The following is a 72,089-nucleotide window of genomic DNA, read 5'->3' as shown; positions in this document are numbered from 1 at the left end:
GAAGATCAGCCAGGGGGTTCCAATGACGCAGAGCTTGCCAAAAAATGCAACAATTGTTTTTCCTCCTGTAACAAAATGTTCACTTAATTCCTCTGTAATTAACCGCTGGGAAATTATGGCTCTCCACTTGTGTTATGCACTTCAAAAGCTATTTATCTGTGGCCTGCTCTTTTTATGTGTCAACATGAGCTGATGGACACATGGAAACATAAACCTTCATTGTAACTCAGAGAATATTCACCTTTAATTATTTCAGTGCTGTATATGATGGATGGTTTACCAGCTTAGATGTTTACTGTTGGTTGTTGAATGAGAGCAATTATTGTAAATAGGATAATTTATTTATTCTCTAACTTATTCTGGGATATATTTATATTTGTATGAATAATGCACTGACAAAATAAAATGCAAAAAAAAACAATCTTTTTCAGAACTGTGTTTTCATTATTTGAGTCACTGGATGTTCGGTTGCAAAGTTTCATGTCCCTCCAAATGCCTTTTGATGTACAGTGCTCATTATTATTTAAACTTGACAGCCTGCACCAACATAGAAAACAAAAAAATGATGACAAGGTTCCTGAAGGGCTCACTGTTTGATCACTTTTCTTTTGAAGAACTCTTTGCGGAAGAAATTCTGTAATTCTTGAAGAGTCTCAGATTGACGGCATCTAGCAACACATACTGCCACACATCTAAAATAAGTGTAGGACTATTAAAAAATGTATACCTGACAGAATTAAACAAAGGAATATGTTGAGTTGTTAAGTTTTCGGGTATAAAACCGCCCTCCTTAGATTTGGATAAAATATAGTTAAGGAAGTGCACAATGGGACAGGAAACAGGTTTGACTTTTAAGAAGTGGTTTATATCATCATATCCTGCAGCAGAGGTATAACAGTGACTGAGTGATAGTCAAGTTTCACTGTAATCTAGCAATTCAAAATTGAGAGTGCAGAAAATTAGATTTTCAAACATTCCATTGGACACCTACATATTGGTCTTTCAAAAGATATTCCCTCATTTGGTGTTTTGATAATGGTGGCAGAGCGCGATGTCTAAAGCTGGTTTTATACCTGCTGCAAGGGGTTAATGGAGTCCAAGCGTAGGCACCACTGAAACAGGAATAAAGAGGTGTATTGTACCTGATCAGGCCGTATCATGGTTTAATTTTATTCACCACCATAACATTGTTCACATTGTTTCAGTCACTTTGTGGCATGTGTGACGTGGGAAGGTTTGCCTGGTTTCATAACTGAATAGAAGATTATTCAGGGCAATGTCTTTGAACAATCTCTACTGAAAGTTGTAAAAGAAAACACAAGCAGCCCAAGCTAACCAGTTCTTGACGTTCCTTTGTAGTATCCTCATAGCTACCGTAGACACAATGACAACTAGTTGGGTCAGAAGTATAAATCCAGCTCCAAAATCTCTAATGGGTGTTAAAATGGGATGAGATCTGATGAATGTGAAGGCCATAGCATATAGCTCACATCATTTTCATACTGAACAGACCATTCAGTGAGCCTTTGGTATAGAAGCCTTTTCATGTCTCATCACTCATTAATTCTTTTCCCCCTTTCATTTATCTGTATTGACTCCACCAATCACTTCCAAAAGCGAAAACCAAGATTACTTTAATGTGGTTGTTTGAACATTTATCAGCTGTATTCAACAGATATATCAGCATGATCAGGTCTGATGTTCCATGAAGCGTTCTTTAATCACAAGCTATTTTTCTAGTGTTAATTTTTAAATAAGTTCAGACTTGGAACTTAAATTTTACCAATGTGCTAAATAAACACTTTAGTAGGGTTAGGGTTACCAGGTATTTTAGGCACATACAATACTTTTCACTTCAAAAGCTAATCATGAAAATCTATTCAAAGCGTTGATACAGTGTAGGTGTGTGTTGGGAGTTGCGATAGATTTTGATGATTTTTCATGTCTTGATGTACTTATGCTTTGCTAGCAGCTTGGCTCTAGGGATGGCAATGTTGGTCTTTTGGTCAGTCAGTTCACCACTTTGGTACAGAGTGAAATATGTCAGTAACCACTGAGTGAATTACCATACAGTGCAATTTCGCAGACATTCGTGGTCATCATAGGATGAATCCTTTGGTGAACTTTGGTGAACCCCTGGCTTTTCTTATAACACCAACAACAACTTGACATTATTGTCTTTTATTGAAATTTCTGATAACTATTGGATAGTTTGCCATGACATTTGTTTCATATTTCCCATAGGATGAACTGTGATAACTTTGGTGATCCTTTCATTTTCATCTAGGGTGAAATTTTCCAGTTCCCAGATTGTCCAATACTTCGGCTAGTAACTGAATAAAAAATACCTGCAAAACTAACTAAACTTCAACTAGTGTGTATTTCGTGCTTATTAACAAATGTTAGCATACTAACACACTTAACTGAGATGGTGAGCAAGCCAAACGCTACAACTGCTTAGCATATGTATGTTAGCGTAGTCATTGTGAGCACGTTAGCATGCCGAGATTAGCATTCAGTCATAACCACTGCTGTGCTTGAATACAGCCAACAGAGCTGATGGTGTGGCTGTCGACTCCTCTTTAATTATTTATGTTGACATTATTTGTACCAACCAAAGTACTACAGTATGTCATGGGGGAATGGTGTTGCTGTTTGTTTCCAAATCAATATTAGGGTTGAAATTAAATATTAATACAGCTGTGGAGGGTCTTGCAATTTTAGAAACCTACAATATATAGTCCCCTCCACATCCCAGTAATTTGTGCACATTCCCTAAATAAATATACTTGCTAAATACACGATTTCAATCAATCAATTAAATTTTATTGTGTTTATTCAAAGTGCTTTACAGATGACTGACAAGCTGATAATGAGAGAACAAATGTAAACAGCATCAATACCCTGACTATATGTTTGCAAAAACAACAGGCAGGAGAACTAGCCGACTTACACAAACACTTATAATCACACAATCATGATTTACCATCATTCATCATTCATCAGTATGTTGAGGAGACAAAAGAACGGGGGGCAACAACATCGTATAAGGACTAAAACAAAGCAAAACAATGCAGCCAGTGTTATGACAACGGCGTGATTAAGGTTACAATCTGCAGGCCAGTATCAGTTCCCTGTGCAAACAGCAGACATGCTCCTGTTTTTCCTTTGTTTCTTTTCCTCTCCCGGTTTTCTCCTGTGCTAAAGGAATTCAGAAGGAATGCAGAAAAAGCATCCTGTTTTCATTCTGCACTCTTAGTCAGCTATTCACACTTTGTAGTGCACGCTGGGGGTTCTGCGAGTTCTTACTGACGTCAGGGGTAAATAAGTAGGAAGCCACTACGTGAACTAGTGGACACACAGGTGCATTATAGTACATTCCTTTTTGTTTAATGAATCATATCTTACACACACCAGGAAAACAACAAGTACCTTTAATTGACTTCAAACGATGCTAATGCCCCACTTATTATAATCTGTCATTCCTTAAACATTTGAACCATAACCTAGGATGTCCTGTAGATACTTTAAAGCCAAAAGTCGCAAACATCCTCTTTAATAAACACTTTCAGAGCTCACGTCCCTCCTGCAGAACAGCCTATCTAAAGTAAACATCGGCTTATGGAGCGAAAGGGGACAGACTCCCCACCGCGAAGAGATAACCGCTGCACGTTACACTGCAGACAAAGAAATCCTATGTGTAATAACCACATACTTCTTTTTATTTTGTTCTCTCTGCACCTCGGAGGGTTCGCCGTGTGCCTGTTGGGTTAAATGTTAAGCACGGCTTCAAAGCAGACACGCCTGCTAATGTTGCCGGTGTTTCTTTTCTGTCAGTCAACTCCACATATTTCTTTTTTTTTTTTTTTCACAAATTCCTCTTTGAATCCTTGTGAATGTGTTGCATGATCCCCATATGTAAAGCAAACATTTAAAAAAAAAATGCTGAACAAATTATATTTAAAAAGACACTTTTAACTTTTTGATGCAGAAGAAAATGTGGGATAAAACAGATTTTGAGAGATACTATTTAGTGTGATGGGAAAATAAACCTGTGAAACTGTGACAAGATAGCCATTGATGGTAAAACACACCTTTATGACTCATTGTGCATTGTGCTTGAACCATAATTTGCAACTATTTGTTCCCTTTTTTTTGTTAATCCCAAAAAATATCTGCTGGAAATATAAATTTAGGGTGTTAAAAAACAAGAAAATACCCCTCTCTGCTGACCTGTCCCTCCTGATATTTTCCATACAGTTGCTTAGTGCAGTATAACATGTTAAAAAGGTATCAAGGGAATATGCAACTCTTAAGAGAAAATGATGACATTTTCTGTACACTATGAAACTTTGTGCCACATCAACTGTTTTTGTGTTTTTTCGCTTCGCTTTTGTACTGTTCCAGTCCAAGTCTGCTGCGATTACAGTAAAAGTCGGTGTCGGTACATTCCTTCTCTTCCTGGTTTTGTTTGCTGGGACTGGAGTGGCTCGGGGACAGACTGGGGACAGACTGGCCTATCAGCAACGCCGGTCCAAACATGCCCGCTGATACCAAAACATAAAGTCTAGCCATAGCCAAACAGCCAAGGAACCAGCAGGAAGGAAACAGGCTGCCCCCCCCCCCCCCTCCTCCCACCTCAACCCCCCTCACATACATGAATAATGCTTGCGGTCGTTTGACAGCCAGTGTTCTCTGAAGTCATGACACTTCATTCGGTCACACGTCGGTGAATAAACAGTTACATAGCTGCTTTGAATAGCAGGCATTCCTGGACGCTTCCTCAGCGAGTTCAAAGGTGAGCGTCATTAAGCAAAGGCGGTGTAATCATTCAAAGACAAATGTGTTTAACAATATACAGCGTGTATATTTAACAGTGTCTTCTTTCCATTTGTAAATGACCCAGACTAATTCATTTTCCAGTAATGATCCCAGACCGCCCCGCATTCCTTCTCCTGCTACAAACAGACATCTTTTTTTCTTAATAGGGCCTTACTGGCATGCCTGTACTGGATGGCATACTTCACATTATAGTCTACTGTAGATTATTATCGTTGCCTCCTCCTCCTGTGTCAGGGCACACGTACGCCAGATGCAGCGATAGTCACTCACAGTACATTTAAGACACACATTACAAGTGTAAACAATCTGTGGAAACTCTGTAAACAGCCACTGTCCTCTGTGCAACATCGCTGATTCAAATCTTAATTCGCCATTCAGACACCTGATGATGTCCATCTGCTATCTCAGCGGGGGAATACATACTGTAGCAAGTGAATACGTGAGGAGCCGTGGCAGATCAGTGTCACAGAGTGCAAAGGGACAGTGTTCATATGCACGTCTCCTAGGACCAGGTGGACATACTGCAATGTGCAGATGTGGAGATGATGGCTCCCATGAAGTTATCATGATTGCAGCATGTTGCAAATGTTATCTGCAGTCGTGTGTTAAAGGCACGGTGTGTACATTTTTGTGCTGCGGAGTTCCCTGTTTTGTTTGTATGTGACACTCAACAAGCACGTGAGGAGACCTGTACCAGCAATGTAATGAAAACGTGTAGTGTAATTAAGCTGTAAAACACAAAAATGGACAGAAAATTATAGACAAGCAACCTTTTTTGTTATGTTGTTTATTTCAAAGCTGGGTTTTTTATAAAGAAAACATGTCATGTACAAAGAAACCCCCAAAATAATACAAGATACAGTGCTGATAGCAGATTCAACATTATAGTTAAAAGTATTATTAATTAAAAAGGAAAGACAATTAGTTAAAAGCCAACAAACCTTTTCCAAAGCAATTCATTTCTTCTCAAGGGTTTCTTCAAATATATTTGCATAACTTTTAAAGAACCAATTATTATTGTTTTGTTGTTGCGGAGGAAGGTCAGGAATCACACACTTTCCAATTGTGAATTCAGAATTAAAAACCATTTACCATTTTTAAACCATTTTATTTTAACTGAAAACATCATCAGTTTAGACCTTTGCCTGCTTATCAAATTGTCAGTGAAACTGCTATTTCAGAGAATTGGCCGTATTAACATAAAAAAGGGGAATATGTGAAATCTGTCAGTTTCAATATTAAATGAGTCACATTGTTCCAGGGAAAGTTAGGCTGATAGCTGGCAAACCGGGTCGGAAACAATGGAGGTGCCAAAATATTGTGCTTGGGTGAGCAAACCCTTTTTGTGCTATTAGGTCAAACTATTCTAAAAATGGCCTTTTTGCTGTTATGAGGAAAGTAATGCATTTAAGATACCTGTTAAGCAACAACGATACACACATTGATAGAAGGACACCCACTGAATTGACAACACACTGTCAGATGCACGCACATCTGCAAACCAATCAAAGTCAACAATAGGGAGATACAGTTGCAGGTGATGATGACAGGCCGTAGGTATGCCATGGAAAGTTACTTCACTTGTATAACTGTAATGTGAAATTGAAACTAATCGGATCAAATGTATAAAACCACGAACCTTGGTTTGGATTTTCGGGTCTGAAAAGAACCAGACAACAAAGGGGTCCACGATGGGAGGTGCTACAGGGATGTGACAGTCACAGAGAAAACATCATAGTCTACAGTTGGTGATGTTATTGTCAGGCACAACAGTAGATGATACTGGACAGAGACCTCCAGGATCACCCTGAGAAGAGAAGATCAAGGAGTAGAAGAAGTTTATTATCAAGTACTGAAATCTAGACATTACTGTGCCAAAATATACCAATAAAAATCATGAAATCTAAAAAGCCTCACACAAAAACTACCTAAAAACCCTAAATCCGAACCCTATCCCTAACCCTAACCCCTAAGCATACGAAAGGTCTGGACCACTCGTAAATTACTTGTTTTATCTCTTAATAATAAATCTCTTTGTAGAAAATGGTTCTAGCATAAGGCCCAATGTGATACAGGATACTCGTGGTGGTGGCATGTGGTGTTGATGGACATTGTCGTCTCACATTGCTGCGCACAATAGAAGTATAGTCATGGCATAGTCACAGTTGGATAAAGTTTTGAAACACTGGGCTACTTTTAATTTTACAGTTGACAGCAGAAGGTGACAGACAACTTGGAAAGAGGGGATGACATTTAAAGGTTTTACAGCTGAATTTAAACCAAGGATGTCACAGTTTCTCTGCATACATCCTAGACTCCTTGTCACTGTTTAAATCCAACTTATTCGAATGTGAAGGTTAATAATTTATAATTTTTCGATTCCAGGTATAATAACTTAAGAGCACACTAACAGCACAGACTGAGGGTTATGATTACATAATGAGACCCAGCCGAGTTCATGCATGACTGGATGAACGTACGTTTAGGAAAGTTGTGACAGTTTTTATTGATTTGCTTCTCCAGCCTTTATCGGTGAGGGAAAAGCTATGAATATGCAATCGCTTTCTTTGGAGAACAATGAAATTCGTCCCAAGGGAAGGCAAGGCCACAAGTTTGTTTTACACACTGTTCGATAGACCAAAGGTGAGTTGACAATTGAGACTGTCTTCCTGTTTTAATAGAGTCCAAACTCCTCTCTGAATGCACAACAGGAACTATAGGGGTTGCAAGCCTCCTCAATGAACAATGTGCAAGGGTGGATTAATGTTTAATACACACAAGTGGCATCAGTCATCAATGATCAGCATTCAAACACAACTGAGCGATTCATGATTCATGTCTTGTTAATGAGTACACTGACAATCTCCAAAAAAGGATATGAGTGTCGTGCATTTCCACCTGCGCATGCAAACAAACACACGGGATGCGTAATGCGGTATGAATTTCTCAGTTGTGTATTAAGTGCTTCCTCACTTATTCCACTCACTTATGTGGGTCATAAATCTTTTGTGCACTCCCACCACCTCAAGCCACAGAGAATGAGTTAGCAGTGGATCAATGTAACGCAGAGTATCTGTCCATTAATCATACTGAAACAGGCAACGGGCATGCAATGATTGTTTGATTTTCTGTGGAAGCTCACACTCCTGCACCTAAAAAAACAGCCACAGATCTCACCCAACATTTCATCTAACAAAGCTGCAATTGTTTGCCCAGTGGAAGAGATTAACCTTTAATTTTTTGTTTTTTTTTCACCATTCCCCAGAAGATCTTTGTTATCTGATATTGAGCATATAACGTCACATGAGAAGGTCAAATACAAGTGACGGTCAAAATAGAAGTGAATGTTACGGATCGTTTGACAGGAATTCCTTATTTGCTTCAGATAAATGGTTTTGCATAGTCATACCATCCTGGCTGTCAGTGGAGATGTAATCATGTTAGAATGGGGTTTTCCGTGTTTGTCATACTTGATTTTCATTCAGGTGTAAAAAGTAAGAACCATTATCTGTGCAGAGGTTTAAAGGTGATGAATCTTGGTGTCATTCCTGACAAATCAAACAAAGTGGTTACTCTTAAAGAGATACACCTTTAAAAATAGCACACAAATATACAGTTTAGTTTTTCTTAAAATGGTTCTATAATTTTCCAAAACAGTTCTTAGCAAATGTTACTCAAACAAGAGTAAATTGGGCATCTCTGTGTGTTCATAATAAAGGAATATGTCACCCGACACAACAGTGTAGCTCATTGATGTGTTTTTGGACAACAATGGAGCTCTACAGTACAGTGAAATAAGATATGTCAGGCTTTGGATACACCCAATACTTGTTAGTATATCAATTCATTGTTGGTTTTATTCTTTTTGTGGAATTTACTGATGATAAAAATGATAAGAAAATCACCAGATGTGTCATTTGGACTGAAAAGAGTTGAATGGCAAGTCACTGACTACTTCATTAGGTACACCTGTGCAATCTAATTCAATCTATAGCTTTGCTATAAATTCTACATTCATGAAGCTTATTCACTTTCATAATTCTGCTTTATGGTTATTAATGAGGTCATAGTGGGTGATGGTGGTGTATTAGGGTGCATTATATTGAATGATGTTCCTAATGTTTTGTCGACTCCATTAACATACATGAAGGGGACAAAATATTAGGAACACCATTCGATATTATTCACCCCAGTACGCCACCACCACTTATATGACCTCAATATTAAACATAAACAGAAGTATAATTATCGCCTCTGTAAACAAAAAATTAAAATGTATAAACGTGAAAAAGTAGCTGTAGTGATTGAATAAGATTGCACAGGTGTACCTAATGAAGTGGCCGGTGACTGTATAATGAATAGGTTATTTAAATGTGTGCATTTCCATGAATTATAATTATGACCACAATGATTATTATACATGTATATATTACAGTTAATGTCATAGTGGTAAAAGCACATGTGCCTGTTAGCCATAAAGGTTGGCCATATAGCAGTTCCCTGGAACTGACTCACCTGAATGGAATGCAGCAATCATTCATGTTTTTAGTATCACCTGTGTCTTTCCTGCCTTTTTGCAATTTGTGAATCGATGCAGAATCGCCTACGTCCGTATCGTGATGATCAACCAATACTAAAATTGCACTTATAGGTTAATGCATTAGCCTGAAGGGTACCAAAATATATAGTGGACAAATGGGTAGGGAGGTGAAGGAGCAACCCTTAAGTACTACCAGGACATGGTTAGCTTAGCTTGCTAGACTGCAAACAAACAATAGCCTGGCTCCTTTGTTTATTGGTTGTTCACAAATGTAGGTATTTGAAAAATTAAAGGGAGTTACTGCGTGTCTTCAAGCTATCTACTGTTACCTGAATATTTCTGTTTGTGTAAAGGTTAAACAAAACAGATAGTGCATGTTCATTAGTGAGCTAGGCTAACCATGTCCTAACAACTCTATAGTTAAACAACAAAGACACTAGATTGACCCTTTGCTCTTGGAAAGAGAGCAAACGATGTAGTGTGTTCACAAAAATAACTATTTATTTAATCCATTAAGCTGATAGTTGTACTGCATTAAATAGAAGCAGGTTTGAAGTGTTTATTTTCGTAGATGAATTTAGGTAAAAAAAAAACCCTTATCAAACCTTTCACCTAGAACAGATGACAGGGGAGCCACACCTATGTTTTTTTGTTAACACAAGACACCCTGACCCACGTCTCAACTCATCTAACTGAAACTATTGCCTCAGCTCTAGGCCTTCTGCTTGTCTTAAACTAAGTATGCTACGGCCCATTGAGGATCAGAGGATCGGTGCCATTTGCATGGCAATGACACCCTTCATTTGTGCCACCTCCTCAAACCGCAGTAAACACAGTTAAGCAACTCATCTTCAAACATTAACAGTGCCTTCAGGTAGCATTTGAATACGATACTCAGCATGGGCTCAGCTAATGGCTCACACTTTACTATCTAATCTTGTTTTATTGTAATTAGTATTCCACCTTTTTTTCTCAGCTTCTCTTCTGGTTGGAATTTTCCAGTTTTAACATGTGGTCGATCCAAAAAATGTGGGAGGTAAAACAATGACAATGACCTTGTTCAAAAAGGAATGTACTTTGAATTCCAATGGGTAAATTCAATCTTAGTTCTAGACACTAACATGTCATCGTTGCACATGTGGGGGAAAACTGATCCAGTGCCCTGCTGAGGATGTTTATTCTCTTCTAAACATTACAGACATTGGCCCAAACCGCAATCTTATCAATCTATGCTCTCAAGAAATTCCATAACTTTGTTTTATTTTCTAAATATATCTGACACTCAGCAGATCATGGGCTGACTAATTATAGTCTTAGGAATCTCCCCTCAAAACAAAGACGCCTGCCTTGAACAACCTTTTTATCAAGTTTCCGTGACGATCCAGCTCTTCTCGACATGCCCCCATCACCGGCTTTATCGAGAGGGGCTGCCCAGCTTGATGGCCTTTATTCATGATGGCAGGAGGATGGGTGGTTCCAACTATGCTAGACAATCACTGTGCCATACAATAGGGGACAATGACTGATACTCTGTGGCGTCCAGAAGCTTTTCCAATGCAATCACATCCAACTGAGGTAGTCTTAAAAGCTTCACTATCACAAATGAGGTAATCTGTCTTGATTTGTAAGGGTTGTTGGCAAAAGGAAGCCATTGTATTAAAGAGGATGGTGTCGCCTGCAGATTCAACAATGTCCAGGGTAATATGACCTGTGCAGCTCATGACAAAATAATATTGTTCTTGGACTTGTCGATCTGTCAGCCTAGAGCACACTCTAAGCTACCTATAGTAGGCCATGCACATGTACAGAACCAATAAGAGCAAGAAATTGCGCAATGTCACTTTACATTTTTTTGTTTTGTTTTTACCATCTTTATGGGGTCAGCTCTATGTTCCCACAGCCCTATGTTCCCACATTACATAGACTTTCACTTTGTTTTCAAAATTAGGACCTATGTTCCCACAGCTCTATGTTCCCACATTTCTAACTTTCTTTTCAAAATTAGGCCCTATGTTCCCACAGGGTTAGGGTTATATTTTACAACTGCATCCATAACATTCACCCTCCAAAATTTCCCCCACACTCGTCCGGGTCTATGGCACGTGAATCTTTATGGCCCAAGCGGGAAACTAACCCCAGTCTCCAGCATGATAGTCGGGCATCAGCAGATTGGATAGAACTTCAACATTTAAATGTTTAAAATTTGTGAAATTTTAAAATTCGGCTCCATAAGTCCCTGGCTCAAAGCCCGTGCGCCGTGCCATATCAGATGGATTGGTCAACCCAATGAGGAGAAAAGCTTGGTCTACCTGATCTTGCGAGCGCAACAAGAGGGCCCAATCAGGACAGCGTGGTGCCCACCCCAGTGCTTAATTTGTAAATTATTGCTCATGAGGGACTTTCACTCGTAGCCTTACAGAGGTACCAGGACACCCCACATGTCTGTGGCTGTGGGAAAATAGGGTCTAATTTTTAATAATCTCTTAGAAATGTGGGAACATAGGGCCTAAATTTAAATAATTTCTTAGAATCGTGGGAACATAAGTGCTGTGGGAACATAGGACTGTGGGAACATAGGACTGTGGGAACATAGACACACTCCACATGTTTATTCACTCTCTTTCTGAGTTACATGAGAAGGTTGATGCCACTCATGTCTGCATGTTTGGTAAAGCCGGGAGGTGATTAGCTTAGCATGAAGACTGCAAGCAGGGAAAATCAGCTAGCTTGGTGCTCTCCAAATTTCAAAACTACCACTACCAGCACCTTGTATTTTTGTTTGTTTAATCCATACACAAACACAAATATAGAAGGAGGACTCATTCATCCAGCTGTATACAGCAGGATCAATGAATCCGACCCTCTTAAGGTAGGGTCATTCATTGACGTATGAGGAGCCACCACAGTCCACAAGCACTAACACACATTAAGAAGCGCACAGGTTGTGGTCTTCTGACACCTTTTAGTGTGCACAAAGACAGATGTCTCTCCGTAGCCTTCATGGTAGGATGAAATGGCAGGAGCATGTTTTAACCACATATATAGCCTCACTTCTAACAGCTGAAGGAAAATAATGAAAGTGTAGGAGAACATCACAGGGAGTACACCTCTGCTTGTGACTTACTTGCAGATGAAAGCTTTTCGCAGGATTTTGAAGTAATGCGTTAATTCAGAAAATTTTTTGTCGGAAAAACAGAAAACGAAAAAAAATTACTCCGAAAAACTGAAAAAGAAAATATATTACTCAGAAAGCCAGAAAAAGGAAACATATTACTCCGAAAAACAGTAAAAGGAAAAAAAAAAAGTCAGAAAAACAGACCTTTTTTTTTTTTTTTTTAAGTGAATGCAATACGCTTCCGTAGTTAACATCAAGTACAATGAAAAACAAAGAAACCCAAACTGCTGAATAGTTGGTGAAACCCATGGACTAGACCAGCACTTCAGAGAACGGCACAAAACCAATTTAAACTTCTTAATTGTTTAGTGTCATTTTTCTTGGGTGGACAGACTCCCCTGAAGGCCTGTGATATGAAAGTTGCCTTGATTACTGAGATCTCCCTGAATGAATGATTGTCTACATCGTGGAAGTGTGGATGCCCTGAGATGAAAAAAGTAGTGTGGAAAGTAAACAATCTTATCTCAGGCACTTTTTTTATAGTGATATAAATCTTTTTGACTCTTGTAGTATTCATAGTGATTTGTGGTCAGGTCTGTGCTGAATTGGAAACATGTCCATGGAGTCGCCTCTCTAATAAACCTAGACAAGGACAAGGAGAGGAAAGGAAATCAATCAATGAAACAATAAACACTTTGGTCAGTTATACCAAACTACTGTAAGTTATGTGTAGAGGGTACAAAGCAGAAATGGAGGTTTTTCCAACATTGATTTTCTTTTTGCCTAAATGGTCACTAGCTAAGGGTTAAAATTCGTCAAAACACACACACACACACACACACACAGATCATAGTCTATTGCTTTGTATCATATGAAAGGTCATTGGTCCTCTATATTAGCCAATAAAGATGTGAACTTTTCCACAACTAAGCAAATACTACGAGATACTGCTAGACTAGACACTGTACTGCTACTGTGATGTTCCTATTGCTGTAACATGTCGAATCGTCTGGTCACCTGTCTAGCTTTCATAAAACCATGTTTGTTCTGCACAGTCACATTGTCTGTAAGTCCATGAACAGACAATGTGTCATCACCGACAGACAGACTGGAAGAAATCTTTGTGTCTCTATGAGCTATAACCTTTCTGCCAAATGTGTTCAGAAAGGCGTTTGTACTTTTCCTAAACCCTTTTACAAGTCATGGAAATGTTTCTAAAAGGTACTTTTCACTTTGTAACTTTCCTTACTACTGTTTGAGCTGCCAGCTCATAAAAAGCCTGAAGTTTTATGATTGCTGTAATGTGACAGATTCGAACAAAAGTGGTGCATTTTCAACTGATTGCAACTGATTCTTCCAAACTTCTGATGTCGACGCTCTGCCTTCCTATCTGAACGCTCCATCAGACATGGCTTTTGTTTCCAAACGATTCTGTCAGTCATCGCTATCAGCTGCTGTAAAACAACAGTAAAACCCATCTATGCCTTACTGCGAACAGCAAAAATGAAGACAATAGATACAACTGATGAGAGAACTACATAAGAAGTCCCGGTTTGGGTGAGATCTCATCATGTTTGATTTGTATCCTTCCTTTGATGCCCGTAAAACTGTAACGCCAGCCTTCAAGCTCATGCACTATCAGACTATTTCAATCTTCCCATCATGTCATACTTCACTTTCTCCTATCTTATCCACATCTTAACTGAGCTTGTTTAACTCAATACTGTCAGATGAGCACAAAATACCCAGTAAAGGGTCTAGTACCTTTTTATTTTTGGATGGTTAGATAAGAATGCAAAGAGAGCGTGGAGGACTGATTGTAATGAGTGATGCTAAGAGAAATACAACTGGCTTCGTCCCCTATCTGACCTCACCACAACAGCACTCGCATGATCTGCAGAGGGGATGACGGAATGTTTTTTCCCTCCAGACACCAGGTGCCCAAAGTCAGACGCCACACCTTTACATTCATACTGTGATAAAGTCAAATTAATTTGCTTATTCTACCAACAGGGGAACATGAGCGGGAGTTTCAGATGACGTATTGAAACCAGACATAATACCCTGTTTATGTTCTGTCTATCAAGTTTTTTGCTGACCGGACGCTGACGCTAAAGAGATTAGACATCGCATTTATATTTTTACTAAGCGCGATCCGTTTGTTTTCACATCACAAATATCTGCCGCCATTTCATTTTTATTTACTCTTTAGTACTCTTTTTAAACTTGACTTATTTAGTTGACTCCCACCGCTCTCATCGGCGTCATTTCCAAAAGAAGCAAGAAGCTGTTTTCAATGACAAAGCTCTGATAACCGGGCTGTGCGTGACTTGGTCGGTAAGAACGAGATTGAGAACATAGAAGAAAAAAGAAACATGACTCATAATGCATGCTAATGATGCTCTGTATCTGCTAGATGTGTAAATAGCCATGTTTGTCATAGCTATATATTAATAACTGTAATAAGTGATAATATGACAATGACAGATATGACAGATAATATGACAGTGTTGTTTGTACTGCTAGATTTCTGTTGCCCCAAGTAGTCAAGAAATGGTTTAATTAAAAGTTTTAAGTTACTTGGGTCGAACGCTTTATAAAAATCCATCTTATTTTATAAGTTCATCCTATATTGTGTTTGTAAAATCTTAATTTGTGAAGTAACTTGTAGAAATGGAGTCAAATATACAATATTTCTTAAGCACAGCTTTGAGTAAATGCACTTATATTATATGTACCATACTTAAAGTTATATTTCACCACTACATTCTGTTTGCTTTATTGCTACTCCTGCCATTATGCTGTAGAAACAATGAAAGCTTTTTCTAATCTAATTAGTTTCCTGTTCACCTCTCACAACACTTGCTGATGTTACAGTATGGCTTTATAGGTATTTGACCTATATCCTATTCAGGCGATAACATCAGGAGTATATTGTGGTTTAATTTGCTGCTAAATAATCAGCAGATTTTGTAATTTGCTGTATTGGATTATAACATACAGTTCATTTAGTCCGACTTGTAATGAACCTTTCTGTTGTTTTAATAGGGAAATGGTGTTCAATGTCATTCTAAGCTATCAAAGCTTCATGCTGTTGTGCAGGTTTCTAAAGGTCACTAATGAGGGTCATTATCATGATTCACCCATAGTCTGTTTTTCAGGATCGCTTATCTGCTGTTTGAGTGAAACCATGATACGGCAGCGTCTAATCAGCCTCTGTGTCCACAGTGATGAGCTTATTGTTTTCCTCTCTGCTTCCTGCAATGGGACACACGGAAAGAGTAGGTGGCCCTGTTATCAGGACTGTGGTTTCACCCTTGCTACTAAATATAACCCACATTTACACTTTTGCTCCCTCACTTTTCCACTTTAATTTAAGGGGCATGGTTAGCTAGTTTTCATCACATCGAACAGTTATATTATTCATTGTTCTGCAATGCCCCAGTGAATGCTGTATTTAAGCAATTACTTGATTTAACATGTGAGAGTAGATACAGTGCTACTATACAATAAAAATGTCATAGCAAATTATGAAAACACTCTACAGATGAGCATCACTCAGTAACTTACAAGATAATTACAACCAGAGTAACATATTAACATCAAACCTGTGGTCCCGCATTGGGCATAGGCTGCCAACAAAGGTTCATCAATCAGGCAATCCTGGTCCTGGGCCAATTTCTCCAGCTGTCAGTTCTCTTCATGTCAGCCTCCAGATCATGGCGCCAGGTGTTTCTTAGTCTCTACCATTTTCCTTGCGGATTCCAAAAGAGGGTGTATCTTGTGGCGCTGGATGCCGGCAGGTCTCGCAAAGATGTTAATCCATCCATCTCGAACATCTTCAGAGGATATTTTCCTCCGCAGGCGTTCGCCGCCACAGTTCCTGGTGGCTGATAAAGTCTGGATTCTCTTCGTGGCGGTGAAAGTTGTTCTCCAGGTGTCTGCTTCATACAACAAAACAGGTCTTCACAGTGGTAATGAAGATCCTGATCTTTACTGTTGGTGGTCATATCCTAAGACATCTTTTATCTGATAGAGAGCTAGCCTTGCCTTACCAATCCGGGCTCTTTCGTCAGAGTACCTATACAAGTACATTTACTCGAATAAGTACAGTTTCAAGGCATTTTTTACTTGATAAGTTAAGTAGTTATTTTATACTTCTACTGTGCAACATCTTGGAAATATTATACTTTTTGATTCATGACATTTTTACTTATATTTCAGTTACAAGATGTGTTGCAGACCAAGATTTTACATCACAAATTCATTGTCAATTTATCATTGTATCTTCATTGGTGTCAGTGTTTATTTTGCTATATTTGACTCATGACTTTAAATAGAGCACAGCATGAAACTCTAATGAGGCATCTATTAATCTGCAATGTTCTGAATTTTGGAAGGTGAGCGAGTTGGTGGGTTGAATGGATACGTTTCAACACCATTTCCCTTTTATTCATCCATACGATTTATGGTCAGCTTTTTCTAAATTTGTAACAGGAAATGAACGTCTGACAAGAGACATGACAAAAGCTGTAAAAGAATCCTGCTGACTAATTATAGATTTTGAAGACATGGGTGTAACTAATCAAACAGTGCCTGTATTGTGTGGATTCTATTCACCATGAAAGGGGTTGAACCATCATATTTATAGTTAGCCTTTTCAGGGTTCAGTGAAGCAGGTTTCCTCTGTTTGTTCACTGTTTCTAAGTTTAATATGAGACTGTTCCGAGCAAGATCGCAATGATGATTGGCAAATGGTTCTTTTAACGGGAAAAGTAGGATGGACATTATATATGACGAAATGGAAAACTAGTAGAGAGAGGAAATGTACAATCTGTTCAAGAACAACGTGTGTGTTCTAGCATTTATGTCTAAAACCTGTCATTATTCCTGATTAAGATGATATAATTGTTACACCAGACCTCTCACCTTCTTCTGCATATTTTATAGGTTCTCTCAAAGGTCAAAGAGTTGGTTCAACTGTCATCACATGACCTAAATACAGTCCTGACAGTAGGTAAGGTATCTGTTCAGTGACACATGTGTTGTTCCTCAGGCTATGTGCTTCAGCAGATTTAACATGAAATAAACAATGGATACTAAAACCCTCTCTGCTTTAATTGGAGTAATACATCAATATTGAAATAGCTGTATGTAAGATGTAATACAGAAAGAAAGAAAGAAAGAAAGAAAGAAAGAAAGAAAGAAAGAAAGAGAATCTAGAACAAAATATGTGTAACTGTCTAAATACTGGCCTGAACTGGACTGTACATAGCTTAATTCAGTGGATAACAACAGGTGGTTTTATATAAAGGAAGAACATGAAATAAATGGTTAAAGCTCCTTGACAATCCTAATAAGTGGACCTCTAATTAAGTTTAAAGTTTATTTCATTTATATAGCTGTCATGATTGTGCATTGGAGTTCTCTTCCAGAGGCTGGGCGGGCCTATCCTAACTGAGTGGAGCTGCTCACTATTACACACCTCTCTTCCATCTACCTCATCAGCCACAGTATAAGAACACTCGTCTTCTCAAGATTCATCACCTGATTATTTCCACTGCTTCTTGTGATAACTGTTGGCTCAAACCTCTAGTGAAACTTCTAGAAATACTTCTAGTGACTCATTACTCCAGTGTGTTGTTTTTGTTGCATTATTTGCTTACCAGTGCCTTTCCTTTGTTTTTTCCAAGTCTGCTGCCGTTGCCGCTCCGCCGCTCAGCCTCTCCACCTCAGTCTCAAACTACTTCCTCAGCCAGCCTTCATCCATCAGACTGAACCTTTTTGTAATAAATCCTTTCCCCCCACCGCTCCACTGTATCTTCATCTTAAAAGAAGCAATATTAAAATAGAAAAAAATGTACACACAAATATAAAACCCAAAGAAATCAGATAACAAATAAAATAGATTAAACACAGTTACAGGCCAGAGAATAAAAGTCAGTTTTTAGATGCATCTCAAAAGTATAAACAGATTCAGCCTGTCTAATGGCCTCTAACAGGCTGTTACACAGCCGAGGAGCCGCTACAGAAATAATCATTACTTCTGATTATTTTGTCAAACAGCTGTTCCTAAGGTCAAGAATGGACTCTCATGCCCAAATTCCAAACATACTAAAAAGAAAGACAAAATAAAAACACCCCAAAGCGGCAAAACATAGATAAAGTAAAAGTAGTAAAAGGATTAGAAAGTGTACTTGAGTACAGAATCTTGGCCTTCCTGTAAAAGAAAAGACTTATCTAACAGTCTAAAGTTGGACACTTGCATACAAAGCATAAAGTTCAGAAATGTAAATTAGAGCCAGACCTTTGAGCACTTTGTAGGTCATGGAACAGAATCTTCAGAAAAATGATGAATTTTCTCAGAAGCCAGTGCAAAGGGTATAAAATACAAGTTGTGTGATATTTGATGCAAAGGTCATTTTGCTCAGAATGTGTATGCTGTTACAAGTTGTACACAATCTACTCTTTATGTTTCTGTCTCTTTGTGTCTGCTTGCTGAGCTGCAACCTATAGGGATGGTAAACAAGAGGGAATTTCTACTAAAACATACTCTAACTTTGAATGATACAGTATGTGCATTTGAATTTTATATTAAGACATGCTTGAAATAATCCAAGCACTCTCAAAGTCCTAAACCCCCTGCAGACCTTAAGCAGTGACCCAGCACTTTGGGATCAAACCATGAAAGCTTACTATAATTAAATACAGTAAGAGGGTGGAAACCCCTGTCTGGGCCAGTAAGACTAGACTGGGTCCACTTAAAGGTCACTGCAGGGCTTGCTTTTGTCTGACTTCTCTAGAAGTTCCTCTCATGGAGCGCTGTTCTCTCAGCAGAAAAAACAACTTCATACTGGGAATGGCTGTGGCTTCTATTCTCACAGCAGGCAGCGCTGTATGGTGTGTTGACTTCCTAATACCAGGCAAACAAAGGACACATAAATTTTATCAGTGTTATACATGAATTGAACTGCCGCACTATCAGCTCTGGCATCAATGTCTAGCTCTTGGATTGCTGCAAACATTAGGAAAATGTTTAGGGGGAAAAAACTAAATGCAAAACACATGCAAAACTTTTGGAAGTCAAGGCCTGACCAGCCCAGCAGATGGCAGAACAATCTGTGCCTAAACCAGACAGTGTACAGTCTATAAAAACATGTACTACACTCAGTCCATGTAGTTCAGCAAATGACCAGAAGAGTTCACAGTATGCAAACTTTTGATTGCTTTACCTTCTGCAGAAATAAACGATGGATCACTTGCTCATGCAAAGAGAACAGAGTTAATTTTGATAATTTTCTATTAAATATAACTTTAAAAGTACATAGCAGTGCATTTGAAAACACCATAAATTAATCCATTTCCATTTTTTTTAATGTAGAATTTTCCCATTACACTTGTAGACATTTTTCATCCATTAATAACATAGAACACACAACATGAATAAAATAAAAAAAGACAAAATAATAACAATAATTTGTCCTGACTAAAGTGTTTTAATTTCCTAATCTTAACAATACCTGAGTAACCATATTTTATTGGCCATGACCACACTCTTTACCTTACTTTTACTCATTACATTATTACTCTTTCTATTTTTTTCATATATCTGAATGTGTGTGTTAGAGCCTGATAACGAAATCAGGGAGTAAAAAAAAAAATCTGATATCGATATATTGGTCAATAATATCATATGTACAGAATATGTAGATAAATACACATTGTAATGCTCCCTCAAATGTAATGAAGGTATGATATTTTACAGTTTAACAATAAACGTTATTGTATAAAATGACATCAGTGCACTAAAACAGTAAACTTTTCTGGGAATTTAATAATAAGAATTAGCTATGAATAAAAAAAAACCGTGGGACAAAAAAACATATGCATATATTAAACTTGAATTAAGAAAAAGGTCAAATATACAAATACATAAAATGCTGTCTAGATAACAATATCAGTCAGGATCTAGTGTGTATGTATATAGAAACATATATTTTGTGTGTGTGTATTGTGTGGATTGTTGTATCATCTTTTTTATGTTTTGTCTTGCCTATGTAAAGCACTTTATGACTCATGTGTATGTAAAGCGTTATATAAATACATCTTTATGTTTTTTTCATTCAGATCCTTGATGTGGTCACGTGGGTCTCTGAGGTTTGCCCCTCAACCGAAGAGCCTGTAAACAAACCACGCATGCGCAACTGCACTTTAATCTTCACACCGAGTTAACTTGCTCCACCTTTTGACAGCAAAGTATTAACAAAGAAGTTTTAAAACACAACATTTAACCTCTCTCTTGGCGTTTTGGTGGTTAAAAAATATCAGGCGATGTTTCTTTACACGAGTGTTTCCACCCGCTTCCAGAAAGTGAATATTGTGACTTTATTTGGGACAAAAGCTGCTTGGTGAAGCTAGTTCCGCCTTGCTTTTGTCCCTTGTGATGAACCGCAGCAACAAGTGTCAAAAGTAATCAGAGCTCAACGAGAAACAAGGGGGGAAAAAACACGTCTCCTGTCACTTTTGGATATATTTCCACACTAACCAAGCTCTTCGTAGAAACGGTGAGTATCGTCAGTATTCGTTATATCTCGTCACTCGCGTCTTTCTCAGCTAATTTACACGAGCTAACGAAGCTAAAGCGACAGTAGCCACCTGTTGCTGGCAGCCGAGGATTAACTTGTTAGCGTTATGTCAGTGCTGCTCCTATCTTTGGCTCTTAGGTGGAGGTGTTAAACAGTAAAGGATACATGCACACACAAAAAACGTTGGAAAAACAGTAGAAGTGTCAGTATTCAGACTGTGTTACATTTTCTGAGTTAACTATATCCCGGTGTAGCTATCGTTAACTGCTAACTTACCTCCACCTGTATGATAATAGCTAACATTAGCTGGATTTGAATGACTGAGAACACCTTTGCTATGTGTCTGTTTTTCTCAGTACATTTGCATGAATGTTAAATTAGTTCACTCCTAATGTATTCACAACTCTTGTATAGCATTTGCGTACAGTGTTTTGTTTGTCACTTGTTTGTCCACATTTCTCCTATAGCCGCTGTAGCATTAAGTTACATTATAATGGCTAAAGGAGGCTTCAGGTGTCAGTCATTGAAGTAGCAGAGCAGCACTCTGCATTCCTTTCAAAGGCCCGTCTGTACTTGTTCCAACAAGTGCTTTTTTTGTGAGTGCCGTAATACGCCCTGTAAGCAACACACACACACACACACACACACACACACACACACACACACACACACACACACACACACACACACACACACACAGACACACACACACACACACACACACACACACACACACACACACACACACACTTTTCAGAGGACGAAGACAAAAGGAGCTACAGCTTATTGTGTATTTTTTGCTGTTCTAGATAGACAGCATTGGAATCAGGTCAGTCATGTTTATTGTGCTTTTGTGCTACAGATACAAGCGGATTGTCGCATCTCGCAGGGGCAGCGAACGCATCACATACTGAGCAGGAGAGGTTTAGGTGGATATAATCTTAATACACAGAGGTGGGTAGCTTTTTATTGAAAGAGTGTGTAATCTTGTTTATAATAACATAGATTTTCACTGGAATTTGTCTGATAAGTAGGAGCATGTCAAACACTTCATTTGGTTGGAAGTTGCGGCAATTAAAGTTAGTTTTTTGGTCCATATCCAGGGGTTGTTTATTAACCCTACCATGGGAATCTTTCAGCAAGTGTGCAATTTTGTTTTGCACCATTGCACACGATGAAAAAGTATCTGTGCAAATGTTTCCCATCATTTAAAGCAAGTATGTGTGCAAATGTTTCCCATCATTTAAAGCAAGTAACCGCAGCTACATTTTGGAGAAATAAACAGAGATGTGTTCAGATGAGGTTGTTTAGCATTTGAATGTGTGAGTGTGTGTGTTATTGTGTGTTTAGCTGTTGACAGTGGCTCATTGAGAACCGAGCTGTTTGCGCCTCGAAACAAACTCCCAGCTTGGCTCGTCTTGGTTCATTTTACTGAGCTTGCAGATTGAAACTTGGCACAATGGCTGATTGTCTCCCTCGCTGCCGTGCATGGAGCTCTGTCCCTTTTTATCCCGTGAACTGGGGAGTTCTTAATGAGATAATTTGGAGCTGGCACTGAACACAAAAACGATTGCGTAAAAGCTGATGAACTACCGGCACAGTGCAAAGAGAGTACAGCTCATTTTAAACACTGTCTTTTTTACTACTGCAATATCAGTATGTCAGTTCATCTGTGCTATTTCACTTTAAAATCTGTCCAGTTGTTCTTATTGCTTGTGTACTGTCTATTTTTGCTGCTGTAAAACTGTAAATTTCCCCTTCATGGGACTAATGAAGTATTATTTTATCTTAGAGAATGTCAGCTTAATATGAAAAGCTTCTGACATTTGCAACATTCATAATGCAGCAAATTCAGTGGAGTTACTATTACCTAAGGAAAGTAATAATTAGAACCTGGCCGATATATTGGTCAACTGATATTATTGGCTGATATCAGCCTATCACAGATATATTGGTATCAGTGTTTATGCTGTCTGATATGTGCCAATATTTTTTTTAAAGATAAATATAGGCCACATTTTATGTATATTTCCAAATTCAGGTTTAATATATACATATAAAATTCCCAGTCAAGTTTACTGTTTCAGTGCACTGATGTCATTTTATAAAAATTAGGTTTATACTTAAACTGTAAAATATCACAGCCTCCATTCCATATCTTTGTCTCAAGTGTTTGTTAAACACATTTTGAAAAAAAGTGTGTTTGTGTAAATATTCTGTATATATAAGATTATAAGATGATATATAGATATCGTAATTCTTTTCCCCGTAGTATTGTTATCGGCCCTTAAAATCCAGTATTGGTCAGGCCCTAGTAATAATGGCAATAAAAGGAAACGTAATATTTAGTTTATTTTATTTTGGTCATGAAACTCAAATACACGTATAAATAAAGTAAATAATCAGATGTCCTTGTTCCTTGTCCTTCATAATAATAAAAGTAAAACTAATGTAGGCCGAAGCATTTGCTTATAACACCGACTCTTTTTACATTAGTCATTCAATAGAAGCCAATCTATATAACAAACACAACATACTAATAACTGGCTTTATATAATGCACATATAATAATACAGTGAAAATATACACTGTGCATGGTTATATCCCCAAAAGCACCAAGGCTTTTGTACATAAAGTAATTTACATTTTTCATTACAGAGTTCATATATACCATAATATTTATGCCTTATTTATATTTGTCTTATTTTGAAATATTTTTTGAATCTATGTAATGTGTTACACATTTTCAATTCATTTTTCAAGTATATTCCACAATCTGTTACCATTTAAACAGCACGTCCATTAAAACTTAGTACTAATGTCCATTAACAGGATTTAATGATCCAGTTTAGAGAGGCAGTGTTACAAAGGGACTGTCCTTAGTTGTGTGTATTCATCTGAATCATCACTATGAGTCCTGTGTGAACTCTGAGGCTTTCCTGACGCATTTTTTTCCCTCCGTGTGTTTTCACCCTGATCAAAAGCAGCAAAGCCGAGCAGTAAGCTGATATAATTAGCGCGATAGCAGCGGTTTGCAAAGCTCCCAGTCTGTGGCTTGCCAGAAAGCGCTCTGGTTTATGGAGGTGAATTACACCCCTGGATAGTAATGTTTTGATTTTTTTTTTTTTTTAAAGGCGTGCTTTGACGTAACATACTCTCTCATTTTTGAGTGGTTAGATTGAAAAAGAACCCAACAAAAAAACAGCAGATTGTTGTTTAATTCAAGATGAGGCATGCTTGTAGAGAGTAAATAACACATCATGTGCTCTCCTACACTCCTGAATGTGTGCACTGATAGAAAACAGTGACTCACTCTTTTAGAATTGATTCATTTACAACCTGTTTAAGAGGAAGACTAATAGTGTGGAATGTGTAAAGGCTCACCTCCATGTAAATAAGCGTAAAAAAAAAAACTTGCACTCATGTGAAATGACAGAAATACCGCTGTCGTATCCTGTTACCAAACCTGAAAATCTGGCTGCCATTTTGCCCACTGTGCTTTTTTTATGTTGTACTCTCTCAACACTGAAAAAAAAAAAACGTCATGTAAGAGATGATCTCAAAGCACACATAAAACCAACATACCCGAGACCTTTGGATGCTCTGTGAAATAATGGGCGTGACCCTGTGTGTGTGTGTGTGTGTGTGTGTGTGTTTGCACATGTGTTCACGTGGTGTCCTGAAGGGCCTTCAAGCATTATTACCGAGTCCACCGGCTCACGCTGCACATTAACTCATCTGTGTTTGCTTTTTTCGTCGTCGCCCCCCCCCCCCTTCAGAGCCAGAGCTGGATGTGAGGACCGAAGCTAAGGGAGGATATTTGAGAGCTGAATCGTTCTAGTGAATTATTAGTGAGTTCAAGTGCGGATCAGCTTCTCTCTCTGTTCATAGGCAGCTTGGAAATAATGAATAATACATAGCCTTTTTTAAATGGTAAGAAAATCAGCTAAATCATGTAGTTATGAAATGAGCAGTTATTGTGTTTCTAAATGCAGCAGCTGTTGTGTGTAGCTGGGTGTTCCTCCAGTGTGACACTACAGTGGTGGACATAAGTCTTTTTTAAAGGGATCTGCACTGTTCAGACACGTTGTCCCTGCCTGCAGCTGTTGAGCATTTGCTGTGTGTGTGTGTGTGTGTACGTGTGTACGTGTGTACATTACAGCGCAAGACACGTCAAACCAGTCGGACTGAACCAAAGCTGACCAGGCAGAGGGTTGCACGGCGTTTTTAGAAAGCTAAAGCTGATTTAAAAAGCTCAAAGTAAAGTGGGTTCTTTTAGTTTAGCATGCAAATTAAGGGTCTAACTCGAGGTGTCTCACTGGGCGGTGTTGTTGTCAACGGCGATGCACGGATAAAAGGATCTGTGTTAGAAGTCTTAGGAAGTGGCACCAACTTAACCTCCTTATCTAATAAACTGAGTTTACTCAGCATGTTCTTTCTTTTTCACAAGGCCCAGCAAGAAGAAAGAAGTAGACTGTCTGTCCTCTTGCCTTTATATAAATATATATGTGTGTGTGTATCTTTTTAGAGGAGTGCTGTGATCACTGCGCTGCTGCAAGAAGAAAGCAAAGAAGAAATCAGAGCCAGACTACGAGTATTTTGGAGGATTTTATCGCAGATCAATGATCTTCACCAGAAGTAAGTTGGTGTTATTAGACAGTATGTAGTAAAGTAAAGTGTTGGCTTACTTTCCTGTGCTTTTCTTCCATCATGACTACATTTAAAGGCTGGCTTCACAGGGATACTTTAACAACTCGGCCCAGTGTGCCTGATAAGAAGGTCAAATACCTGCCTGTCAGGCTCTACACTCTCCCTTTTATTCTCCTGTTGAGTCACACACACAGGGTTTTACCAGTTTGTTGTCTAAGGACTTTTGACATTTCAAAGTGCAGCTTGATACTGTCTGTCAGACCCTCCCATGTTATAGCGTCACCGTGTAGCCGCACCTGCCGGTATCAGCCAATAAGAAGCAGGGGCATCTTTTTGAATAGTTACAGAAGGGTTTATGGTTTCATTGTCAGCTGTGAGCCTGATCTGGATACAATGATTAGCCACGTACCTCCAACCCAGCTGCAACTTAAAGCGATAGGACTTCACAATTGTGACCGTTAATAATTAGTGTTGATCTCAGCGTCATCACTTCCTAGAAAGTGACTCAGACAATTCACTTCAGGCTGTTTATTATATTTACTCCTGTTTCCTGTTATTCCTGTCACCTCAAATAAGAGTTTTGATGTGTTATTGACACGTCAACAATCAGCTGATCATTGTAAGTACTATTAGAAATCTACATAATACATGCAGGAGATTGACATTAGGAAACGAGAACAATAACTAATGAAAGAGGAATGTGCCAATTAAACTCATAATCTGGGGAAATGAATTCCACGGATTAAATCTGAGGTCATAAATCTCGTGTTGCTAAAGTGTGTTATCTTAGAATCAAGTTTCAGGTCTCACATTAACAAGGTGATGAAACCTAGACACATAGCTTACTGTTCATAAATGAAAGAGAGAGAGAGAGAGAGAGAGGCCTTTATCTCAAGCAGTCCAGATTGACTCACTTCTTAACTATTTGACCTCAAAAGCACTGCAATCATCTGCTGCTGGTTTATTGGAGGTTCACAGCAATATCTGACAGAAAATCAGGGTGCAGCCTTTTGCACCCTATGTAGTTTGTTCCATAGCCTTTGTCAATTACACCCCAAAGCTATGGAACAAACTACCCTTTTAGATATGAGGAAAGCAGCTCACTAAATATTTTTTAAAAAGAAAGCTAAAAACGTACCTCTTCATTTTAGACTTTAACTAACCCTGACAGTCATCACACTGACGCACTACTGAACTTATTTTAAAATGTTGTATTTTACTTGATTTTATATATTCTATTTTAGCTACTTTTACTATCTACTATTTTTTACTATTTTAGAATTATTACTTATTATTTTTATTTTACATCTTTGTTTGATGCTCCTTTTAGGCCCTTTTAATGTGAAGCACTAGGTGTATGTCATTTCTTTGGTTGTAAAGCACTTCTTGTATTAAAGGTGCTATACCAATAAAAAACATAATAATAATAAGATAATAGTAAGGGCTTGTCAGGTGGCACTCTTATAAAACGTAAGTGTAAAGAGAGAAATACATGCAAATGCCAAACAAAACTGAGGTGTTGCAAGTGTAAGAAAAAAGGTAACAATTTACAGATGCATCAATATGATGGAACCTAACCCTAACCCTAACCCTAACCCTAACCCAACAGAGACGAGCTCGGAATCTATTTGTAAAATGAGTTAAAAGTAGTCCAGAAGAAGGCGTGGGTGGAGATGATTCACTGAGCTTTTGTTGTTAATTATATATTTGGAAGTTGAAGTGAAATAAATAACAGAAGTCTAGATGGATTATTCATTTAAAAAAAAAAAAAGCAGTTAAATATACATTTAGCATGCATTTGAGCCAGGACTGGGCTTGGTGCATTAGATTGAGTGCATGTTGTATCTCCAATGGTTGATAGTTGTCTACCTGTTGATAAACAGGCATTTTGCTGTATTTTGCTCATACAATCACCATAGTAACAGTCCACAGACAGAAGATGGACAGTGCTGTGTGTACGACTGATTTAATGACACACAAATAAGACTAAAGCTATAATAAACAGGATGTTTTTCTGACCTTGGGTATCAGTTGAAATCCGACCGGGAATTCGGAAATTCCGACTTCCGAGTAAAAACGCACCATAAAGCTTCTCTATGAAGCCAAATGTTAAGTCTGGTTTACTGAAGTGAGCCAGGCTGATGTTAGCTGTCTATATGAACTATTGTTAACTAAACATATGCACTGTAATAACTGTAGCTTTGTGCAGAGGGTAATGTTAAACAGCTACACACACACACACACACACACACACACACACACACACACACACACACACACACACACACACAGACACACACAGACACAGAGTATAATACTCGGCTTGTTTTGGTATTGATTGGATGTTTGTATTGAATGGATTTGGTAGCAGTAAAGTACAGCTGGTGTCATTCCTCAGTGTCCTGCACTGAAGGTGAAGGCTGCTGCTGCTGCTGCTGCTGCTGCTTCACTTACTGTTGAAACAATTGAACAGTTGAAATTGATTTTAATTCTTCCCAACTTTGGTGTATTTTAGCAGTTATCTTGCAAAATACGATCACACATTTAGCCACATATGAAGACGTGATAGCCGTGCTGCTGCTGGGGATGTTCAGGATGATCGTGTGTAAATCTGCAGGACTTCTACTCCCCAGAGTGCTGCTACATCAGTTTAACATTCACAGTCTCCAATGAGGTCTGAGGTTAGCTGCTGAAAGATTCAAAGGTTTTAAAATGTAAACTGTTAACACTGAGGACTTTATACTCACATGTTGACTGCTGTATAAGTCTGTTGGTGCTGAGGAACAAACAGCTTTTAATGGTCAGATGTGGGTATTTTGATTATTGGAGTTCTATGTGTTTTAAAGGAGTAAGTATGTCTTAAAACAGCAGTCAGGTGTTCATATGAACATTGAGAGAGGCTTCCCTGGCTGTAATCATTCCTCCTGTTCATACTGACTATTGAAAGATCTCCTTTAAATGTACTTTCAATGGAAGTGATGGAGGCAAAATGCACAAGCCTCTTCCTGTGCAAGAATGCATCTACAAGTTTAAGCTTGAGGTTTCAGCAGCATGGCAGTATCTACCATACGGGCAATCTGGGCAAGTACCCAGGGGCCTCAATTTTTTTTTGTCTGGGGCTCTACAGAAATACAACACAAGGCTTGACCTATTTTTCTTGATGTCAGAAACCTAGTATGTCCAAAACAGAAAATATGAGTTACAAGGTTTCCACCCCGACAGCAGCATTACCCATCCAGAATAAAATAAAAGTTATTTTGGGGGGACATTTACAGTCTTCTTGGCATCAAATTCCCTCTGTGTTTCCCTGTTGAGCTGTGGTGGAAGTATAGTAACAAAAAAGGGACTTTGGCACTAAAAACACTGTAAAGTTGAAACATAGAAGACTTGGTGTGACTCATTTGGCTTATTCAGCTTCATATTAGCTTCAGATCAACTTTTTAATACATTTTTACACAGGAGGACTATAGATTACATTGTAAGTGCATTATGAAGGGATCTTCTAATGATCAGTATGACCAGGAGGAATGATTACAGCAAGAAAAACAGGATGCAAGGTTAATTTAGGCACCTGACTGTTGTTTTAAGACAGAATTGAAAAATAGTGAACTTAAATCATATACAACACATATAATAAAAAACACACACAAAACATCATTTAAATGTCCTGAAGCAAGCACAGAGTCATTTAAAGTGGTAGAATGTCTGTTTTTTTTAGCTTTTGAAACAACACTTAATGTGAGATGATTAAAGAACACACTACACGGTATCTAGTGTCTCACTGGTAATACAGAAGAAACATAGAAATATATTGCCCCATGTGTTTGCATTGTGTGTGTGTGTGTGTGTGTTTCATTCCTAACTGCTGTGTGAAAGATTGTTTTCCCCCATTCTCCCCAGTGTAGCCTCACACTGTGACTCATACTAATAGGATGTGTATTTTTAAATGCGATTGCGTAATTGGCTGATCCTTCCTTAATCGTGACAGTTGTTTTCATGTGATGTAGAGAAAAGAATTCTCAACTAAACAAGTTAATTTGTGAGGCCTGGAATGGATTTTCAGTCAGTTTGTTGTTCAGTAAAAGAAAACGGTGCTTAATTAGCCAACCCGCCTTTTGTTCAGCTTCAGTGTGGCCCCACATTAGCTGCAGGGGAGGTCCAATCTAGGAGGTATTCATTGATTTACTGAGTACTAATGGAAAATAGAGTCTTTAATGAAGGGAATAACTTTTCTAAGTTCCTGTGTTTTTATTGGCTGTAAAAGTTTAACTTCAGTATCAGCTGCTCTGGGATTCCACAGCTTGATTAATTAGCTTCTTTTGGAAACTGTTTAAGTTTTTAAGCATTGTCTCTTCTGGGGAATTCTACTTTAACATTTTAAATGACAGCTTTTTGTTCATTTGTTTCAGGAGCTGTTGACTGCTGAGTTTTGGACACTGTGATGGAAAATCCTGGTAAGAAGAAAACCTTTTTTATTGTTTACCAAATGTATTAATTAGACTGTAATTTGGTATTTGTAAAATATTTAAAGGGTTTTTTTAAATTTACTGTGATTTAATTTGAAATATGTCAGCCAATTTAAAAATAAAAGCATATAAACACCTCCTCAAAACTGAAACTATGACTAGAGTTAAAGTCCCAGTTTGAATGTAATTGTCAGCTGTAGCAGACTCCCTTTATGCCCCCAATCCTAGTATCACCATGAGATAAAGCTGTGAGTCAACAGACCCTGTGCTTGTTTATGGAGCTACACACACACACACACACACAGACACACACACACACACACACACACACACACACACACACACACAAAGGGGGTCGGCCTCCGTGACGCACTCTGGTGTTGACACAGCAGCTATCTGATTGGCTCCGGCTCAGAGGACACACCTGTAGGTGAGCGGAGCTGCCGGTTTCTGTCACCTGGCACGCATGGCCTTGTGTCTGTTTCACCGCTGAGGCTCAGAGATTATTGACGACCTCGGCGTTATCAGACACACACACACACAGACACACACAGAGGATTTAGCTTTTCTACAGCATTTTTGTTTTTTAACATCTGTGGGAACATACCTGGGATGGCTGTACAGTCTGAATATATCCGTGAGTAAACCTCCTTTCTCTCTATGTTAACGGATGTTTGATGTAGAAGATTTCAGCTCCTTTTTTAACTGGCAACATGTCCTTTTATTTTGAAATCATGCTAATGTGATTGAGGCAGTCGCCTTTTAGGTTATTAAAATGTCAGGAGAGGACAGGGCATGAGTCCATGAGCACTTTTTTGGCCACTGGGCCAAACAGGAACAGATTAGGGAAGCTTGATGTTCTCATCCCTGCTCCGGCACTGTGGCCAAAGCAGTAAAAATAAACCAAACTTCCTCTTCTGCTCCATCATAAAAGCGACGTGATTATGACAGGAAACGACTGGAATGCTATACAAACCCTTACATTTTGATCCAAAAGGGCACAGCCGCTCTCATTACATTACAGTCACTACTTGTATATTTTCGGGGCCATCATGATAAGTGTTTTCATGAGTCACCACGTTTATTTATGTCAAGTTGCGCTTCCTGTTTCTCGGTTAATGTCGTCTGTCTCCATCTACTGCTGCTCTTTGGAAAGAGTTAAAGGGATGTCAGTGACTCATGTGATGTCACATTATCCTCGTCTGTTTACCAATCATTTCCATGGTTGTCCTCATTATTGTCCCTGAATCACGAGGGCTGAACCGTCGTCTTACATTCCAAGCATTCCTGTGTCTGAGTGGCACTCTTAATGCAGTGGCTTTAATTGGACTGTAGGGGGAGCAATACAAGCAGTAATACAAGCAGGTTGTTAATGTCACTGCTTTGTGTTTTTTTTTGTTTAAAAAAAAAAAAAGTAAACCAAAATCAACCACAATAATGGAAACATCTTGCATTTTATGAAATATAAGCTTTTGTGAAGTATCAAGTTTCTTTGTGATGTATTTGGATTAGATTACATAGAACATACATAACAAGAACACCATATTACAATGTGCTTCCTATAAACTAACATCTAATTGGCTGTAAAAAAACCAAAAAAAACCCCCAAATAATGTCATTTTTCCCTGTCCTAGTTTCCTTTTTTAAGAGCTCCTCTAACTCCCACACACTGATTACATATCAGCTAATGACACAGTGCTCTGATAGAAATGTTCACACACAGTATCCTTGGCTACGTATGGGATTGAGGCCTCTGTGTCTGCTGAGGTGTTGTATGTAAAACACTTTCCTGTCAGATATTATCGTGCTTTACAGTGTTAAAGAAATATCAGAGCGCTATAATGTTGCTGAATCGTTTGTTTGCTGTTTTGTCCAACTATGTTTATTAGCGGTGCAAATGAAGTTGGAATAAAAGCACATATAAGCAAACACGTGGGAGTTAAGCTGAAGCAAATAGTCCCAGTTACAGCTGTGAGACTGCCATCTTACTTAATGTCTTATGAGTTCGCACATGCCCAGAGAGTCATCGGACACCTCCGCCGTGTCACTTCCTCTCCTCTGGCTCTGAGCTCCACCTCGTCCCGGCTCACCTTCCACTTCTCAGGTTACCTCAACACCCCCCCCCCGGCAGAGACATCCCCCCCCCATGTCTTTCAGGGAGTAGTGTTTTGGCAGTGTGCAGAACAGTGCCTCTCTGGGGGGGCCCCCACTGCTTTGCAAAATCCCTCAAGGCTTTGACGGCCGGACCGGCCAAACCTCAAAGCTCGCTCGCTGTGAACTTTGCCCCCGAAAAATGCGCTCTCAGGAATGAAAGGCATCCGAGGCTGCCGGATTACCTTATTGGCCTACCTTATTTATGAAGTCAGAGCTCCAAGAAGGGAGGGACCTAAGCACCGAGCGAGCGAGTGAGTGTGTTTGTGTTTTAAAGGGAATGAAGGAGGGAGGTAGGGAGGTAAGGAGGGAGAGAGAGAGGGAGAGAGAGAGAGACCAAATCTCACAGGCTGAAGGGGAGGGGAGAGGGCATGACTACAGAGACCAGAAACTAAATGAAGCGAGCGAGCAGTCAAGACGGCTCTTGAGTTACAGGAGCTTTACAGGGTGGCTTCAGGTTTTCCTTTCCTGCCGTGGGCCTTGGGAGAGGCAGGGCCCGGCAGGCCAACGGCACCAGGAGCCGTAGCATGGGACAAAGTGCTAGCGGTGAGACAGTGGCCCAGCAACCAGCCCAACACAACACGGGTGAGTCGGAGGACAGCGGCTCAGCAACGCGCGGCTGACTCAAACATAAGTTGTGAGACGATTTTTGTTAAAGTGGAAACAGCCTCAGGCGTGTTTTGCATTAGAAGAAGAAGACGAACAGAAGAACGGTTAATATATGAACAGGTGTTTCTTTAAGCAGAGAGAGACTGGAAGGCGGCAGGCACAGACAGGTGTAGAAGAATGCATGCAGATGGAATGTGGTGATTGTGAAATGTACAAACCACACAAACTTCTCTCTGTTTTGCACGCAGCGCTCCATCTCCCCTCTGGGGCCATTTCTGAAAAAAAAAGGAAAGAAGATTTCAGGGGTACAAGGCACCAACTGACACCACTTCTTTCCATGTGGATCTCTCTCTTTTTGAGCTTTCATGACTTGAATTTTCAAGTTGTATCCCCCCCAGCCCCTTACTCTCTGGAAAAGCTAAACACTGACTTTCAGAACCAGTTTTTGCTGTCTAAGGGAGGGAACCATTTCTCAAGTTTGTATTTGCACACTTACAACTCCTCTTGATAATAAAGCCTGTAGCTGTACTGCAGTCCAGCATCTCTGACACAGGCCAGCTGTCTGTTTTCACCTCTATCTTTATATACACTGCTAACCCCCCGGCCTCGTGTTTGTAGAACAGAAACAATGCCATGAGTGAGTGTACGTGGGTCAATATTTGCCTCATATGTTCCCGTCTGCTTTTCTGTTCAAACACTTTTTCAGCGCCTAAATAAAACATGTAACATGAGAACATCCTCTTCATTACATATTTGCTCTCCATGCTAAATGTATTTCTGCCCTCGGTGTGCCGTTCAGCACGTTCGGCATCGACACGTCATGTGATTGGCATGAGTCTTATAAATGGGCTTGACCCCCCGAGGGCATTAACGCTGGGCGGTTAGTGCAGTTTTCGTGCTTTTTAGTAGGCCTTTGAGTTTGAATGGTTGAGCGTTTACAGGAGCCTGTGTCGTTACTGCTGTCAGGCAATGTTGAAACAAGCTTTCCTGTTTAGAGTCAGCTTGTAATGCAGATCTATAGCCTGCGTGTTAGTGCTTAGTTTAGTCTGAGCTTTGGAATCTTTGCCCTCGTCTATTAGTGGTCCTTGACTTTTTTAATTCTCTGATCGTTCTTTGACGAGCAGCCCGTCTAAAAATTGTCCCGCTCTGTGACACAAGGGCACCACATCACACTCGGATTCTGTCGCAGCGAGGCAACATCACCACCACCCATCCTCTCCCAGTTTAACACTCATCGGTGTCTGGGTTATGTGTCCGGAATAGTTGCGAGGTCCAGCGCTCTGCACAGAGTTTACTGACCTCTGTGTGCCTGCATGTCAAGCATGGGCGTTTCACACATGCATGCAACAGCCTGCTTCTCTACAGTGGGTAGACAACATAATGTTGATGCTCTATGGAGAGGGTATTTTTCATGATCATTGTTGCATCGATTAGGTTGAAAGTTAACCAGCACTTAAATGTGTGCTTTGACAAATGATCTTCACCCAAACTTTGGGTTTAATGGTAAATGAACTGCAGAATTATTCAGAATGTCAGTTAGAATAGTCTTGACTCATATACGTCAAACTGCATTGACACAAGAACATGATAGAGACGGAGTAATGTGAAGTTAGATTGCTGATTCATGTATAAAACCTTATCTGACCTGCTTTTGTCAAGTGTTAACTTTTTGTCTGCTCCCACTACAGATAAATGAAACTAAGTGGGAGGATAAAGGGCTGCGTCAGTGAGGTCAAGGCTGAAGAGTACACATCTTTCTGTCCCACCATGTCATACAAGACACAGTGTACCATAGCAATAGTTTGTCATGTTTGAATCTCAAGTTGATCCAGCTGATCTATGCCACCATCACCACAATGACATGTTAATAATGAAAGCGAAAAGAAAATGACTCGGTGCTCAGTCTGTCTCTCCTCAACAACCCTGCTGAGTGGGCAGAGATGTCTTTCCCCGTGGAGGTCGGAGCAGCAGAGAGGCTGCTCTCCACTGCTGTAGATATAAAGTTAATAATACAGCAGAGCACTCTTCCTCCACCTCAGTTAGTTATTCTCGTACAGACAGGAGACTGTGAGATGCTTTCTTATTATTCATCTTAATAACTAGTTATGTTTCACATTGTATTTCAGTGGACAAAGGACACCAGTGAAAGGTTTGGCACATTCAGAGACTGAATACAGTGTCCCCTTCTCTATGTGTTCATTTGAGAATACATTGTTAATCAAATCAGCACCACGTATCATGATAGTATTAAACTGGGAGGTAAGTTTATGTGCCCAGGCCTCATGGTGTCCTCTGTGAATGGAAGTTATTCACTGAGAAATAGTTTTGAAATTGGTTATGTCACAGACTTCAGAAGAAATATCCGTCTGGCTGTGAGAGTGCTGTGTAAATCATAGCTGGCTTTACTTTCTCGATTATAAATCAGCCAACTCGCAACCCACCATTTCTTGCCTCGTAATCAGATGACATCCATCATATACTAAAAATCTGAAACATATGACTTTGTGAAAGTGGAAATTTCAGCCCAGCTCTGCCAGAGACAGATCAGTGACACATTGTAGGGAGCGGAGGACGTGAATTAGACAGGATTAAACATAACCTAATTATCGATCAATGAAAAGAGCTGTTGCCCACAAATGACTTAACATAGGAAACTAAAATGGGCTTGATAACTAACTTAAGTCCACTAGTTTTCTTACAGCATATCTGATCTGTAACTCGATTCAAATTTGATGGATCACACTACATTGTACCTGACTGCTGACTGCTCATATTCCAATGAGCAAAGTTTTTCCAGCTGTATGATAATTGGACACCAGCCTCTGGGAAAAAAAACCCAAAAAACCCTCCATGGACAGAACCAAAGTCTGGAGATTCACAAATAACATATCAGCAACTTTGCACATTGTCAGCTCATGTATTCTAGATTGATCAAATTCTTGACAGTGATTAATAGGTCATGCATTAATCATTAATCCATTCAATATACAAAAAAGAGCTGTCCCAAGCTGTCCTCTCCAGACTTCTAATTCCGGCTACGTTCGTGTCTGACCTTGAGAAAACTCATCCGTGGGTTATAGCTTTTATAGTGATTGTCCACTTTTAATCTCCTCCAGTGTCCCACATGTGTTACACATCTGTAGGACAGGTAAGCCAATCCTCTGTCAGATATTATCCAGCTGAAATCCATCAGTTGCCGTGCCATGAAAGAAAACTAGGGATCCCATCTTTTCACCTCCTCTTCACAATTTCATTTCATTTTTCATTTTTGCACCCCGTTAACCACAAGTGAAACTTCCCACTGAGACTGATCAGTGTTTTAATATGTAAGATTAATTAATAGACACAAAAAACTGATATGTGTCATTTAATTATATGGTTTGTATTTAATTTGCAGTTATGTTATATTATATTAATAAACAGCTTCAGAGACTCGCATGTCCTCATTCTCATCAACATTCTGATTCTGTTGATGCTGCCTCAGGCTGTAGTCTTATCTGTATGTGTTGATGAGATCTTCTGTTAGAAAAGTTCCCTTTTCTCTTTATTATTAGGAGCTGACGAGGACTGACTTGACTTTTTAGCTTTGGGGGGGGGGGCATGTTCTGTCTGGCTGTTTTTAATGACTCCCACTGAAATTAGTTTGTCCCCCCCCAACACACACACATATACACACGCCTTTGGGTGTCCTGCGTGCACTCTAACACAGAAGATCCCAGGCCCCACACATCCTTAACTGCTAATTGGCTCTGTTATTTTACCCGCAACCTTTTTTCTTCCTGCAGGCCCAGTGTAACACGTCCTCAGTGTTTAAATACGCCGACAATTTCGGTCGCACCGCAGAGAGGCAATTTATGTGTTGGAAAATTAAAAAAAAAAACTTGCAGTAATTGTGTTTCTGAGAAACTGCTGTTGGCTCTGTGTCGGCAGCTGTCAAGTCTAGTCACTCCTGATTGGCTTATTTACCCAAGAAGTTGCTTTCAGGCTTTTTTTTTTTTTTTATTTGAATTTTGCCACCAATTAGAGGAGAAAGTTTGCTCAGATATTAGAAAAGATAATATCTGGATTTATTGAGCTGTCAAAGATAGTGACATGTTATATCTGTGTGTGTGTGTGTATTTAGCCCACACTTTTTTATAGACCATATAAAAAGGATAAAGTTATGTCACACATCCTTGAATACGCATATGTGGAAGTCAACAGCTGCCAATATTAAAATAAAATCTTTCAGTTAAATTTGTCAGCTTATGTCACCTCTATTGTTCACATCTCTTAATTCATTTATATTGAATGTCAGCCTCCTTCACATTGTGTCAGTGTAACAGAACATTTCTGTGTACGTACTAGTTAAACAGTGGTTAAAGTCCTCTTTCATGGTTCTATGCTCTCTGCCATTCAGTAAAGTGTTGTGCAACATCTGCCTCACGACTCATCACCTAAGAATTACAAAAGTGGTTTCACACCCACTGCTGTCTTAGTCTATTCAACAGCATGAGAGTCACAGTTTCTGTTGAGTTGGTTATATTTCCCCTCGCAGTTGAACTCGTATTATTATTTTTAAAGCAAAAGAAATTTGACTTGATAGCGATGGATGAATCTGACAAGTACATAAGATATTAAATGCTCGTGTACTCCTCACTATTATGTCAACAAATCACATTAATTCACAGCACCCTGTAAATGATGTTAGGAGAGGCTGTGCCCATATTTCACCATTTGGCTCTCATGTGACAGCTAATCAGGCAGCAAGAGTGGAATTTGGACCGGCCTTGTTTAGAGATTGAGTTCTTATTATTATGACGCATAATTGAAGCAGCAGTTTAGAGTTGAAGCCATGACCTACATATGGAGATTATCCTGTTTGTTTGACTTATTTATTATATAATTAGAACATGCTCTATTGTTTGTGGTGTCTCTCAATTTTAACCAGTTTTTTTGGATCATGACAATTAGTGCTGTAGACTGGAATTCCGTTCTAATCTGTAATCGACGTTGGCCAATAAGCAGGGACTTATCGGTCCCATTCATTCATGAACACAATGAACTGTACTTACAAAACAAATATGAGATGTGTGAGCAGTGCAGTAAAGCGTTGGTCTTTAGAGATTACTTTTTAGATGTTTATAACTGAGAATCATTGTGTTCAAAGAGTGTGTTGATCTCTTTAAGGGTCATACTGTAGATTACAGACCAGCACTCTATAAAGTTGTCGATCATCTGCAAAAAATTGTTTTACTGTGAGTCAAACTTTTTTGCCATTCTGTGATTTTTTTTCTCCCCCCCTCAGACGATGAGGTGGACCTGCAACACAGCACGACACCGGGGGAAGACGGAAACTCGGGCGGGGGAACGCCTCCGACCAAACGCAAAGGCAAATTCTCCAAAATGGGAAGAATCTTCAAGCCGTGGAAATGGAGGAAGAAGAAGCCGAGCGAGAAGTTCGCTGAAACGTCTATAGGTAAGCTGGGAACAAAAGCTTATTTACATTGTGTCTGCATTTTCATGGTTGATTATTCATTCCTAAAAAGGTCAAAGCCCCAGCAACACTTGTAGTATATGGAACTACTACACTGTTAGACCAAAGAGGTTCATCTCGTGGCCTTCATCAGGGTCATCATAAAACACATGACAAATAGTATTTAAATAGGGTGGTTAAAAAGTAGCAGGAAAAAAATCAACCAGTTATGTGCATCCAGACATCAGCCAATGGGGTATCTACCAAGATGGGTTGGGTATATGGTCATGTGAATTCAGGCCAATCATTATGCTAGACAGGCAGGAGGACAAGGGGAGTATCCAATAAGATTATCATTGTTATTATTGTTATTTATTTATTTATCTTTACTGTTTTTTTTTCAGCTTTGGAAAGAAAGATTTCAGTTAGAAAAAGCCGCCAAGAGCTGATCGCAAGAGGGGTTCTAAAGGAAATCCCAGAGAACGGTACGTAATGTGAAGTAATATAAAAAAAAAAACCTTAATATTTATCTCTTTCTTTGACGATATTCTTAACTGCGTGTTTCTTCATGGGACAGAGAGCAACGATGTGAACCACTCTAAAGCACCAGTGAAGAATGGCCACCCTGTACCCATGGACGTGGACAAGGTGTCGGAAGTTGGAGTTCGGGTGACCCGAGGGGAGTCCGACAACAAGTCGAACACCCTCAGGCTGGCACAGGGAGACGAACGCCGAAACAGAGCGCCGTCCGACGCCTCCCGGAGCAATCGGGCGCCTCTGGACGTGGACTCTCATGCGCGGCTCGCCGTGGAAGTAGACAGAAGAAGCCGCCTGCCGTCAGACGTGGATAAGAGAGGATCTTTACCCCGGGGACCGTCGCAAGACGACAGATACCGCAGAGATGAGAGGAGGGACGGCAAAGACGACAGGGAGGACAGAGGGAGGAGGGACAGGGAGGACACGGAAAGAAGGGAAAACAGGGAGAGAGAAGGAGGGGGGGCGGACCGGAGGGAAGACAGAGACTTCAGGGAAAGGCGAGATTGGAGAGACGATAAAGAGAAGAGAGATGAGAGGACGGAGAGAGACAACAGGGAAAGGAGGGATCGGGACGAGAGGGAGCGAAGAGATAGGGACGAGAGAGAAAGGAGGGATCGGGACGAGAGAGAAAGGAGGGATCGGGACGAGAGGGAAAGGAGGGATCGGGACGAGAGAGAAAGGAGGGATCGGGACGAGCGGGAAAAGAGGGAGCGTGAAGATAGAGAAAGGAGGGATGACCGGGACAGGCGAGAAGATAGGGATCGACGGCCCGAGAGGGAAAGGAGAGAGAACCGAGACGACAGAGAAAGAGAAGACCGGGAGAGGAAAGACCCTCGAGCGGAGAGAGACGACAGAGACAGAAGAGAGGACAGGGACAGGCGAGACGACAGAGAGAGGAGGGAGGACAGGGACAAATGGGAGGACTGGGCCAAGAGGAACGAAAGACCTCGACGAGACGAGCGGGAGAAAGACAGGAGGGAAAAGCCGGAGCCTCTGCGCTCCGTGGACGAGTCCCGACCCCCCGTCAGACCTGTACCTGACGTTGACCCACGACCTCCTCTACAGAAGAGCTCCTCAGAGGACAACAAGAAGCTTCGTCCTGCCTCGGAGGCTGACCGAAGATCCACCTTACCCAGATACAACCCAGCTGCTGAGTTCAGAGAACGTTCAGGTAACACCTCTCTCTTATGTTAAACCTAACTTTATTTATACAGCAGCTTTTCATACAGGTTAATGTAGTTCAAAGTGCTTCACAGTTGATTAACAAACTGATAATAAAACAGAACAAGTGTAGACCAAGAACAACATAAAGAAAAGGATTAAAAACAAAGACTTTGAGACTAATGCATGTGTGAGAAAATAAGAATGAAAAAAAAAGATTTAGGATTTATAATAGAATTCTGAAATAAGATCTAATAAAAAAGGACAAGATAGGAAGTTGATGGTTCTGATGTCATTCCTCCAAAACAAATCAAAGAGTCGTCTCAGTATCTTGGCGCACCCTTAACATCAATTGACTGCCGACTAGATAAGACACACTGACTTAGTCTTATCTATCAACTCTCTCCGTGGAAAGAAAACTATTTCTTCTTGGAGATAAAAAAGAAAAATAGATCATTTTTTCCAGCTCCTCTATGTACTGGTGTTTCTGTTGCTCCCAGTAAAGTCTGAAAGTCTGTTTAAATGTAAGGTTATAATCAGCTATATGATGTCTTAAATAGATTTAGCATTGAAATAGAATTAGAGCATGTGGGCCCATTTGGTATACTCAATATCGGTGTCTGGATAAAGGTTTACTGGGTTGGATCGGGTCTGTCCAGTCAGGGTTGGACAAGATGACCTAAATCTAACCCTAACCCTTTAATTAGACCGATAACAAGATTGATCTCATACTTATATTTAACTTAATAACACAGCTGCCAGGGCACACTCATGCTTCATCCTTATAAAGAGTAACCGGTTCATCCTAAATTTGGCACACTGTAATATACATGAGCTGCTCTAGTGGCAGCCTAATAAATGTACACAACCTACAGCTACAAATGGAGAGGTCATGTATCTAGCTTGATTTATTAATATGATATGAATGAAAGTTTAACTGGGAGAAATCAATGTGATGCAATCAGCTGATTATTTTACTTACAAATCCTCAATCAATCATTTAAACTTTATTTATACTGTATAGCAGCTTTCATACAGAGTTTACAAAGTGCTTTGACACACAAAGCAAGGCAGTACAATACAAAGCAAAGACATAAACACAGAGCAGTAATATGACCAACATTAACAATTTGAGAACAACGCACGCGAGAGAAAATAAATATTACAATCTAATATAAGATGAAATTAAATAAATAAGAGAAAACAAAAAAAAAATAGAGAGAATAAGAGAAAAAGTTCCAAGTTAGACTAAAACTAGGTTAAGAAAGATTGAAAAGACAAAAAAACATGAATAAAACTGATGATAGAAGATGATAAAGATATAGATTGATAGTAATGATAAAATAAATAAATAAAGTAGAATAAGTCTGTTGGAGCTACAGAAACACTCTCACTATCAGCATCACTATTCAGGAGTGTTCTTTCTTCCAACAGTCTTTGGTCTTTTTTTTTTTTAAAGAGTTCACAACCCGACTGAATAAATGTTTCATGCACAGATTCAACAGATATGCGAGTGCTGGACTTATCAGTGCCTTAATATGTTTTTCCATTGACTCATGAGCAGCACAAACACACACTGCATGCGCTGCCCGAGCTGTCATGCACATCCTTTTCTCTCGTGTCTCTGATCCCAGTGAAGATTGCTGATAGTGAAAAACAAGTCAGAACAAGATGAAGAACAGCTGTCACTTTTTCTTCTATTTCAACAAGCACACAAATGTTAGATTTCGTGAGCTAACTGTACAATTTTCAGAACAAGCTTCTTCTTTTTTTTCATACAGCAGCGAGTGAGAGTACCAACATGATTAATTGATATTAGCAATGATCTCCTTTCCATTTGTATTATGAATTCTAAAAGCCATTTCCATTACAAACCTGCCCTCCGTCCCCTTTATTATACAATAAAGGTCATTGTACAGCGTTGCGTAATAATGCACCACTCAGCCACTTACACCCGCAACGGTGTTACAACCATTTAACAATCTCACACAGTGTGTGTGTGAGGTAGGAATTCCTAACAGAGAAACACAAGTGAGCTACATAATAAGCTTCTGATGGGACATTTTTATTCTACTAAAAGAAATGAGTGTGTTATCATAAACTGAGAAGAATGTGCTCCTATTTTTGGCATTTTTTCTCCCCATTAAACACACCTTTCCTTTTTAGCCAATAATCTACTATTTGACTTCAGCATTGACATTTCATACCTTCATTATTATTATAACTAGCCTGAGGAGATGAAACATTTATATCCTGTTTGCACTCGTATTTCTCAGGTTTGACATGCGAGAGAACACGCAGTGAAGCGTTTTCTTAGTAAACAGTCAAGTGAACGCTTCACCGTGATGAAATACCAACACAAGTACGAGCCCAAGTCTCCTGATGTTGCTGCGAAGGTATTTCTGGGTGAATGTTCCAACAAGAGTTTCGAAGCCTCGAGTAAATATCAGACTTTGAAAACACCAAAAGGGGAAAAGAAATGATTAGATTCCTTCTGTGCTGCTTTGATTTTTTTTTTAAAAATCTCCTCGTCAGCTGTGTGCGAATGTTAAGACCCCCCCTCGTCTCCCAATATTTGAAGAGCCTTGATCAGAGCTGTCCTCTGGGTGAGCTCCAAAAGATCTGCTTATTTTGCAAGGTTCAGTGTTTTATGTGATATCCTTCATGCGTTTCCTTTGTCCTTACTAGTTCATAATGTAGAGAAGAGAACACAAGTCTTGTTTAGTTTAGTTTAACCAAAAGTTACACAAAAAACTACAAAGAACAAATAATAATACTAATAATCTTTATTTATAGATCACCTTTCATACAAGGGATGTAGCTCAGAGTGCTTTACAGAGAAAATACATACATCTGTATATGATACACTATAAGTGAAACAGTAACATTTTAAAGAGGAACAGTTTTTTTTATCAGGTGGGAAAAGCTGTTCCATAATTTGACCCTTAAATCTTATCAAAATTTGACCTCTGCAAGTGTGAACTTTTGGGAGGATGCCACACTTGAAGGTTGAACAGATCAGAGAATTTGCTTGAAAAGAAATCAGAAGCTGTTTAGGAATATTTCTCTTTTCTTGAATGTATCTTATAAATAAAAACACATCTTTGAAAGTATCGACGTTATGAAGAGTCGGAGGTTTTTTTGAAGTAGAGGAACAAAATGTTCCTGGAGGATCAACATTAGTAGGAAAAGACTGTAATAAAGAGGAAGAAGTCTTGTTGTGATCCCTCAGCTCATGTGTGTGTGTGTGTTATGTGTATCCTCCATCCCTCCCCCCCTCCATCCATCCCTCCCTCCCTCCATCCATCCCTCCCTCTGTAGAGTCTGCAGCCGCCGGCGTCCGCTTCGCCCCCGACCCCCACCCGACACCAGACTCCCAGCCAGAACCTCCCCCGGCCAGACAAGCCCTGCTTCCCCCGAAATTCCTCTTAGCTTCCTCCACAGATCCCGCTGCCTCCTCTTCATCCTCCTCCTCTTCATCATCCTCCTCTTCATCCTCCTCCTCCGCCGCTCCTATAGCCGTGGCAAGGCCGCTAAGGACTGTCTCCCTAATAGCAGACGACCCACCTCGACCCTCCACCACCACCACCACCACCTCCTCCTCCTCCTCGGGCGACTCTAACGGGCCGCCCCCCGTCCCTCCCCACGGCAAGACGCCTCCCGTCCCTCCACCCAAACCCACCAACCGCAACAGCAACCCCGCACTGCTAGGTGAGTGTTTTTCTGCTGGTTTTTTCTAGGACACCTCTCTAGAAACAGCAGCTTCTGATTTATCTTTCTTTATACTGTCAGTCAAACAACATCCAAAATGAGCTGTGTAGAGTTTTAATGAGGTTCAGGGAAGCTGTGGTGAAGCTTTGACAAACAAACACATTCACTCAGACCACACGGCCATTCTGACATCAAACAAAAATACTGCTCCACAAGTTGAAAAACCAGCGCTCAAAAACCGCTTTAACATTTATTTGATTATTAAAACCGTTGCCAATTATTTTTGTAGATAATTGTTGTTTTCAGGCCCACACAGATTCTGTGCCCACACGATTTCAATGACACCTCCGCAGACTTTTCAACAAAAAAGACGCTGCTTGTAAAACTCAAATTGTTAAGACCCAGTGGAATGAAAATTACTTTTCCCCCCATTTTTAATCCTTTGTCCCTGCGTTAATTGCTTATTTATCTCTTATTATATGCAAAAAATATAATATAATATAATCAGCCTTTTCTCTTCCTGTAAAATAGTTGCCCATAATGTACCCAGAGGCATTTACGAAAGTTCAGCCAATCAAACGTGACATAAATGGGAGTCGCTGACCAATATTCCATCTGGAATGAAAAAAGTAGTATCCATTTCATGTACACTACTTTCTGCTAACAATCCCACAATGCAATGCTCCACGTTTTAAAGATGTGAAAACTACCATCACGTGACTCTACAGCTGATGATGACAATACAAAATGATGACGATTAGTTAGTGTCTGAAATGTTGATTTGCTGCTCACTGTTGATTGAGCTATTTAGTGTTAATCATACAGGGAGTAGACAGAAGAAGAAGAAAATGAGCAGCAAATTAATGTGAAACTAAGTAGATAAATGTAGCAGGTAAGATCAAACATGACGTTCAACTGGTGCAACAGGCTGCAACAGTAACAGGAGTCTAGTTATGACCTCACTTGTTTTCAGGCTACAGTGTCGTAGTGAATCACAGGCAAACAAAACAACTGCTGTGAGGTGTTTGTTGGGATTTATGTGGAATGCTAAAGGAAACTGCAGGTGATAGAGCAAGATATTCTTTGAGTGGATAAGAACACATGATCTACATACTACTGTTTTTAAAACCATTAACGTGTTGGCCATAAGTTCATGAAGTCCTTACCTTCATATAAATATGAGTCTGAGTCTCAGAGTGAAGCCTCATCTCGTTGCCGCGCAGCGTGTTTTCCAACTGTTGCTAGCGTGTGGTTTCATTTCTCTGGAGAGGGAACACGCACCGGCTTGTCTTTGCACCATTTATGCAACACAAGCGATTCTCCGGAGGCCAGATAGAAACCGATTGGCTTTTTACTGTTTTCATCTCCTTTGTCCCAGCATGCCACAGCTGTTCCTGTTCCACAGCCCATCCCAGCAGCAGTGTCTGTATAGCAGTGACACATTCCACCACCATTTGTCAGGCGGGGTTTCTATGCATATGTTACTGTATTCACTTCACACTGATACTGATACAGTCTGCACATGTTTGTAGGGAGACAGCAGCTTGCAGTATGTATTGTAAATGGACTGAAAGTTTATGCACATGAACAGGCAATCCCAGCAGAGTACATCCTCTATTTTTATGCTTTTCTTACAGTGTTGGTTACTTATCAATATTTAGAGTATAATGATGCATGTAAATACAGTCAGTCAGTAGTAGTAGATGTAAATAGTTTCCCTATGATTAGCTCCCTGAAAGATGCCTGTTTGATTAAAGTGAGTGAGCAGAAAACATCATGATGAAACTATGAGACTATTTGGTTGAATCACCAAAAGAGTTTTTTTATTTTTTATCTTCCACTCAGCAGCTGGACAGTGTTAAAACATTATTCGAAAGTAGGCCTGTCACAACAATTATCGACTTATCGAGCAATAATGTAATTATTGACGTCATCATGTCTATATATGGACTTATCGTATGATACATGGACATGACACACTTCACATTAACAGCTAAGAAGCTACTCATGTCACATTGGTTAAACAAGTAGTGTCCTCCATTCCTCAGTGTGCACGTCCTGAGTGGAGACTGTAGAAGAATTAAAGGTAAATAACTCTGTCTCCAACCATAATGGCAGTCTGTGTTTTTACATCCCACCCCCCACCCCACTTTCATTACTATGCTATTATATTATCATTATATCAGTGGTATAAAATGATCTCCAAATGACAATAATATCGTTTATCGCGATTATTTCTGAGACAATATATCGTCCAATAAAAGTACATCTTGTGACAGGCCTATCTGAAAGCATCCAAGCCCCCCCTCCGTTTATATATTTCTCTCCCAGCTCGGAATGTAAAGCCAGCCCCCTTACCCCTCCCCCCCAAAAAATCCCTGACATCTCCACTCATTTTCGCCAGCCTCCTCATTGAACAGGCAGCCTCGTCACTGGAGCGGCTGGAAACGTCAGACCGAGCTCGGCCTCTACCTCTCTCTACCTGTATACCTGCGGCACAGGGCCACCTGCTCAGGTACCCAGTGGTACCTCACCTCCATTTTTTTAACCTAACCCCCACCCACCAACTCTGCATCGCATGCATCAGGCCGGCAGAATCGATTTCAGCTCAACTAACTTATTCTAAACGCTGCTGTGAAAGCGCTGCATGGAAATTAACATCCAGTGTTTGACTCCAGTCGATGTTGGATATGTCTCATGAAATACTTACTAAACTAATGGAAATGTGTCATGTTGTGAAATGTCTCCAGTGTTGCATCGTCCTCAGTGAGGTACAACATGTATCATCTTGTTATGTTAATAACTGGCTCAACAGCTTTTAATGTTTTTAATTGTTTTGACTTCTTTTTTTATAGTTTTTGACTGTTTTTCACTGGTTTTTGACTTCTTTTAAATTGTTTTTGACTGGTTTTCACTGGTTTATAACTGTTTTTGACTGTTTCTTGGCTGCTTTTGACTATTTTTTACTATTTTAACTGGTTTTGACTGGTTTTAACTGTTAACTGGTTTTTACTTCTTTTGACTGTTTTTGACTGTTTTTGACTTATTTTGACTGTTTTTGACTATTTTAACTGGTTTTGACTGGTTTTGACTGTGAACTGGTTTTTACTGTTAACTGGTTTTTACTGTTAACTGGTTTTTACTTCTTTTGACTGTTTTTTTGACTGCTTTTGACATATTTGCTTGTTTTAGCTAAAAACACTAACTTCACCCTACAGCAGGTTTGAATGTGCATCATGTTGTGACTGCATGTTGGACGTGTGTATTGAGTGTTCTTCCATGTCTCTGTATTAATTGGTTACTGTGGTTTATTCACAGCGGAGCTTTCACAGTCTGGCAGCGGCATCATCGTGGTGCCAGCGCCCGCTAAGCGATCTCCACCAACACCGCCGAAGAGGATGACCCCCGTCACCAAGCGCCATTCCATGGATCCTACTCCTCCCAGCCAAACCCCGGAGTCCTCCTCTACCACCACTACTACCGATCCAGCCCCCACCACTGCACCACCGCCCCCTGCTGCCCTTAAAGGAGATAACAGCGAGGATGCAGCAGCAGTCCAGCAGCAGCCCTCCACTAACTCTCTGGCACCACCACCCCTGCCCTCCCACATACCCCCGTCTCCTCCAAGAGTTCAGTCGCTCCCTCCGCCCCACATCACCACCACCTCCTCATCCGACCCCCCCAGCCCCACCAGCGAGCCTCCCAGCCAGCCTCCGGCCATCCCTCTGCACATCCTCATCCAGAGAGCGCTGGCCAGCCCTGGCCCAGCTCAGCCCAGCCCCGACGGCTCCCAGAGGGCCCACTCACTGCTGTTTGAATCTCCTCCAGATTTCCTCACAGAGATGGGGGGCAACACACGGAACTCTCTGCCCATCACCATCGAACCTCTCAGGCTGTAAGTGTCCTACATGACTGCAGACCTGCAGTTTCTCTTTGTTTTGAAATTAATTTTGTGTAATTTATGTTTTTTTTTTTTTTTTTATTAAACTGGAATTGCAAGGTAGACACACAGTTTTAACAGTCTGACAGCCTTGTAGTTGTACAGTACTTTGTAGGAGGGGAAAGAAAACAAACGTCCGCTGAAACTTCCAAGTAGAGCAGAAACACTTAAATCACTTCACTTCAATTAAGTTAACAGATTAATTGACAGTAATTCTGATAATTGTTAAAGTAATTTTTAAAGCAAAAATAAATAAAACAAACAAACAAACACAAACAAGTGATGCTGAAGAACCTACTCAGATTCATTAATTAACAATCAGTCACAGGACATTATTAAGCAAATAGCAGCAGGGTAAACATGTTTACTGCTAATTAAAAAAAACTTGATTTAATCAGGCTTTATAGCACCGTCATCACTGTAGGAAAGAAAAGAGAAAGAAAAACTCATCGGGGAGTAAATGATGGAAAACTTTTAGGTGCTGAAAGAAACTATAATAAATAAGTGACATCCATATTGTTAAAAAAAATCAGCTCAGACAGGAGCTATTTTATCATGAACTAAAATGGAAATAGTGGCTGCAGTTGGATTGTTTGTCTGTTTGTTAGATGCTCAATTAATTACTTTGAGTTTAATTTACAAGACAAAATGGGAACATCTGTTCTCAGCTTTGGTTTGCCAAACATTCAGTACATTTCTTTAATTAAGAGAAGATATAAAGTGTTAGTGTTGAGGCTGTTGATGTGATGTGTGTGTAGTCTATCAGTAGCAGAGCAGTAAAAATTCAAAGTGACTCTTTAATCTCTTTAGTTAACAGTTAAGCTTTATTCCCTCACTTAGACACATTAGATTGAGCTGCACAGGTAGATTAGAAACTGAAGATTCTACAGTTTGTTCTCACACTGCAGGCTGAACAGAAATATGACTGAATTTGAGTAGAGCTGGGCAATAAATCAATATTATATCAATATTGTGATACTTTATAGATATTGTCTTTTCCTGCTTTTAAAGGCTGCATTTCAGTGAAAATGTAATTTTCTGAGCTTAAGAGACTGTTCTATTATCTGCCTTTATCCACTTAGTTATTATATCCACATTACTGATGATTATTTATCAAAAATCTTATTGTGTAATATCACAAACAACATGACACCTCCATAATTTGTGTTCGTAGGCCAGAAGACGACGACTTCGACATGGAGGAGGAGCTGCGGAAGCTTCAACCTCAGAGATTCCCCCGCCATCACGATCTGGGGCCTCGCAGCCGCAGGGGTTTGGTTGGAGACCCCAACGTCTGCGTCATCCCAGAAGGCGGAGGCCCAGGAGACAGCGAGGAGGAGGAGGAGGAGGAGTCTGACTCGGACGGCCCCATCCTGTACAGAGACGATGACGAGGACGAGGACGACGAGGAAGGCCCTCCGAGTACGTTGGACATGGCAGATTTTGGTCACATGTTAGAGACAGTAGATAGAAGTGCTGCTTTCTGCTTTTACACGTGTTGAAAGCTTGTATTTCATTAAAAAGCGGGTTTCTTGAAAGAGCGTTTGAAATGATAAGGCTCCCGGATTTAAAAAAAAACTGCTCACAGAGAATGAATAAAATAATGTCCGGGCTTTATTAAGAAAGAATAGAATAAAAAACAAAGCAGTATATAATAAAATATACATCAAACTGATTTGATCATGCTTTGTTGTGGTTAAGAACGGCCAACCAGTGTCTACCTTTGATGTTCTGTTTTCTCTTTATTCTTATTACACTTAAAAGAGCCTGAAGACCTTTTTCTGTTTTCTACATGCATGTTATGTAAGAAAATAGTTGAAATTATTAGTTATGTAACATTTTTAACATCATCTTCTCTCTTTTATTCTGACAGTAAATGTAGTCTCTTTGAGTTTTGGACCGCCTGTCAGATAATAGAAATCAATTAAGGATGTTACAAAGGATTCACATTTGTCGTTTTTTTTTTTTCGTAGCCGGGCTGGCGAGCCGCGTCAAGAGGAAGGACACGTTAGCCCTGAAGCTGGAGAGACAGGAGCGGGAGGACAGGGATGCTCAGGAGAGCCAGGACAGCATGAGCTGGCACAACAGAGAGCAGTGGGAGGCGGTGAGGAACAAGATCGGCACTGCGCTGACACGGTAAAGAGCTGCTGCGACTCCACAATGACACATACCCCCGTTCTAAAAAAACACACATCATCAATCTGTGAGGTTGACGTTATTTATAGTGTAACTCACTATTTGACAGCTTCTCCATCTCAAGACTAAATGTGACTTTTTAGACTGATCTATACCATCCTGTGAAAAATTGAGCAGTCAGCAGTGTTTTCTGTCTTCAGGCGGCTGAGTCAGAGGCCGAGTGCGGATGAGCTGGAGCAGAGGAACATCCTTCAAGGTATGACCCCCACCCTCAACCCCATCTCTCCATCCCTCACTTCATCGCTCAGGTGTATTTATCCGCAGGCGATTCCTCTGCACCGCAACGCCGAAAGGTTTCACTGCAGGAATCATATAAACACATTAATAGATTAAACAGTGAGCACACAGCAGTTTAGCACAGTATTGATAGTGAGGTCACAGTAATGCTCAGTTTAATCATATTAGCTCATATTTGTCCCCTCATAATTTCCTTACTTTTTCCATTCATCCTTTATTATGAAGCACTTCTGTGATGTCTTTTTCAATATGAGCACTTATGATTTTAGATCATCACTGACTCTCAGTGTTTAATGACAGTGATGATGATGATGGTAGAAGTAGAGCAGTCACAGGTATTGAAATACAACCAGGTGATCAAAGCCGGATTTACAGTCGTGCCTTAAGGGGGGAGGGAGGAGGAGGGTGTGTGTGTGTGTGTGTGTGTGTGTGTGTGTGTGTGTGTGTGTGTGTGTGTGTGTGTGTGTGTGTGTGTGTGTGTGTGTGTGTGTGTGTGTGTGTGTGTGTGTGTGGGGGGGGGTTTACGGCTGAGCCCCGGTGCAGACGTGTGTGGCCTCTCGAGCACCATTTGATACCGACACTGTAGCTGTGGTGCTCGGTAAAGACTCATTAAGATACATCCTGCAACAGCATTTCCACCAGCCCCTCACCACCATCTCTCTATATCACAGTAAATGAAACTGCACATACACAGAAACTGAAGAAAAGTGAGGAGACAAGCTAAAACATTAACTGTATAATCCTGGTTCTAAATGTAAATCTTATCTCAGTGTCACTTTGTGTGAAAGAATGCAGGTACATGAACTCAACTATACATCCGAAAGGTTTCGTAGCGGCGCAGTAGAAGGAGATTTGTTCTTACGTGTTAGGGAATTAATTAGCGCTAAAGCCTCTCACCCCTCACTGCCGTACCAGCTGCCGAAAGGATCATATAGATCCCATACATGCCTTCTTGAGATTTATTCAAGCAGGCATACAGAGAGATCATGTGACCGTGACAGCACCTGCAATAGGACTGTCATTAACCTCATGCGTCATCTATTAATCCAGTTTCATAGTGTCCAACATCCATCTCATACACACACACACACACACACACACACACACACACACACACACACACACACACACACACACACACACACACACACACACACACACACACACACACAGACAATGTCATTTAGTTTTGTGAAACAGAATCTGAGTCTGCACACTGTAGCTCCCAAATGCAAGAATAGTTAAATTAGATGTCATTAAACCATACCTGCATTGGGAGCTGCACAGTGCAGATGTTTTTCTGCCCTGACAGATTTAGGTATTTCGTCCAGCATCTGTTTGTTTTTTTTATTCCAGATGTGCATGTCTACTATATAACATTTTGTAAAAACAGAAGCACAACTTTAAAAATCTGACTGTACTCACAGTTGCATGCAGTCCACAGGTATATAAAAGAAGCGCCCCCTTGTGGTGAAAAGGTAAAACAACCTCGAAATTAGGAATTAAACATTGAGTGTCTGAGCAGATGGAGGCTAGTTAAAAATCAACTCAATGTTGTGAAATGTTAATGTAGCGTTGTCGTAGCAACATAGTACTTCTCTGAGTCTGTCAGCGTGTTTCGATCCAGCGTTTCGCTCGTCCTCAAGCGACCCGGCTGAGACGACGCCTCGCTAACCACATTCGAACAATGTCGCACTTTGTGCAGAGGCCGTGCTGACAGCAGCTCAGGTGAAATCTACCTGACTATCTCTCTTTCTGTCTCTCTCTCTTATGGAATGTCTTTTTTTTTTTTTTTTTTACTTCTGCAGCCAAGAATGAAGCGGACCGACGGATGGAGAGAAGCGAGATCAAACGGAGGCTCACCAGAAAGGTCAGGATACAACCAACTAACTCTATCACACATTCACCATCTACTTACAATCTACTTTATCTTCATTATAAGCTAGAAAACACACACGTGCCACCTGAGACAGACCTCAGCTAACACCTTCTGTCTACCTTCAGCTCTCCCAGAGACCCACGGTGGCAGAACTCCAGGCGAGGAAGATCCTGCGTTTCCACGAGTACGTCGAGTCCACCCACGCCCACGACTACGACCGGCGAGCGGACAAACCGTGGACCAAGCTGACTCCAGCTGACAAGGTGAGACTCAACACACCCTCACCTCCACACGTACAAACACACACAACACACACTCCACACCTCTCTCTTTTTATACTAACAGGGCTCCGGTGACTTCTTAACACGAGAGCTTCTAAGCCCCGCGCATTTTTAACAGTACCGGGTTTTTTTTGTACTGAGATCAACTCTGAGAGGATTTGCATTCCGAGCAGATTCGATATCGAGGAGATATTCCGGGAATGCATTCGACGCCGCTTTAATAGCCGTGTTGAGTTTGACCGAGTGAATTTCCTGGTCCTGCAAATCTCATAAAATATGCAGGAGAAGAAATCATATTTATGGTTTCAACATCTCCGCTCGTGTGTTTATCTTGAGTGTTAAAAGGCAAAAAGAAAAACCTTCTTCTTCCTGTGGTGCCTTAATGTACAAAGAGGTAAATCCGCTCCGGCTCATGTGTTGCTTTTCCTTCCATGTTTCCTCTCAGGCCGCCATCCGCAAGGAGCTCAACGAATTCAAGAGTTCAGAGATGGAAGTCCACGAAGAAAGCAGGATCTATACCCGGTCAGACATGAATAATTCACCTCAACTGTTCTCCAAGTTCATTCAACATAGTCGTCAATACTTTATGAGTTCTGTTTTGAAGAAAGCTGCTTTTGCTGCTTTTTTAATCAGTCCTCAGTCACGTAGCATCCAGAATAACCTCTCTACATCTCTTTTTTTTCCCTCCAGGTTCCACCGGCCGTAGCTGCCCCGCTGCTGACCAGTAAAACACTTCAACTAAAGTGTTCAGTCAGTCTACGCTGCAGCGAGCCAGCGAGCGAGGAGGCACTGTGAACTGAACATGTGGGCCCCCCGTTTGGTCCATTTTATTTTAAACTGCCTGCCTGCTAACCCGCTTCCAGCCGAAGACACTACTGTTGAACCGAAAGCCACTCAGCAGTTCTCGAAATCGAGCACAGAGTTCAGGACAGGAGAGATTTGTCGGAGGTGCCCGGTGCCAACACTAAGAGTGCGAGAACCCCCCCTCTACACACACACACCCCTACCTTTATAATGGGGAGGGGGGGTTGCACAGCTCACTAGATAGAACTTTAAGGATAACACTTTGAGGGTTATCCTCTACTGTACTGTACTGTACTCTATTGTATGTATCACACTGTCTCCCTCAAAGGGGAACCCCACTTCTCACCTTGCCTTCACCATATATTTTCCTTCCTCCCCGGTGAGGAACACTACGCACATTTTAAGATATCACTGTAGTTTATACAAGCACTGTAGATATGTGTGTGTGTGTGTGCGCGCCTGCGTGCGTGCGCGCGTGCGTGCGTGTACTATAAATGTCTATCTAAAGGTTTGCCACACAGCACCAGCCTTACTCCTCATACGATTTAACACTTTAAAGAGACGGAAAATGTGAAACAGTGCGGTACAGCAGCAGCAGTGAGGACAAACTAGAGTAGACCCTTCAACCTAATGTGTGCATTTTACTGTATGTCCTCGATCATTTAAATGATTCTCATGGAGCACATATCACTACATAATTTTATTATAATAATAATACTAAGGCACCTCATGTTCCTTAATTGGGTGTATAGAAAATTTAACTTTTTTTTTTTTTTTTTTTTGGATTAATAATTCTATATATGTTTATAATTGAATTATTCCAGCAGGAAAATGTACATATTTTTATTTTCCTGGCTGTTTTTATGGTACTTAAAATAAATAAATATATGCAGGTCAATAGTTTGCTGCAATTGTATAGAGCACCTGTGTAGATTTAATTGCCTGCTGACATGTTTTTAATTGTAAAGTATTTCTCAAATGTTATTTCCAACTAGTTAATGGTACAAAATATGTTTCCTTTTTTTTTTGATACAGAGATCTTTAAAACCTTTTTTTTTTTTTTTTTTGCAAACTACAGTCTAAATGAACAATCCACTCAGAAAATTAAAAATAACGTGATTTACATTTCAACATCTGTCTTTTATTTCCTTTGTGTTCAATTAACAGCAAGAAAACCCTTCCATCTGCTGGGAACTGTGCGATATTGGATGATGGATTTAAATGAATGTCAAGTGTGTGGCCTCTGTGACCAGATGAGGGCAGTGTTATATAAAATCTGCTGAATGTTTGGTGGATGACAAAGAGAGCCTTCATCAGGTTCATGTCTTCCTCCTCACAGAGTTCTGGATCTTAACAGCAGAATTTGCTCCAGATGTTTATCTGACATCTGTTATTTGAGCAAAGCATGTGTTTTTTCTCTTTGACAGCCTCTCATGCTACTTAAGTAAACAGATAATAGTCAACAGGGATGCAGCTCAGTCTTCAGACATGAACTGAATGTCAACAGATTATCAATCTTTATCTCACTCATTGAAAAAAGACATGAAGTGAGTAAACTGAGTAAAATAAAACAGCTAAGAGGAAATATGACAAAACCAGACATAAAATTTGGGTCAGGAAGAGGAAAACAATCAGTAAACAAAATAAAAAAGAATTGTGTAAGTAGTAAAACCTTTTAACAAACGCTCACTTCAGGGTCTATTTAGTAGCTGTTCTGATGGAATTATATTTACATTTTAAAGGTGCTGTAGTTAATATTTTTTATACCAACAATAAATCACTTGACCGTTATAAAAGAAGACACAGTGCTTGGAAACAGCAACTAAACCAAACTATCTCAACTTGAGGTCCATTGTGGAGTTTTTCTGGAGCTTCTGATCACATCACATGAACTCAAAAGCTCCAGAACAGCCAATACATCATTATTTAAGGTTTCATCTAACATCTTTACCATCGGTGTCTTATTAATGTGTGATGTAAGAGCAGCTTTATTTGAATGTAGGGTTGTACCCTAACCCTAATCCTGTGATAGAGCTCCAAAAGTAAAAGCATGTTCAAAATAAATCAGTTCAGACATCCGGCACATAATTTGGTCTCATCTAACTACATCACAGCATCTTTCTTTCTTTCAGTTTCAATGTACAGATATTTCACATAGGGATGCACCGATATATCGGCCAAATATCGGTATCAGCCAATATTCCTCTAATTGACTAACATCGGCATGTAAGTGAATAAGATACAATTCGCCAATGTTCTGGTTATTTGCAACTCGGACAGTAGTAGCTACAGTAGCAGTAGCTAACCATGTACAGAAAATACTTCTTAAGTAGTTAATTATATAGCAGGCTAAAGGGATTTTGAAGCCGTTATTTTTTTTTTTTAAATGATGGGCTGAATTACTTTTTTTAAATAATGATTTCTTTGTTTCCCTGTGGAAAAAGTAACAACAAAACATAATATCATCATCATTTAAAAAAAAAAAAAAAAAAATGCTAAGGTATTGATTTAAGTAGTTTTTTGGCCAAATTCTTATTTTAAAAATCGGTATTGGTATCGGCCTAGAATCGGTGCATTCCTAATGTCTCGGTTTAGGTGCTTTTGAATTGACGATTTTTGGCATAGACTTTTCTTTTTCAGTGTTAATGGTAAGTGTGCTATCTTTCATCCAAATGTAATATTAGTTATCTAGGATCACTTCTTCCTTTTCTTTGCATTTGCATACCTCCACTTACTGTATACCAGAGTATGCAGAACAGCATCACGTTTACTGGAGCCCCCTGCTGGTTTGAAGGACTTATTGTACCAACATGTCCATTATTCGGATGATTTTTTCTTCAGCTTTTAAATGATTATGTATTTGTAAACAGAACTGATCAGCAGGCTGGTATAACTCGATTAGCAGGCTGGAGTTGAATAGCCTGAGTCTATATAGATATACTCTGTTCACATGATATTGGCAATTAGGTTTATAAAATACCACAGAGACTGCAGAGAGTGAGAGGTGCTGGCTTGATAAATCATACCATCAAGGAGCACACATTGAATCCCACTGTCAGTAATCATTAGTAATAATGTCAAAGCGGCAGTCATGATAGAATGCAAATCCATAAGGACCCATTTGATTAAATTTCTTCCTCGTCGGCTGCTGTCATTTCCATCTATTAGAAATCCTCCACTTGAGTCACTCTGCTTCATTTTGAAGGCTGCGGGTTGAATGATTGAATACTGTACGTAATCTGTGTCAAGATGGCTCATCTGTGTTTTCATTAGGTCACCGGGTCAACCTGTGGCTTTGATAAGCTGTATCCGCTCTATCAGATGATAGCTTAAATTAATTCTATAATTACATTTCTGAAGATTTCACCTCTAAATTGGTTTTCTATTTATCACACTGTCAAAGTGTTTGCACAGTGGAACATGTGGAGCTAATGGCTGCTGAAATCTTTGCTTGTGGAGGTCTCTTCTTTAGCATGTTTTGTGCTATGCTAGTAGCAAGCAGATTGGTCGGTTGGTAAGATGGTTCACTCCTTTGGTCTTCTATTTTACTCAAGCGCCATCATTAGGTCAACATGTTCATTTATGTGATACAGAGCTAATGACTTTACCATTATCCTCAGCTGTACTTTGTGTGCAGAGCTAATTAGCAAATATTAGCATTCTAACACACAAAAGGAATGCTGCGTGTATCTCAAATCACAGACTTCTGTTAGTATTCTGTTAGTACACTGTGTACTTACTTGTGTAGTGTGCAAATTTAGACATGTTAGTGTTGTCTCAAATCAAACACGGCTGTTGCACACTGGCCAGAAATGACGATTAGCTAGTCAGCAAGCAAGTGTTAGCATTCACAGTACCAAATCATTACAGACTGTGAAATGAACCCAATAACCTTATATGTATAATGCGGCAATGTTTACCATAGTTACAACCTCCTGGGCCGTCATTTCCTGTTTGAAAAGTGAACCCTACCCTTCCACTACGTAGCCAAGATGGCTATCGTTGAGGGCGACAAGTGTCCATAGTTCCACGCTCAACTTTTTGACCGTTTTGAGTGCACCATCCGGGTACTCATAGTGTACTGCATTTTTCCATACTTCTCAGTGTGAATGCACTTATGCACTCAACATATTAAGTGTAAGTAGAGAAGTAAGAGATTTGGGACCGGCAAAACATCATGTTGGCACTTATATGAACTTTACTGCCTTTTAAATGGTGTAGTGTTTACTTTGTTCATGAGAAGAGTATGTACGCCCCCTTCTGGTAGTATCCATGATTTTGAAATTGGGAATTTTCTGGAAGCTCTGAGTTCATTGTGATATTTTGTTGACATTTCCAGTAATGGCAGAGGCCATGGAAGTTCATATTTTGGTGGATAGTAAGTGTAACAGTTGCTGACAGTTCACCCGCAGAGAACACAGAGAAACAGGTGTTGTTAAGACCTTTTAATCAACTAATTTGTTGTGGAGCTCTCATGTGCAGCTGCCCGGTGCCCAGTCCTGTCTCCAAGTACACCACAAACTTAAAACACCTAAACAAACATCAATTTTATGTTCTTCTTTTTTAGCCGCACTGCAGCTCCACTTTCTTTGTGCCACACTGAGCTGTTTCGGCCTACTGCAAAGACAAAGAGAGGTTGATTTGTCAACTCACCCCAGCTGAACTAATCAACTCACCTGGCGCTGCTTCTGCTGAGCCAGCTCTACCCAGTCTCTCTCTCCTACAGCTGACTGCTCAAACCACGCACCACCTCCACAGTAAGTTAATATATTAATTGTATATTTGAGGTAAATATTGATTTCCAACAGCCTCATCTTTTTCCTCTGCCATTATGAGCATTGGTTAAATGTGTATATATAAAAATGTGTAACCTATGTCGTCTTATTTCTTGTTCCTCCACGTGACGCTGAAATACAAAGTCAACATTTCTTGGAAAGAAGCAAAGAAAGGCAAGATAACAAGGATTCGAGTTCCATTTGAAGGCACTGTTGAAAAGTAAGTACAATTTTGAGATACGTATACTTTACATGAGTATTTCCATGTGATGCTACTTTATACTTCCACTCCGCTACATTTCAGAGGGAAATATTGTACTTTCTAGATTTGACACAATGGAGAATATAACAAGCTTTTAAAATACAACACATTGTTAAAGATGAAACCAGTGGTTTCCAACCTTTTTGTCTTTTGACGTCTTACAAAAAGCAGTGTGTAGTCAGGCTCACATTTCAGATGTATGAGTTGTTAACAGCTCAACCAAATAGTCATTTTTTTCCATCTAAACTTTTCTCATGGTTTCATTTCAATAAGTGTTCAAATAATGCAATATTTCACCACAGAAGAAAAGCAAAGAAAAAATAATAGTCAGTATGAGCAGGAGGAACTATACTTTAAAACTTTGTACTTTTCTAAAAACTATAATGGAAATGTGAGACATAACTACAAGCGGCATACTTTTGCTTCCATCTGCATCAGTAAACCTTTGCAGAAATTACCAAGCAAGGAAAGCAAAGATAGAGAAGAAAGTACTTCTGTTCTGACAGAGCATCCTTGCATGAATGTATAATTAGCTATGAATCGCAAATATTGACAACAACTGTGTTTACTGTTGAGTTATTATGTTCTTTCCGACAGAAAGAGAAAAAAAGATCGTTAACTGAACTCGAACCATGCTGGATATGAAGCATTGAATATTTATGAGTGCACAGGGGTCGATGAAAATTTTATGTCCAATTTGTCTTCTATGCATTGAGTTTTGGTGGCAGGCAGCTACATTTGATAATAAACCTCCATTAGGGACTATCATCATAATCTAACATCTCTTCACAGTCGTGGCATTAATGCATCACTGTCATCAGGGTTTGGGGATTTTAAACAAAGGAGGGATGATTTGGCTTTCATGTGATATTCACATCCTACCTCAGGTTATTAGAACAAAACCAAATGCTTCACGCGGGCCATAGCTGCTGCTGACAAAGCACAAATGAAGACATTGCTGTAAAGACAGTAGCCTAGAGGAATGGTGGATTGTAAAAGAGGTGTAGGAGAGAGGAGGGGGGGGGGGGGCATCACTGAATCATTAGAGAGAACCTTGGGAGTCTCCAAACAGCGTCTCCTCGGGGAAGCGATGGGTGGAGCGGGTTGCTGTGTGAGACTGTAATTACATTTTGTGAATATAACAAAGCCTGATGCCACTCTGTGTCGCCACGGTGACGGGCAGGAGAGTGTGTTCTGCCTGATGATGAGGCTCTTTGAGGTGGACGTAGATGGAGGTAGACAGCGGAATAGAACTCAGAGAGAGAACATCAAAACACACCAATTTAAAACATGTCCTCTCCAGCAGGGGTTCAGTGTTTTCCCAGGCATTTATAGCGCTTCTCTTAACATCTTCTGCAACTGCCTGGAATGTAATTTGCAGGAAGATCAGGATGAAAGAATTGCATTTGGAACCTTTATGGCACCGTTCTAACTTCCAATGTGACCTCCCACCACTGGTTTTACAGCAATAAGTTGGGTTCAATGTCCGACTGTACAGAACTCTGTGGCATAGGACCAGGTTGTCCAATTTTACCAGTAACATTTGACTCAATTAGTCCAATTAGATGCTGATATGTCTGCCTTTAAAAGCCAACAGAGACAAGAGGAATAAAATCCATCAACAAGATGGTAAACCTATAGCTAATGTTGTTATTATCTGCTTTTACAAGGCCAAAGGACCTCATTACCTAAAATCAAGAAACAGGATACCAGTAAACTGTGTACTCCTCTGACTTAATTGTCCTCTTTGGAGTGGTAAATAAGCTGATGGTGGTGAAAAGATCATGTGCAGCCATTACTCTCGAGTCCAGTGTTTAAAGGACTTTATGTGCATTTACACCCTATATGATTTCTGGTTGTGATGGTCCCCCATTCAGTGCCCATTCACCTCAACTACTAGTGTAACTAGATGACAAGGGTTTAAAAGCCTATTGTGCATAATTTCACTCCTACAATGTGTGGAGTACTGTTGTGACTGATGGTTACTCTGAGTGGGAGCTATATGTAGCTATTATAATATAACGTAGACACACATTTGGTCACATTATGTCGCAGATTTCCAAAGTCACCGTTTAATGTGTTGCTGCCAGTATGAACTCCAAAATTGACAATAATTCATACATTGAATTAATTCAATTATTGATGAAAGGTATATACTGTAGCAGCATGTGTAGCTGTTTTTTTGGACCAAATATTGTATTCCTGTAGATTATAGTAATTTACATGAATTCAAGACTAAGTCTACACACTCATGCTAGCAACTCAAGTGAGGCTGGACTTAACATGGAGGAAAGAAGTATTCAAATATTTTACTTAAGTTAATGTATCAATGCCATAATGTAAAAATACTCCATTACAATAGAACATTTGCATTTTACTAGAGTAAAGGAGGGTTATCAATCTTCTCTTCTAACTCTCTGCAGTAAAGCAAATCCAAAAAATGTCAAATTGTTCCTTTTTATTGGTTCAATTTTCGAGTTGTGTTCTTGTCCCTAAATTGTATGAGCATTTTGTAGTTCTATATATTTAAACTGAGAGGTTCAGCAAAAATATTCTTAAAATTTGTGGAGCTAATTTGAACTACTTTGTATACTGCCATGTAGTTTTATCTGTATAAATGTGTCATATTTTATACACTTTGGTTTTCTGGATAAAATCTTGATCTGTAGAAAAAGGGTGGAGGTTTCTGGCCCAACTTCACCTACTTCCAAGGTGTATGGAGAGGGAAAAATGTCTGAAGAAAGTCAAAGCTCCAGCAACACTTAGTATAGTATATATAGTAGAACTACAAAGACCTTAATAGACGAACGTGTTTTGGATGACCCCGATGAAAGCAGCAACTTGAAACGCGTTGGTCTATTTATAAAGTTCTTCTATACTCTGTGTGTGTGTGTGTGTGTCTTGTAGTGTAAAAGTGCTTGAATGGTCAAAAGACTGGAAGAGCGCTAAGTACAGTCCATTTAGCAGATGAACATTCAGAGTATCAACTAAGAAATCAACAATGAATTCCTTGGGGAACAAAATCTGGACAAAATTTCATGGCAGCCTGTTCTTTTATTGTTTAGTGTGGTTGTATGTCGCACTAAACAAAAGATCTCAACCTCAAAAGTCAGGGGATCGTCAAAGTCAATATGATGAATCCTTTGGGAACCGTGCATAAAAATTTCATGGCTATCCTACCAATGTTTGTCAAGATAGGTTAGTCTGGACTACATAGTGGACTTAGCAGACTTAGAGAGCCACTGCTTTCAGCATAGCAAAGAATTCAGATCTACTACACTTTGCACCACATCCAGCCATAAGGTCCTGATAATACCTCTTTTTTACCTACATCAGTTGACTGAATTGTGGTAAAATAGTTAGTGAGCCACATTTGTCACAAATGATAGCTAATTAATACTGAAGTTTCCCCTTGTGTCAGATTTCTATCCCACTGTGGTTCATTCTCTTTTTAATTCTGCTCTCAGTTAAGTACCGTTTTGTCATCACATTAAACTCAAAATGATGGTGGGAATTAAGCCTGTCACTTACAATTTCCCCTCGTTTAATAAAAAGTGAAGCTACCCAGGGCCAAATTCAGACCTGTCAGTGCTGGAAGTATTGCTATTTTCTATGCAAAACCATATCTTTTACTATGCATGGAGCTCTGCATCTCCATTTAGAAGTTTCTTTTTTCCTCATCTTTCATCTGCTTGCTGGAAACGTGCATCCATCCTGCATCAGGCTGAATTAGAGCCCTTTTCATTGAGAGCCCTTGTGACAAATGATTGTGTTTCAAAAGGAATGGGGGCTGCACACAGAAAAAGAGAAGTAATGGGGGTTAGAAAGAGGGACTATAGCATGGGAAAGCTAGAAATGAAGTAGTGAAAAGTGGGCTGAAGCACTGACAGCTAGAGTGTTTATATAGACCCTCTCTCCAAAAGGGCTGGGCCACTTCTAAATAAAATGGATTTCCAATGACAGCCTTTCAGCTAGGAACAGTTTGTTGCCCGACAGCACAAACTGAATACATTTAGCAGAAGTGCAATAAGCTCTATATTTCATCTGCTGCATTGCAGCCAAGATTTTCATGACCCAACCTCAGAAAATATCCTCATACTTTTTGGAGTACCTTAATTTTCAAAAATCCTTTCCTATGAATCCTTTTGTCTGCTAACTGCCTGTTTTTAGTATCATTGATGGGGCCCCCTTGTCCCCACTTTAAGACATCAAGGGAGCTCAAGGAAAGAGCTGAGCTCTGCTCCAACAGGCATGATGGTAACTGTAATTAGAGGAATGCCACTGCATGCCTGGCAATCTAGACTAATTAGCAAAGCTTTGCTGAGTTCTCAAATCGCAAGGGCCCCACTTGAAGCAAACAAAAAAATATGCTGAACTCACCGAGGGGTAAACAGATGCATAAGTATTGTTGATTCATTTTTGTCTGTCAACACATACTGCAGCATTATTCCACACAGTACAACATCAGTGAGGTAATAAAGTGCCACCGTAGTACGATGCAACATGGGAATGCAGTGTAACAGATTAATGGGACATGTTCTGATATAAGATTCTGTAATGTCAATACACCAGCAGCAACAGTAACTAATGTAACTTGCTGTACAGGTGGTTGCTAAGCTACCACGATGTAGGTCTTATGCTGCTTTCAAGCAATGGCAGCAGAAAGGTAAAGATAGGAAAGCCTCCCATTATTCTGACTTGGGAGTGTTCATGAATTATTTCAAAAATGATGACAACTAGTCACACCATTAATAGTAAATTAGCTCATGTCACTCTTACATTTGCTGTGTTACAAAGTTGTAGTGGTTAACAAGTGAAACTATGATGCAAACTGTGTACAGCTAACATAAATTAGCTGAATTGGTTGATTAGTTATTGGATTTTATTCAGATTTAACTGTCAGTTGGTGATTTGTGGACGCTAATGCTAATCACTCTCCTTTTAGCTCTGATTCTGTTCACCACCAACTCCAGAGAGAAATATCTTTAGCGCCTTGGGGGCGCCGCTCCTGGATCTGCGTACTGCAGCCAGGGGCTTCTCAGCTAGTCACTAACTTTGTCTGTCAGCTGGTTGGTTCTGAATAATAGTGTGTTTCATTTGAATTCGAAATTTCCGATTTCCCTGTTGGAAATTTCAACTGGAATGCCCCCTGAAGTTGGATTTCCGACTAGCAATTTTGGAAGAACCTTGCCTAGCCCCAACAAAAATCCAAGATGGCTGCCCCGTGCATCAACAGTGTGAATGTTGTGGCAATATCCTGTTTATTAGCACTTCTGTCTTATTTGCGTCCCATTAAACCAGTCGTACACACAGCACTGTCCAACTTCTATCCGTGGAAATGTTACTATGGTGTTTGTATGAGCAAAATACAGCGTTTTCTTCTTTACAATGCGTTTTTATCAACTGGTATTACTAACAGTGGCTAACAATGGTTGACTGGCTAGAACTGGAACGTTTCAAACTCGGCTGTGACGTCATTCCAAGCTCCAATTTCTAACTTCCGAGGAAAATGGAACCCAGCATTAAATCCTTCTGGTCAAATGTTGCTATGTTGCTACGGTGTTTGTAAGCGCTAAATGTGTTTTGTATCAGCTGGTGTTGCTATCAATGGCTAACCTAGCTAGAACTGGTTCTCACTAGTTGAACTGGAACACTTCAAACACAGATGTGACGTCATTCCAAGCTCCAACTTCCAAAGTAAATTGAATGCAGCATAAGTAGCGTACAGCAGGTTCTCCAAGCTTTTTCTTGAAAACAGGGAACATTTAAAAATGACGCAGATGAGAGCGTTGAGAGTGAAAAGTTGTTGGTTATAAAACCTAAAATAGAAGCTGAAAGATACTGAATGATGATTCTGCGTGAGTTCATCACTATGAACAACCCCGTTTCATACATACAAGCAGTCATTGAATCCATTGTTAGTATAAAATATTAATTACAGCTGCTTTAATCATATTTCTCTCTGTTGGTTACGTCTGATATTATGTGGAGAGATCTTTTGAACTTAAAAGACGTTACTATTTGTTCCAGCTGGCTATCCTGCTGGGCTTTGTTGGTGGAAGCTTACAGCATATTTAAAAAGCTTTTGATCAACATTTTTTTGTATTGCTATAGCAGTTTCTTTGATAACATGGTGTGTTTGCTCAGCTAACAGCTCCTTCAAAGTAAGCTACACCCTGATGTGAACATGATCACCTGGCCAGGACTGTGTGATTTTGCCTTTTTAACTTTCTTATCAGAGAGGTACAGTACACAGGCTCTAAATGTTTTTCAAACATAGGTTTCCAAGCTGTCATATTAGAGAAGATACACAGATGATTTAAAAAAAAAAAAAAAAAAAAATCATTGTTAAAGAGAGGTCATTGTGTGTTTTTGAAGATAAAATAGGACAATTTCCTGAGGCCAAAAGATGCTGGCACCAATTTTTACAACACTGTCTCACAATGGCAGGTTTTACAATCAGCCACTGTTGTTTTTTTCACAACTTGATCCCTGCTGGTCATACTCTAATGGGGTGCACTGTGAATCCTACAGTCATTGATTATGTCCTGTGGAATATTTTTGACACTGAGTGGTCTTTTTTGACCCAGCAAACATCAGCAGCAGGCATGATAAGAGATGGTAGTATGCTTTAAGCACTAGAGAAAAAAGCTCCTTTCTAGGGCACATCAAGTATAACCCTTTTATGAGAAGAAAGAAGATATTTCCATATCATAATTCCTTCTTATAGCATTAAACAGATAATTCATGGGCCAACTAATGCTGCATGATAACATAGTCTAGTGTGAATTCAGTCATATTCTCTTGGTAGTGTTGGGTTTTTTAGCCGTTATAGCAGGCTGGTTGAACAGATGGAAATCAATACCAGTCAATATGTTGTTCCACCACTTTGATTCAGACTGAAATACCCCAAATATAAGATGGATTACTGTGAAATTTGGTATAAATATTCATGATACCCAGAGTCTGACTTCTACTGATAACTGCATGATAACATAGTCTAGTGTGAATTCAGTCACATTATCTTTGCAGTGTTGGGTTTTGAGCCGTACTAGCAGACTGGTTGAACAGATGGCAATCAATGCCAATCAATATGTTGTTCCACCACTTTGATTCAGACTGAAAAAAACACAAATATAAGATGGATTACTGTGAAATTTGGTATAAATATTCATAATGTACAGAGTACGAGTTGTACTGACTTCAATGTTTCCAGCACACCGAAAGGTTGATATTTGTGGGTTTTAATGCCACATTTTAAAATGTATTGAATGGATCGCCATGAATTTGGTTCTGACATTCATGCACCCCCCCCATTTTAATTTTGTATCTTATAATTATGACCTACTGTAGTATCTCATTATTCTGATTTAGCGTCTTTATAATTGTCATTAACTATATCATAATTTTACTTAGTATCCTCAAAATTTGAATTGGTGCATCAAAATGTTGCTTTCATGCCATACATGACAGTTTCAATATTTCCTCAAAGTTAAATTTTTTCTTGAGTTGATGTAAAATTAAAATATTCTTCAAATTAATTTCATAATTTTTTACTGTAATCTTTGAGATAATAATTGTGTCTGGGAAATAATGCAGCAATTGGCAAGCAAATTTGAGTGATTCCTTTTAATGGGCTAAAGGGGAACCATTTTCAGTAATGAGATACAGACAGTAATGATTCTGTAATTTCACTGTTATCATCCCCCCCGAAGCATAAAAACTCACTTCAACATTATTGGTTAATAATTTCAATTGGAGGAACAAACAATGAACTGCCAAATGCTGAAAAATATAGAAGCAATGTAGAAAATACATATGTTAAGTGTAATAAATGTGATGTTTGTGATAGCTGACCCGCAGTTAAAAGCATAGTTTTTCATTATATTGAATTATACAGTATGCGAATGTACCAAAAATGAATGTTACAGACTACAGCCTTTGTCATATTGCATTTCTAAAGAATTTAACGGAAATCATCTACTGATGTCTTCATTGGCTGCATCCTGAGAGTGGCCTTGTCTCTATCTTCTCCATTAGCTCTTAGTGTTTTATATAAAATTGCAGCAAGAAAAAAAAAATCACCATTTAGGAGCACTCAGGCATTGAGAGGAAGAAGCACGCAGAGTTACCAATTACCTTTTAGAAAATTAGCTTCCAAGAAAAATGCCCATGCCTTGCTACACATTGATTAATGTTATTTTACTCAACCCCTAAATATGAAAGCCCACAAAGCAACCCAATTATGTTATTTTATGTAACTCTGTGCAGAAGCTTAGAAGCTGCTACTTTAATGCTTTTAGTCTGGGTCTATTTTATTTATTTTTACTCAGCATGTAATGAGATAAATTCACAGCTGGTGTCTCTTTAGTACTGTCAGTGTGATCACAAGTAAAACTGAAGACCATCTTACAGCGTTTTGTCATCTGGAGGAGTGGGTCTTTTATTATTTTACTATCTACAGTTTACAACACTGTCATATAGACTAATTTAATCTCTCTGAATTATTGTGGAAAGACCTCCAGTACCAGAGTTGGATAAGCCTTAAAGCCTCCTAAATCTACATTTCATTAAACACATTTCGGTACCACTTTACAAAGGATTTATAAATGGTTGTAAGTGAGTTATAATGCTTAATAAACCATTAATTAACAGCTTTGCCAATGAGTTATAACAGCTTATTAATGAAAGGGTTCACAACCTAATTAATAAGCCAATTGTAAGCCATTCACAAAGCCTTTATAAGGGTAGACTTATTGTAAAGTGGTACCATATTTCATTAACAAATGTTCAATAAAAAGTCGTTTTTGGGCTGTTTGTCATGGTTTTGGCGAGTCCCTTTAGTTCCAATGAACAGAACTCTTAATGCTACAGCATACAATGATATTTTTGGTGATGCCAACTTTACGGCAACAGTTTTGTGTTTATCCCTTCACTGTTTCAACATGACAGCACAAATTTATCTCTGGTTTTCTAAGTACACTGGACTGCACAGAACCCTAACCTCAACCCCCATCCCACCGACTGTGAGCTAGATCTTATTACCAAACCTGACTCATGTTCTTGTGACTGAGTGGTTGCAAAGCTCTATAGCTAGAAACAGTGTGAGCCTGATGAGTTGAAGCGGTAATAAAAAAAACATAAGGGGTTTTTTGGACAGAAATGTTCATATTCAGCTTGAATCAAAATTTCAGAACACTCGTAAATTAAATACATTCACTGACTTGATACGTGTTAAATTACACAATTAAAAATGATTATACAGTCTAAATTGTTAGAGGATTAGGTTAATGAAGGAGCAAAATACAGACAGAGAAGAAAAGAAAGTACTCAGCAGTTATGATAACGTAAATCTGTGGGTCGAGACACCCTGAGGGGTCACGAGACATATCTGAAGGGTCATCATGAAAAAAACATGGGAAATAAAGGCAAAAAACCATGTATCTGCTATAAAAAAAAATATTTTAAAACGCTGAGTCTAAGTTGGTGAACACCAGTGTGCTCATGACTCAGACATATGCAACCTTTGAGAAGGTCATGAGTAAACCTGCTTTGAACAACTTTTCTTCATGAAAAGTAAGTCACATGAATCACACAGGTCACCTTGAATCACTGAGTTTGAAGGAAACCTTTACAACAGTTTGTGACTAACAGCCCAGCCTTGAATGTCCACGCTTATGTCACGCTGCCCTCCCAAATATACTGTACATCTATTCACTACCATCTTCCTTTATTAACTTAAAGAGATCAATAAAAAAAGCATTTAAACCAGATAAAAACTACTTTTGATTTTTTTTAATTCACTGTGTTGGGGGAGGAACAGTGTGGATACCCAAGGACACGGATCTTAACATAAAACCCTGTCTTATTATAATGAAGTGCTGGAGGAGTTTGCTGTCGCTACTTCACCAGTTCACATTATTCAAGTAACAATTAACAAAATTCAAAAAGCAACTCAGAAATATATATATATATTCCAGAAGTCAGTATACTGTTGCTGAGTTATTACAATGAAATGCAGTTGTAACGCAAAAATGATCAAAATCAGGTTAAAAAAAACTATTAAAAAGATTGACACGACCTGGCTCAAAGACCGTATCAAAAAAGGAGGAAGCACAGGGTTTAAAAGGTACCAAAGAAATATTTAATGTATTACAATAATCCAAAAGCTAAACTGAATGTGCAACAAAAGAATAACTGAACAAAAGAGTAAGAGGGCTTTAATCACCACCCCACAGGACACTGGCCAGGTGTACTGAGTTGCATCTAATCAGGGCCCCGTGCTCCAATCAGCTCAGGATCTGAGGAGAGAGAGACAGAGAGAGAGAGACACCAGAGTGCCCAGCACAGGCCCTAAAAGACATCCAAAGGGGCTGTGACAAGATGTAGATTAAAAGGTAAATAACATTTCCCTTATTAAAGGAAAATGAAATCAAATAGGAAATCAAATGAAGAAAACACCATGTAATAATTTACTTCAAAGTTCAGAGAGCAAAAAGGGGGTTTTAAAATTAAAGGGGAAAAAAACACACCCAAAAAACAGAAAATAATATACAAATAATAATCACAATTGACTTTCAAAGGAGATTGAAATAAATTAAAAATCTAAGCAGATGGCTCTTCAACTGCCGTTTAAAGATATCCACAGATCTGCCAAAGTTTAGGTAAATAACCGTCTTTTAGTTTTAGCATCAGGCTTTTTGAGGTACCAGTAATCCATGAAGGCCAGTTTGAGTTAAACTGTTGGTTCATCAGACACCAAAACAATGAGTGATGGGAAATAATCTCATTATATGTTATGTTAATTAGGTAAACGGTAGAAATACCTTGATTAATTACAACGTAATGTGCCAGGAATATACGCTTGCACGTGTTTGATCAAGCGGAGCAGTGCATTGATGGAGCATTCAGACTCTGCTAGTGGTGGTAGTAGTAGCCGTGACATCAAGGAGGTAATCAATGCTTCCAAAGGGAAAATGTGGAAAGTTAAAGGGAGGAAAAACTCCGGTACCCTGTCTGAACCTGTAAGTGACTTGAATTAACGGATGGTAGAATACAGCCTTTCAGACATGAGACAACGTGCAGTGCATGCAGTGTGCAAGAGCTTTTCACCTTTTTGTATTTTCCTGCTGGCTCCTTTTTATGTACCTGTTAGCCTAGGTGCAAAAAGTCCTTTCTTTGGAAATGCTCTCTGTGCTGTGCTATCAGAGTGTACTGTTATAAACTGTATCTTTCACTCAGGAGAGATACATTTAAAAAGTAGTTTAGAGAGTTATTAATGAAATATGAATATATTTTAATATGGGTTACAATACAGGAATAGGAATAAATCCCCCCTAATGGAGTCTAACACAGCTGCTGAACATCTAAAGATCATGAAGCTCCAGTTGTAAAACCACTTCCTATAATCTCATCACATAGCTGTATAGATAGGGCTGCAGTTTAAAGTAGAGGAAATGGTCAGCAATCCTAAACATCTTTTATCAGCCCAGACCGGATGGTAATTTTGAAGATGTTGCTGTTTATCCTTATCAAAGGATGGTTTCACAATTTTTCTAGTCAAGTAAAACAATAACCGGGTGCCCTTCATAATGCACATGTACAATGTAAGTGACGAGACAAAATCCACAGTAGTCCTCCTGTGCAAAAATGTATTTCAAAGTTTATCTGGAGCTAATATGAAGCTTCAGCCGTCCAAATCAGTCAAATCAAGTAGATGCCTTTTAACGTTACACTCTTTTTAGTACCAGAGGCCCTCATTTTGTGACAGCTCAACAGGGAAACACATACGGCATTTAATTAGTTTGAAAATTAGTTTCAATTAGTTTGCACAAATGTGGTCCCACGAGCACACGGCTGTGAAGAGCATGAGCGCGACCCACTCTACGCTCTCTTAACTGCTCAACACTTACTCACTTGTAAAGTTGACTTTTGAGACTTTAGAGTCGGGGATGGAATTAAGAGTCCACTCCTTTGATTGGTCACTTAGAGTGCTGACCATGACTTTTAACTAGCTGTTTGGTTTGATGACTGACACAGTCGAAGACAGGCAGTTGCCGGCAAGAATAATTCTTTGAGCCTGGTATACACAGTACATGATGGGCATTTGAAGGTATACAATATGAGTTCCATACCTCATTTAAGACCTTGTGGGTTAATCCAGCCATGATGTGACAGACCTGAAGCTAGGCGCACTCTGATGAAATCTGGAAGTGGACGGATGCATGAGTAGTTTCAGTGGGACTCTGAAATGACAGCTGACAGCAGCAGAAAAGGCAACACAACCACATTCCGACAGCATAACGATGATAGCGTAACAGCTAGTGGTAAAATCAGATTGCCTGAAGATACTGACTCAGTTGGACAGGGAAAAAAAGCATAAAAATTAGTGTAAACATATGAAAAGTAATGTTAATGATTCAGATTTAAAGGAGACATTTAGGGATATAATCTTATCCGTTTTCTTGCCAAAGATGAAATGAGAAAATCAATACCAATCTCACATCTATGCAGAGCTGGAGCCTTGGGTTGATTAGTCTAACTTAGCATAAGAACTAAACGCAGGGGGAATTTCATGGACCAAATTAAAAGGCACTAGGACAAAGATGTAAAAAGGAACATTTCTGCTTTTAATAAAGTTGAAAATTGTAGCTTAAAAGTTGTAACTAAATCCTAATATAACAGGAACTGGAAAAAAGTACCAATTTAGGCCCAAACTCAAAGTGAGGACTAAACAATAAAGCAACTATTGTGCCTACACTATACCCAAAAGCACACTTGTATTCTATCTTAATGAATATAGACAGGACAAGTGATTTTTGTGAAAATTACGTGTTTTTGGTGAAGAGGTGGACACAGGCATTAAGTGTATATGGAGCTGGTCATGGCTGAAATTGGAAGTGAAAATTGAGGTTAAAGGGCAAGCGCATGTGTTCCCTTTATCGGATGTTTTCGGGAAAATAAATAAAAAAGGTCAGGCAAGGTGCATTCTCTGCCAAAAGAAATATGCTATGCAAACACGGGCAGTCATGTTTTGCTGGCACATTACAAAACTGACATGCACATGAAGAAAAGCAACATACAGTGTAGCCAGCAGCCTTCTATCCAGAGAGGCAGGAGAGTCTACATAAGCTATAAACAGGGTCCAGAAAACACAAGACAGAAATATCAGGCAAAGCCACCAACACCCACTGCATAGCAAATGGAGACATAAGTATAGGCCATGGTTCTTGGAGTGCCAGCAGAGCATTCCCTCCCCTTTGCTATTGCTCCAGTAATCACGGAGCTTGTTCAGAATCTTCCACTGTACAAAGTGGCTCGGCAGGGAATAAAGCTTTAGAAAACAGCAGCATCATAAAAGATTGTCCATGACTGGGCCTTCCATAACCTGAGGAGATCCCCAGATTCCCTTAAACTTGGATGAGAGTACACTGACCAACAACAAAATAGTCGGTCTCATATTTATTTACAAGGTACATGTAATCTATTCTATTGTCTCTATGATGGTGGAGCATTTGGTGCCCCTGGAAAAAAGTGAACACCGCCACATTGAAGAAGGTGGTCTGCGAGTTCTTTGACCAAAATAAAATACAGTGGAAACATCTGGTTAGCATGCTGATTGATTCTTTTTCTGTCATGAGTCGCAAGACCAACCTCGAGATAAGGATCAACCCTGCCTGACATCGATGAAGACCTGTGTCACCACATACACAACACGGTGAAGAAGTTTGCAGAGCCCTCATTATTAGCAGCTGTTCAATAATCTGCAGACAGACCAACAGTGGTGTCCAAAACGGGTAAAAACAAATGGCATTTATTTGAATGTGTATGAATGTTTTTCATTCATTCATTCATCTATTTTGTTGTACCTTAAATGCCAAATCCTCAAACCCA

At 39.6% G+C, this 72,089-nt stretch overlaps 1 protein-coding gene across 5 annotated transcripts; it reads left to right on the top strand.

Moving 5' to 3' along the window:
- The first annotated feature begins 20,735 nt into the window (after positions 1-20,735).
- On the top strand, positions 20,736-54,284 carry phactr4a (phosphatase and actin regulator 4a). 5 transcript variants are annotated; one of them, XM_062435615.1, is made up of 17 exons: positions 20,736-21,061; positions 21,945-22,036; positions 25,613-25,720; positions 30,142-30,186; positions 38,246-38,416; positions 38,818-38,898; positions 38,991-40,121; positions 43,433-43,822; positions 46,227-46,337; positions 47,141-47,717; positions 48,937-49,184; positions 49,736-49,898; positions 50,099-50,154; positions 52,004-52,065; positions 52,200-52,337; positions 52,801-52,877; positions 53,046-54,284. In XM_062435615.1, the coding sequence occupies exons 4-17, from the start codon at positions 30,174-30,176 to the stop codon at positions 53,059-53,061; spliced, it is 3,234 nt and encodes a 1,077-aa protein (XP_062291599.1). In that variant the 5' UTR covers positions 20,736-21,061; positions 21,945-22,036; positions 25,613-25,720; positions 30,142-30,173; the 3' UTR covers positions 53,062-54,284. The 5 variants fall into 5 exon arrangements, with proteins under 5 accessions (XP_062291599.1, XP_062291600.1, XP_062291603.1 ...); XM_062435616.1 differs by lacking the exon at positions 21,945-22,036; XM_062435619.1 differs by lacking the exon at positions 46,227-46,337.
- The last annotated feature ends 17,805 nt before the right edge of the window (positions 54,285-72,089 follow it).

This window comes from Scomber scombrus, chromosome 16 (assembly GCF_963691925.1).
Source record: "Scomber scombrus chromosome 16, fScoSco1.1, whole genome shotgun sequence".
Taxonomy (NCBI): Eukaryota; Metazoa; Chordata; class Actinopteri; order Scombriformes; family Scombridae; genus Scomber; species Scomber scombrus.
The sequence above is the reverse complement of the archived record's forward strand: the minus strand, read 5'-3'. Positions and strand labels throughout refer to the sequence as shown.

What these genes read in the sequence shown, in the direction of transcription:
- phactr4a (XM_062435616.1), top strand. An exon ending in AAAGGAAATCCCAGAGAACG is followed by an intron (nt 38,899 to 38,990) that starts GTACGTAATGTG and finishes TTCATGGGACAG; the next exon opens with AGAGCAACGATGTGAACCAC. An exon ending in ACCATCGAACCTCTCAGGCT is followed by an intron (nt 47,718 to 48,936) that starts GTAAGTGTCCTA and finishes TTGTGTTCGTAG; the next exon opens with GCCAGAAGACGACGACTTCG.